The sequence below is a fragment of the Miscanthus floridulus genome, chromosome 4, assembly GCF_019320115.1.
Source record: "Miscanthus floridulus cultivar M001 chromosome 4, ASM1932011v1, whole genome shotgun sequence".
NCBI lineage: Eukaryota > Viridiplantae > Streptophyta > Magnoliopsida > Poales > Poaceae > Miscanthus > Miscanthus floridulus.
Genome location: NC_089583.1, coordinates 94,174,393 through 94,246,481, shown reverse-complemented (window position 1 = coordinate 94,246,481; position 72,089 = coordinate 94,174,393). Strand labels below are relative to the sequence as shown.

General features: G+C 46.3%; 2 protein-coding genes and 1 pseudogene across 2 annotated transcripts; 1 reads left to right on the top strand and 2 right to left on the bottom strand.

Annotated features, from left to right (window-relative positions):
* Nucleotides 1-16,566: 16,566 nt before the first annotated feature.
* Nucleotides 16,567-26,012, bottom strand: LOC136550041 (probable 6-phosphogluconolactonase 4, chloroplastic). The gene is made up of 3 exons (XM_066541475.1): nt 25,627-26,012; nt 25,396-25,531; nt 16,567-17,216 (listed from the first exon to the last, which is right to left on the bottom strand). The coding sequence occupies exons 1-3, from the start codon at nt 25,980-25,982 to the stop codon at nt 16,737-16,739; spliced, it is 972 nt and encodes a 323-aa protein (XP_066397572.1). The 5' UTR covers nt 25,983-26,012; the 3' UTR covers nt 16,567-16,736.
* A 20,226-nt stretch (nt 26,013-46,238) lies between these two features.
* Nucleotides 46,239-50,390, bottom strand: LOC136552167 (protein TILLER ANGLE CONTROL 1-like). The gene is made up of 5 exons (XM_066543700.1): nt 50,324-50,390; nt 50,092-50,158; nt 49,356-49,987; nt 48,776-48,895; nt 46,239-46,610 (listed from the first exon to the last, which is right to left on the bottom strand). Exons 1-4 carry the CDS (start codon nt 50,333-50,335, stop codon nt 48,812-48,814), a joined length of 795 nt encoding a protein of 264 aa, XP_066399797.1. The 5' UTR covers nt 50,336-50,390; the 3' UTR covers nt 46,239-46,610; nt 48,776-48,811.
* A 2,534-nt stretch (nt 50,391-52,924) lies between these two features.
* On the top strand, nt 52,925-55,661 carry LOC136550660 (uncharacterized; annotated as a pseudogene).
* Nucleotides 55,662-72,089: the final 16,428 nt, after the last annotated feature.

Sequence of the window (72,089 nt, the reverse complement as noted above, 5' to 3'; positions counted from 1 at the left end):
TTTTCAAATGTCTTGAGGATCGAGAGTTCCAACGTGAGTTGGGAGTTTCGACATGCGTCGGGAGTTCTGACACCTCACATACTTTAACTCAGTTAACGTTGTTTTCAAATATGCTAAGGGTCAGGAGTTTCGACGTGAGTAGGGAGTTCGACGGTCAAAAGTTCTAACATTTATCAGGAGTTTCGACGCCACATAATGACACTATAACTCAGTTACCGTTGGTGCAGTGTAAGTCATACCAGACATGTCTGATATGGCAACGGCTATAAAACGGCTAGTTTTTCTAAGGGGGCTATAAATACCCCCAAGCCTCCACCTTTGGAGGCTGCTGATTCTACTGGTTGCAATACACGTTTTTTAGCCTTACCAACTCTCTCAAATCCTCTCTTAGTGAGTGTGTGATTCAAATCACAAAATCTATTTATGGGTTGAGAGAGAATTCAAAATTGAGGATAAGCCACCACTTGAGCACTTGTGCATATTGTCAATCTCGTGATTCGCATTTGTTACTCTTGGACTCTTTGGTCCTAGACGGCTAGGATCGTCGGAGAGCACTCGAGAGATTGTGGTGTATCTCAGAAAGTTTGTAATGGTCGATTTCATCACCTCGGGATCAACTAGTGGAAGGAGGAAAATGAGTTAGAAAAGACTTTGGCTAGAGTGACCTTCGTGGTACCCTCTAGGGCTAACCTTCGCTGGGTCGCCCGCAGCCCCGTCAATGGAGAGTAGGACTCAAACGAGTCCAAACTTCGGTAAAACAAATATCATGTCTTAATTCGCATTTCATTTGATATTTATGTTGCTCTAGCTCTTGTGCAGATTATCTGTGTATCTTGTCATCTCTAGTAGGTACCTGCAATTTAGTTTGAAGTTAGAAATCGAAAGGAGCAAGTTTAGGGTTGTTCCACTAAAACCGTGTATACCGGACACGTCCGGTATTGATCACTGTGCCAGGCTATTCTATAGAATACGTGTATACCGGACACGTCCGATATTATAGCTCAGTGCTGATTTTATTTAATCCGTGCACTAATCATTGTGTTGCAGGATTGTGGCTCCTAGATTTGTTTAGTATCTTTTATATACTCTGTGGTTAACTTCTGAGGGGTGGTATTACTCTTATTTGGAGTTTTTATTTTGGAAACTCCATTTACTAATCGTTTCCATATTTAAAAGTGTTAATTTTTAGAAATGCCTATTTACCATCCCTCTAGGCGGCATCCTAGGTCCTTTCAGTAAGTCTTGCGTGTACATTGCGTACTCAGGGTTTATTTTACCCCTACTGCAGGTACAGCTTGAAGAGTAGCTCTTATGTGGAGGATTCTTCTGGTGGACACAGATGGATCCTTGTATCATTTCCGCTAGATGTTTATTTTTATTCCGCCTGTTTAATTATCGCACTCTAACTCTAGTATTGTAATAAATGATTTCCAAGAACTCTGTTTGTATGAAATGGACTAAGTATTGTAAGCTCGTACTCATTATTGGATTCTAGAGGTAAAACTGTGGATTGTTTCGAGTTCTTCCTTGGAGTGTGCTCGACGAAAACTGTCCGATATAGCTCCCTTTCGAAGGTGCTTAGTGTCTAGTGGAAGACGAGCGCCTTCCGAAAACGTGTTATTTCGAGCGGTTCTGTCACAATCTGTGTTGCAAATAAAGATACAGAGAGGGAAAAGAAAGGTGAAAGTGATATGTACAATGGAAAAATAGAGAGTTTTGTCCTGCGTTGAGGACCCAGTTAGCTTCATCTCGTGGATTGTCTAGGTGGAGTGCATCTTTTTCTCGGAGGCTAATGGCCCTGGTTCGTTTCGTTGAAAATTTAGCTTATGCTGATGCTGAAAAGTACTGTTTTGTTGTGAGAGAAAAACACTGTACTAATGGCTGATAAGCCGTGCTGATAAGTTCAAGCTAATAGGGCTAGGATTAGGCATGCTCTAAGTATTAGCCTGCATTGCCCTTTGTTGGCTCGCCTACGCTAGCAAGGTCTGGAGTGACGCTGCTTTCTCGTTTTTTTCCTTGTTGCCATCCTCTCAGCTTACTTCTCTGGATATCTAAATCTGGTTTCTCTGGTCACCAAATTAAGCTCCTTTCTATCAAACCCCTACCTTCTCAAACCGAGCTCATATGCAGGTACACAGCTAACAAAAAACTGAGCTCAAATTCAAAAGAAGATGAGTATAAATAATGCCAAAAATTGAACTCCAATTCAAGCTCAGCAGAGAAGGGGGATATGCTGGGCCTTGGTGGCACTCTGTAGCTCTGTGGCCTCAGTCACCATCCTAACGCCACAAGCCGCCGTCTGTGCTTTTGAATTAACTAGCAAACATGCTCACTGCTCATGCTCGCCGTCTCTACTTTTGAATTAATTAGCAAACGTACCTGTAGTCCCGTACGTTGCAACAAACACACATTTCATTACACTATCATTTGAACGAGTCCCGAACGTTGCAACAAACATACATTTTATTACACGATCATTTAAACGATTTGTGGCACCGAGATTTATGTAACAGTCGCATAATCTATTCTAATATATATGTATTGGAACCAGACTAAAAGGATCAAGATGTCCAAGAGGGGGGGTGAATTGGGCTAATTCTAAATTTTCTTACAATAATCAAATCCTACGGATAGCCCAATTAACCCCTTGTGCCTAGAAAAGTGTTTCTATCAAACTAACGCACAAAAGACTTACAACCTATGTTCCAAACTTACTCTAGCATGGCAATTCTATGAATGTAACAACAAGTATTGAATTGCACAAGGTAAATACTCAAAGTAAATGCTCAAAGTAAAGAGAGAGAGGAACACGGCGATGTTTTGCCGAGGTATCAGAGAGTCGCCACTCCCCACTAGTCCTCGTTGGAGCACCCACGCAAGGGTGTGTAGCTCCCCCTTGATCCATGCAAGGATCAAGTGCTCTCTACGGGTTGATTCTTCGACACTCCGTCGCGGCGAATCACCCAAAGCCGCTCACAACTTGAGTTGGGTCACCCACAAGCTCCGTTGGGTGATCACCAAGCTCCCGACCACCACCAAGCCGTCTAGGTGATGGCGATCACCAAGAGTAACAAGCACGAACTCTCACTTGACCACGCAAAGCCTAATGAGAAGATGGATGCACACTTGGCTACTCTTGATTCACTAATGAGGCTACTCTCTTGGATTCTCAAATCTCAATCACCTCACTAGGACCTTGCTCTTCTTGGCACACATAAACGTGTTTCTCAGCTGTTAGAATGAGCAAAAGTAACTCCACACACGAGTGGAGCTTCTATTTATAAGACAGCCTAAAAAACGAACCGTTATGAGCTTCTGTGGGATGACCGGACGCTCCGGTCGTGTTGACCGGACGCTCCGGTCAGTTCAACCCGCGAACCAGTAAAAATGAGTGATCGGACGCTGGCAGGGTTTGGTCAGCACTGACCAGACACGTCCGGTCGTATGAAACCCTTACTGGACCCTCACTGGACTCGACCGGACGCCAAACCCTCAGGGTCCGGTCAGTACTGATCGGACGCGTCTGATCGTAGATTCCCTTCTCTAGAACCTTACTAGAGTCGACCGGACGCTGCCTTTCAGCGTCTGGTCACATGACCCCTTCAGTGTCTGGTCGCACCGAACGTAGTCAGCTGATCAAATGAACTGACCAGACCCTACGGCCAGCGTCCGATCGCACCGGGGCCAGCATCCGGTCAGCATTTGACCCTCCATTCACTTCCAACTCTCGATCATATGTGAATGAAGTTTGCTCCAAAGGATCTTAGGCATTCATAGGAGCTACCTAGAGCTAGTTTTAACAAGTGTGCACCACACCTAACTCACTAGACTCAACTAGGTCAAGCTACCCATCCATACCCCCCTTAATAGTATGGCCAAAGGAAAAACAAAGTCTTAAACTACTCTAAGTGTCACTCCAACTCTAATCGACACTTGGAACTAGTCATCCTTAACCTTGTCATCCATCCTTTGAAAACCGAAACGATTTCCATCGTAGGGGCATGACAACTTTGATTGCTCAATCAATCTCCATTACCATGACCTAACTTAATTGCCTCTGCAAAACATACGTTAGTCATAGTAATCTTGTATTGTCATTAATCACCGAAACCCAACTAGGGGCCTAGATGCTTTCAATCTCCCCGTTTTTGTGATTGATGACAATACCACCTCGAGTATGTGAAAGAGTGAGATTTTTGATGGGCTTGGTTCATATAAGCTTTTGTCGGTAAGAACAAAAGTGTTAGTCAAGCTTATATGACCCAAGCCAACATAATGTACTCAAAGAATATAAATTAAGCATGAGTACAAGTAACAAGGCTCATTTGCATTGGAGTATAAGCGCGGAAGCAAAGGCAAATGAGCATAACACAAGTGATATGACATATACATAATGTAACGTAGAGAGCACACATGTCATAAATCACAATCACGTAGATAGCACTATCACATAGATATAATAATGTGCATGAAAGTAGACACACAAATGCATAAGTAATAGTGTATCACATAAATAAAACTCCAAATGTATAATCTAATAATATATAACTAGCTCCCCCTAGATCACGCTCCCCCTGAGTCTACATACTCGAACCCTCTCCCCCTTTGGCGTCAAACACCAAAACATAAGGGTCGGTCGGTGGGCTGCAGCGGATGAGTCGGGAGCTGAAGTACATGGGGCAAGCTAGAACTGGGCACCATCATCATCTGACCTTGAGCTCTATACTAACTGACCCTCTATGGCAGGAAGTGTTGCTGAAGCAGTCTGGGTCTGAGCTAGGGCTGGTGCTGCCTATAAAGCTACTAGTATGTCTATCGTAGGATCTGAAGAGGCGACAGACGAGGGGAGCCTTTGAGTAGTCACTATGATTAGAGCTGCTATAGAAAGACCAGCGGTATGCATATGAGGTGGTGTAGGCATGCCAGTCAGCTCGCTGAAAGATGCTCCAAGACTCCTAGAGACTGATGTGTCAGGCACAAACAGCGAGGGTGACTGCTCTGGTGAGAAGCCCGTGTGATATGGAGTGAACTGTGGGGCAACCACTGGTGATGACAACCACTGGGACACCTAAACTGTAGGTGAAGCAAACTAAGCTAGAGGCTGTCCCTAACTCTGAAGCCCGCTGGGCTGTATAGCTGGAGTCGTCGTGGTGGAGGCAGGCTGAGCAAGCTAGGGCGAAGGCTATGGCAGTGGGGCCCCAAGTGCTGTCACTACATGCTACATAAAGCCCATAAGCTGTTGCTGCATGAGTATCTACTGGTGATGCATCTGCTGCTGCTGGAGAAGCTGCTGCTGCCTTTGGAACTCGTCCTAACGAGCCTGGAACTATGCGAAGTTGGCAGCGGTCTCCTGTGCCTATCGTGCCTGGTCCTACTACATCCGCTCAAGAATAGCAATCAATGCGGGGTCTGTCTGTGGTGCTAGTGGAGCTGAGCTAGAACTGCCAGCCTCTGCATCATGTCTGTGTGGAGGCATCTGAGGAATCAGTAGATAGTCATCATCCGAGCTATCACTGGACTCGGTCATCTCCTGCTGTGCCTCAAGCTCCTCCTCCTCTGTAGCGGCTATGCCTCTAATGATCTCATTCTGCTGAGCTGCTGACTCAGGAACATCTGGATGACGGCTGGGCCGAGCTAGTGCCTGTGGAGTGCTGTGTCTGATCCTCTATGCCATGTTGTATGCTGGAAACTCTATGGTGGTAGCCCTGTACTCAGCAACTAACTCAGGAGTCCTGACCTGCACACACTTGAGCATCAAGAATGTGACCCAATGTGCATAAGGAAGCTGTCGGCGACCCTTGAAGCCCTCAGCAATAGTATCCTCCATCTCTGATAGAAGGAGGTCCCAAATGTCAAATATGGTCTACTGCATCAGGGCATTAAGGAGCCAGAGCTATAAGTGAGTCAGACCCTCCCTGTATCCCAACCTGGGAAGCAATGTCCTCCTAATAATGGCCTCTAGCACTCTCGCTATAGGAGTCAAGTCACTGGGGTTCCTGCTCAACCCCTCACCAAACGGCTCCTTGAAGCAATGTCGCACCAGATCTATCGAGGGCACCATCCCTCCATGAGGACGCCTAGGAGGCTCCTGCTGTCCATAGTATACCTCATGCAGCTTGACAGGCTGATCCTGTAGCCGCAGTATCTCCCGAGCTCTAAAGCTCATCACCCTATAATCTCTACCATTGAATGCAAAATGAATGAAGTTGTGATGCGGATCAACGTAGAGTGAAGCATAGAACTGTCAGACCTAAGATGGTACATATACTCCTATCCAGCCAATCAGATCTGCAAGCCCTGGCAAATATGACAAGTAGGGGCGGATGTGCTCTTCGGCTGCTGCCACAATAGACTCTAAACTACAGACCCTCTGAGATCTGAACACTGCCCCACTGTTTAGATATGCATTGTAGAAGTCCTCCTGGAGCAGTGTATAGAACCCCTCAGCTGCTCTCTCATCCCTCCTTGGAGGGAACCACACGTCGAACTCAACAAAACATAGCTGGCGAACCTGTCTGGCTGTGGTGGCCCTCAAGTCGAGGTGAACCACTAGAGGTGGACCCTGAGGTCTGGGCAGAGGGCGTGAACCCCTATGTTGTGTAGCTGGCCTCGGTGGAACTGTAGCACTAGTATGACCCGAGCGGCGTAGCTGAGGTGCTGGCTTGGTCTCCTCGGTCTGCTAACCCTCCTGAGTCTCCTAGGTTGGCTGAGGCTCTGCTGGTGGGGGCTGCTGCTGTGCCTCCGGCTAGGACTCCCCCTGAGGATGAGCCTCCTCGATAGCCAGTCGACGTCCTGCCATCATGACAGTCCCAGGTGGACCACCATGAAGATGCTTAGCCTCCTCAACTGCGGCCCTCTGTGCTGGTGTGAGCTGTGGATCTGCTATGACAACACCACTACGAGCACCTCCTCTCTCGGCACGCTCTGTGGCCTCTGCAACAGCTGCTGCTCTCGCTGTCTCTGCGTCGGGGTACTGCGCTTCTTGGATGTCACCTGCTTTGTTGACTTGCCTTTGGATCCTATAGGCTGGCGAGGCGGGGGCCTCCGATCATCATCACCTGGGCCACCACCAACGTTCTTGGTGTGGAGCCATCTGAACTGACAAGAGGGTGAACTACCGCTGATGAAGATCAACTGTCAAACTAACACTCCCGAGGCTTGGCCTCGATCCGTACTCGTGAGCTTGGCTCTGAGTTGACTGCCAACTGCCACAAGAACCATAATAGCACCGACTCGCTGCATGATGGAATAGATGGATATACAAATAAATATGATATATCTAATAGATGCGAAAACCTAGGAAGCAAGCAATGTAGGTACGAAATTGAGACGACGGGCAAGCTACCTGATGAATCGGCGATCCGAGAAAAGAAAAGACATCGCGCGAGGGAACCTCGAAACCGGCTAGGGTTAGGTCGAAAGCCCTGAATGCGATTGGGAATCAGTGCACTGCAATTTGATCTAGGTCACAATTGAAAAGATCAAGATTGAAACTGTCTTGCCTTACCAATCAAGGAGGTAGGGTAAGGGTTGGATCAATGGCCTTGAGAGCCCCTCGGTCTTGACTCCGATGTCGTAGACACGCAAGAGGCGGGTGGTGAGGCTCGGCAGCGGGTTCCTTAGCGGTGGCGCGGTGGCGAGCGAGGCTAGCGCAAGAAGCACGGCAAGGGGGTTGCGGTGGTGCGGCGAGCTTGGGCGTGGGAGCGGCGGCACTGGCGCAGGAGCGGCGGTGCTGGCACAGGTTCGACGCCGTGGCGGCTTGGGTGCGGGAGTCGGGCACGGAGGAAGCTGTGGCATGGTTAGGTCAAGAAAACAAACGATGGCTGTGGTTATATGAGGATCCCCAAGCACAACAGATAAGGAAACGGAAAAGAGTCCTGAAGCCGCGCGAGATCCACTGACTGGATGCTCCGGTGGTAGCGACTGGGACGCTACCACCCAGCGTCTGGTCGATTCCAGAGAGGTCCAATTCCTCTGGAATCGAGACCGGACACGTCCGGTGGTCCATGACCAGACGCAGGCAGGGTCCGGTCAGTACAGCTTGTTCTACCTTCGATCGACCGGACGCTGGATCCCCTTCTGATCGGACGCACAAAAGTAGCGTCCGGTCACTCCTTCAGCAGCAGTTCACCTCCTATGAACTGACCAGACGCTAGACAGCAGCGTCCGATGCAGCGTCTGGTGCACCTTTTTCAGCAAATCTTCAAAGTTCCTCCACGATGCCTGTTCCCAATCAAGTCCCAACTTGAATAAGATCCAAATAAACACCAATTGGGACTGATGTGAGTGACCTCTCTCAAACCCTCATATTTTTCAAAATATTTTGCCTTAGGCTATAATTCTTTTTAAGAAAATAGGCAACAAATGGGCAAATGGAACAAAACGACAAAACAATATTCATGCATATGCAATACTTGTAAGTAAATCTAGTTGCTTGTCAAGTTTGATCCAAGGTTAAGCTTCTTCACACGCTTTTCGGCGGTTATCTTAACCATGTTAGACAAGCCCTATATGCATTGCCACAATTTAAACATGTTGTATATTACAATGAACGCACGGGACAACACAAGTTCAATTTTTAGTGAAGTTACTAAAATCAAGCACATTGAGCTCATTCCGCAATCTACAAAATGTAGCCTCATCTAGCGATTTAGTGAAGATATCCGCTAATTGATCTTCGGTTCTTACATCTTCTAGTGATATATCATTTTTAGCAACATGATCTCTTAGAAAGTGATGGCGGATATCTATGTGCTTGGTGCGAGAGTAGTTGAACCGGATTATTTGCTAAGTTTTACCGCACTTTCATTGTCGCACAAAAGAGGTACTTTTTCTAGAACTACACCATAGTCTAGCAAAGTTTGTTTCATGTATAAAATTATGCACAACAAGCACCCGCGGTAATGTATTCCGCTTCGGCGGTGGACAAAGCCACACTATTTTGTTTCTTGAAGGACCAAGACACAAGTGATCTACCAAGCAAATGGCACTCTCCGGATGTGCTTTTTCTATCAACTTTGCATCCGGCGTAATTTGAATCGGAATAGCCAACTAACTCAAATATAGCTCCTTTGGGATACCAAAGGCCAATGCTTGGTGTGTGCTTAAGATACCTAAGGATTCTTTTTACGGCAATTAAATGAGTTTCCTTAAGACTAGCTTGAAATCTAGCACACATACACACACTAAACATGATGTCGGGCCTAGATGCGGTTAAATATAACAAGCTACCAATCATAGAACGGTAGAGAGTTTGATCAACCAGGTTACCTCCCTCATCTAGATCGAGATGTCCATTGGTAGGCATTGGTGTCTTGATTGGCTTACATTCATCATCTTGAATCTCTTGAGAAGATCTTTTGTGTATTTCTCTTGAGAGATGAAGATGCCTTCTTTCATTTACTTGACTTGAAAACTAAGAAAGAATATAAGCTCACCAATCATGGACATCTCGAACTCCTTCGACATTAATTCACCAAATTCTTTGCATGAGTCTTCATTTGATGATCCAAAGATGATATCATCAACATATACTTGACAAATGAAGATATACCCATCAAGCTTCTTGGTGAATAGTGTGGTATCGACCTTCTCAATGGTGAAGCTCTTCTCAATTAGGAAGTCCCAAAGGCGCTCATACCAAGCTCTTAGGGCTTGCTTAAGCCCATATAGTGCCTTGGACAACCTATAAACATGATTAGGATATCTAGGGTCCTCAAACCCGGGAGATTAATCAACATAGACTAGTTCATTAATAAAGCCATTTAAGAATGCACTTTTCACATCCATTTGATATAGTTTTATTTCATGATGTGATGCATATGCAAGAATGATACGGATGGCTTTTAATTTTGCAACCGGTGCAAAGGTCTCTCCAAAATCCAAACCTTCAACTTGAGAGAACCCCTTTGCAACTAGTCTTGCCTTGTTCCTCACAACAACACCTTGATCATCTTGCTTGTTGCAGAACACCCACTTCGTTTCAATGACTCTTGCACCTTTTAGTCGCTCTTCAAGAGTCCAAACTTCATTGCGAGTGAAGTTGTTCAACTCTTCATACATGGCATTGATCCAATCCAGATCTTTTAGAGCTTCTTCTACCTTGATAGGCTCATAACAAGAGACAAAAGAGTGATGAACAATAAAAGAAGCAAGTTTTTGAGATCGAGTCATTACTCCCTTTGATAGACTCCCTATGATGAGATCTTGTGGATGATCTTGTAGGAGAGGTGTATTTTTTCTATTGACCACTTGAGGAGGAGGTTGTGGAGCATCAACATCTTATGCTTGTACCACCATTTGCTCATGGAAGATATGAGTATCTTTATTTTCTACTCTTCTATCTTTTTCACCATCTTGTGGCATACTTGATGAATGAGGTTGGTTAATGACTTGTACATCATCTTCATCATCTTTTGGCTTGATGTCTCCCACCAGAATATTCTTCATAGCCTCCCTCAATGGTTCATCACCTACATCATCAAGATTCTCATGTGCTCCTTGGGAGCCATTAGATTCATCAAATTCCACATCATATGTTTCTTCAACCAAGCCGGTGGCATGATTAAATACTCTATATGCTTTAGACTTTGATAAGTAACCAACAAGAAAGCCAATATCACAACATCTTTAGAACTTCCCTAGGTGTTGTCGCTTCTTGTAGATATAGCATTTGCAACCAAACACCCTAAAGAAGGAGACGTCTGGCTTCTTCCTATTGAGCAACTCATAAGGTGTCTTGCTAAGGAACTTTTAAAGAAATAGACGGTTTGATGCATAGCATACGGTGTTGATTGCTTCCGCCCATAGAGCTTCGGAGGTGTTGTACTCATCTAGCATTGTTCTTGCAAGAGTGATCAAAGTCCGGTTCTTCCTCTCAACTACACTATTTTATTGAGGAGTATAAGTTGCGGAGACTTCATGCTTGATCCTAACTTTATCACAATAAGCTTCAATGTTTGTGTTGTCAAATTCTTTCCCATTGTCACTTCTAATCTTTTTGAGCTTCACTTCAAATTCATTTTGAGCTCTCTTGGCAAACTTCTTGAAGCAAGATGCAACTTCAGATTTGTCATGAAGGAAGAACACCCATGTATACCTTAAATAGTCATCCATAATCACAAGACAATAGAGATTTCCTCCCAAACTCTTGTATGTTGTTGGTCCAAATAAATCCATGTGTAGGAGTTCTAGCACTCTTGTGGTTGACATGAAAGCTTTGGTTGGATGAGTGTTTGCAACTTGCTTGCCGGCTTGACATGCACTACAAAGCTTGTCCTTTTCAAACTTCACATCCGTCAACCCTCTCACCAAATCATTCTTCATAAGCTTCTTGAGTGAGCTCATCCCAATATGAGCAAGTATTCTATGCCATAGCCACCCAAGTGTTGTTTTGGTGAATAGGCAAATCTTTAAATTAGCATCTTCGGAGGTGAAGTCAACTAGATATAAGTTATTGTATCTAAATCCATTGAATATCACTTGATTGTCATCTACCTTGGATACAACAACCTCTTTCTCGATGAACAAGCATTGAAAGCCAAGATCACACAATTGCCCAACGGATAGTAAGTTGAAGCTCAATGAAGCAACATAGAGCACATTGGAGATGGAATATCATTTGATATTGCCACTTTGTCCAATCATTTAACCTTGCCCTTTGAATTATCTCCAAATGTTATTTTCTCTTGTCCATCTACCTCTTCATCTAGTGAGGTGAACATACAAGGATCACCGGTCATATGTTGAGTACAACCACTATCAATAACCCAATGACTTCCACCGGTCTTGTAGTTCACCTACACACAAGAGATTCGAGCTTTAGGAATCTAAACTTGTTGAGGGCCCTTCACTTTCTCAACAAGTGACTTAGCCACCCAAATCTTCTTAGCCCTACTCTTGTTGGGGGGTCCTAAGAACATGACTTTTATCTTTCCACTAGAATCTTTTCTAAGCATGTAGTGAGCATTGAAAGCAAAGGGTCTAGCATGCTTGGGCAAAGGTTGTGGCGGTGGAGTTTGACACTCATGAGCAAAATGGCCTTCTTGTCCACACTCAAAACATCTCTTTGGCTTTGGCTTTGGCTTTGATTGTTGTTGTTGAGCTTGAGCCTTCTTCTTCTCTATACTTGCCACATATCCAATGCCACTTCTATCCATCTTCATGACAGTGTTCATAAGTAGCTCACTTTGGAGGTGCTTGCCTCTAGCAAACTTGCTCAACCCAATCTTAAGATGCTCTTTCTCTAACTTGAGTTTCTTATTTTCTTCCTTTAGAGCATCATCTTTCTTCTCTTCCTTGAGCTTCTTATTTTCTTCTTTGAGCTTCTCATTCTCAAGGATCAACTCTTTGTCATGATCAAGAGTTTCTAACACAATGATGTTGTGGCTTTTCATCTCTTCAAGATCTTTCATGAGCTTCTCATTATCACTCTTGAGCTTGACATACACATCATAGTCATTGCACTCAACCACTTGCTTGCCTTTGCTACTAGATCCATGCTCAATGCTTTCATCAATTAAATCATCACATGAAGTAGCTATATCAATCTTGACAACATGGTTAGTAGCATCATGTGGCTCATTTGGTAAAAATTCTTGAGCAATAACAAGAGTATTATGATTAATCTTAAGAGTAGTGTATTCATATTTTAGCTTGTTGTGGCTAGTGATGAGTTCATTGTGCACCCACTCAAGTTTATCATGTTTATCTTTAAGCTCTTTCTTGAAAGATTTGAGCTCCTTGAGTTTGGATGATATAGCATCATTAGTTTCTCTAAGCTCATCATTAGCCTTTTCCAATGTGTCACACTTAGCTAAGAGTGAATCATTTTTAGCATCAAGCTTTTCATTTGTAGCTCTACTCTTTCTAATGATCTTAGTGTATTTCCTTAGTATTTTGACAAGATCATCATAGGTAGGTGAATCATCATCATCGCTATCGCTATCATCATCACTAGCTTGCTCATCATCACTACTATCATCACTCTTAGTTACCTTGTGTTCACCCTTGGCCATAAGGCATAGGTGTGTAGAGGATGATGGTGATGGTGGCGGTGAAGATGCAAGATCAATAGCAATGGCGGCCACCTTCTCATTGTCACTATCATCATCGGATAATCCACTTGATGAATCAATGTCCGTGAGCCAATCACCGACAATGTAGGCCTTTCCACTCTTCTTCTTGTGGAAGTCCCTCTTTTTGCCATCTCTCTTCTTGTATGGCTTATTCTTTTTCTTCTCATCTTCATCTTCATTGCTTGAGTCATCTTTCTTGTCCTTGTCCTTGTTCTTGTTCCTGAACTTGTCTTTCTTGGGCTTTGTGCATTGATGAGTAAGATGGCCAAGTTCGCCACAATTGTAGCAATCCATCTCAGAGATTGGCTTCCTTCTTGAGCTAGTGAAGAACTTCTTCTTGCCATCAAACTTGATGCCACTCTTGTTTAGCTTCTTTAGCATCTTAGCGGTCTTCTTCACCATGAGAGCAAGACTTTCTTCATCATCTTCATCACTTGAGCTCTCATACTCAAGTCTTGCTTTGCCCTTATCTTGGCTAGCTTTGAATGCTAAGTCCTTCTCTTTCTTCTTTGTAGAGGATGAGTCATCTTGTGGCGTGATGTGCATGTACATCTCATGAGCATTGATCTTTCCCAAGATTTATGTCGGTGTAGCGGCAGAAAGATCACCTTGATGTAGCACGGTCACAATGTGCCTATATTTGTCAATGGGGAGGACACTCAAGATCTTTCTCACAACATCGGATGGTGACATTTGAGTAAGTCCAAGCCCATTGACTTTCTCTACAAGAACATTTAAACGAGAATACATCTCATTAGCACTTTCTTTGGGAAGCATTTTAAATGAATTTAGCTTTTTAATCACAAGATGATAGCGTTCCTCACGCTCACTCTTGGTTCCCTTATGGAGCGCACAAACATCCAACCATAGTGCATGGGCATCTTTGTGGTTCCTTACATGGTTAAACACATCTTTGCAAAGGCCTCTAAAGATGGTGTTTCGGGCCTTTGCATTCCATTTTTCATAGTTAACCTCATCGCCTTGTAGGTTTGTAGCATCCCGAGGTTTTGGGAAGCCTTGTGAGGCGGCTCTAAGAATTTCAACGTCTAGAGCTTCTAAGTACGCCTCCATGCGAATTTTCCAATAAGGAAAGTCATCTCCCTCAAAGATAGGAGGAGGTCCATCCCTGTGAGACATCTTGCTCTAAGCGATTAGGCTTAAAAACGTGAGCACGAGGCTCTGATACCAATTGAAAGGATCAAGATGCCCAAGAGGGAGGGTGAATTGGGCTAATTCTAAATTTTCTTCCAATAATCAAATCCTATGGATAGCCCAATTAACCCCTTATACCTAGAAAAATATTTCTATCAAACTAACGCACAAAAGACTTACAACCTATGTTCCAAACTTACTCTAGCATGGCAATTCTATGAATGTAACAACAAGTATTGAATTGCACAAGGTAAATACTCAAAGTAAATGCTCAAAGTAAAGAGAGAGAGGAACGCGGCGATGTTTTGCCGATGTATCGGAGAGTCGTCACTCCCCACTAGTCCTCGTTGGAATACCCACGCAAGGGTGTAGCTCCCCCTTGATCCGCGTAAGAATCAAGTGCTCTCTACGGGTTGATTCTTCGACACTCCGTCGCGGCGAATCACCCAAAGCCGCTTACAACTTGAGTTGGGTCATCCACAAGCTCCGCCGGGTGATCACCAAGCTCCCGACCACCACCAAGCCATCTAGGTGATGGCGATCACCAAGAGTAACAAGCACAAACTCTCACTTGACCACACGAAGCCTAATGAGAAGATGGATGCACACTTGGCTACTCTTGATTCACTAATGAGGCTACTCTCTTGGATTCTCAAATCTCAATCACCTCACTAGAACCTTGCTTTTCTTGGCACACACAAACGTGTTTCTCAGCTGTTGGAATGAGCAAAAGTAACTCCACACACGAGTGGAGCTTCTATTTATAAGGCAGCCTGAAAAACGAACCGTTATGAGCTTCTGCGGGGTGACCGGACGCTCCAGTCGTGTTGACCGGACGCTTCGGTCAGTTCAACCCGCGAACCAGTAAAAATGAGTTGACCGGACGCTGGCAGGGTCCGGTCAGCACTGACCGGACGCGTCCGGTCGCATGAAACCCTTACTGGACCCTCATTGGACTCGACCGGATGCTGAACCCTCAGGGTCCGGTCAGTACTGACCGGACACGTCCGGTTGCAGATTCCCTTCTCTGGAACCTTACTGGAGTCGACCCTTCAGCGTCCGGTCGCACCGAACGTAGTCAGCTGATCAAATGAACTGACCGGACCCTGCGGCCAGCGTCCGGTCGCACCGGGGCCAGCGTCCGGTCAGCATTTGACCCTCCATTCACTTCCAACTCTCGATCATATGTGAATGAAGTTTGCTCTAAAGGATCTTAGGCATTCATAGGAGCTACCTAGAGCTAGTTTTAACAAATGTGCACCACACCTAACTCACTAGACTCAACTAGGTCAAGCTACCCGTCCATACCCCCTTAATAGTACGGCCAAAGGAAAAACAAAGTCCTAAACTACTCTAAGTGTCACTCCAACTCCAATCGACACTTAGAACTAGTCATCCTTAACCTTGTCGTCCATTCTTTGAAAACCGAAACGATTTCCATCGTAGAGGCAGACAACTTTGATTGCCCAATCGATTCTCCATTATCATGACCTAACTTAATTGCCTCTGCAAAACATACGTTAGTCATAGTAATCTTGTATTGTCATTAATCACCGAAACCCAACTAGAGGCCTAGATGCTTTCACATACTCATACCATTGTTGGATGCACAAATGCATACGGTTCTAACTTGTATATGCACGGACCATGAATTTGACAAGAGGACACAAGGGTACTTCAAAAAGTAAAAGACTGGACAAAAGATCACTTCGCTCTTTAATATTGGGTGTAAATGTAGATGTACATATTGACAAGATAAATGAAGAGGGTTAGGCTATTAGTGCTCACTGATGAAGATATTAAGCTCGGATGTGATCCTTGCGTGTTGCTGTGTACAATTTGACTGCCAACGAACTGGAGATCTCCTCGTTCTGAATCAAACTTGATTAGGAAGGGGAACACATGAGGGGAGGGAAAGAAATGAGATTAAGCAGCAAGGAAAAGAATCAAACACCAAAAATTATTTCTAGCGAGCCTAGGCGAGGCGAGGCAATCCTGGCCTAGCTAGCTTGGGCCGGCAAAACAACGAAACAGCCCCTCCCTAAATATGCAGGCCCAGAGACTCCTGACAGCTGAATAGCTTACATGCAAATATTTCAACTGAAAACTTTAAGTGCAGATAGGGGAACTGCAATGGAGGAATCTATCACTGGGAATGCAGATCAGTGTTCACATATAAGATGGCACGAGCACTGAAAACTACTGGAAACTGGGACATGCCAGTAACAGCAAGCCTGGAAGAAAATGCGGCCACATCTCGTATCCACGCTTCTAGCATGGAACTGTGAACCATGTACTAAACCAAACACTTATTGAGCAATGTTTCAGAGAAGCCGGAAGCCAGAAGAGTTTTTGAAACATTACTCCGAAGTCCGAACAATATATACTACATAAAAGGCTCAAGTCTCCCTTACATGAAATCCTGGAGGACGAATGCAACTATGCAGGCCCCTGGATCTTTTATTTATGATGAGCTAAAATGGCTTCGAGCTAAGATTACCATGGACTTCACTTGTTCTGCAGCATGGACACTGCTGCCTTGTCAGTGAACCAAGTGAATTCTCCATCTTGCAGAACAGCCATCTCAACAGGCAGCAGATCCGATGAGGTTTGCTTGTCTGAAAGTGCTTTCTGCACCGCTGCAGCCTTTCCAGCTCCGGTTACCACCATTGCAACATATGCAGATGAGTTGATTACTGGAAATGTAAATGTGATTCTCTCGGGTGGTGGTTTTGGAGAATCCTTAATGTATGTGACCCACCTCTCTTTCTCATTAACAAGAGGGTGACCAGGGAAGAGAGATGCAATGTGGCCATCAGGTCCCATTCCCAGAAGCTGGAGATCAAACCTGGGAAATCCAGTCGCTGCTGACATGGAAATCACACCGTTCTTAACAAGCTGCTTCAAGCACGCTTCATAGTCATCTGCTGCTCCCTCAGCTGACAAGGCATCATTTATAGCATAAACTTGTCCAGGAGGAATCGGCACCTACAAAATTGAAAGACAGCACCAAGTTACTCTTACAGATTACAGAGAACATGAAAACTGCTGATGCTGTTATGAATCCCTCTGGGCCTCCACAAACATCAAGTAATTGACAAGATTGTTTAGAGCTCAAGCAGCATTTGAGCCTTGACAAATAAGCATATAAAACTTATCATTTAATAAAACCCAAACCAGAAACTGTATTCTTTTATTGCTAATGACTCACCTAAACTGTTGGCCTCACTATTGGTAAACCTGAAAAATCTTAATCTAGTTTTTGAATATCATTTTGAAAAAAAAATGTTAAAGCAGACTAAAGAGTCTGTACTGGACTGTATGTAAAGAACTGCAACAAACTTAGTTAAACAATATGAATGACTAGATTATAAAAAGGCTACCTAAAAATGCCAAAGTTCATGAACCAGACATGTGATTCTAATGCAAACTCGAATATGGCCAGAGTACAAGACAGTTGTATCATGAAGTCAACTAAGTTTGGTTTAAGTTCCAGCATACCATGACCTGTTTCATTCTGAAAGACCATACCATGACCTATTTCATATTTGCATATGATTCCAAAACTGAAATTTAACACAAAACATGAAGCAAAGCTACACAAGAAAATGGTTTGTGTATCACTGCAATCTACAGGAATAATTTAGATATTAGAGTTTATTTAAGCACAGTTGTCGCACAGAAATTGAATACCATCAGCAGAGTATAGCAGGGTTAGTTTCACAGAAATCGAGTATAGGAGGGACATGGACATCAAATGCTTTGAGACACCAGCATATCCCATGAGGCATGAAGGAAGACAAATTATTCATAAATCATAATACATCACAGAAAAGCTACCACCACCTGTTGGTATGCTCCTAAATGATGTCTAACCACCATCGGTGCAATAGGTTGTCACTACAATTCGCATCCATTTCATTTCCACCAGAACTATTGGTTTCTTTTTGCACTATCCATTTCATTTACATGAAAACTATTCATAATACATCACATAAAAGCTACCACCACCTGTTGGTATGCTCCTAAATGATGACTAACCACCATCAGTACAATAGGTTGTCACCACAATTTGCATCCATCTACTATACCATAGGAGGCCCCCACTAGCAGATTTTGTCTGTAATTTGGTGAAGCCACGTCATTGTAAGACATAATCTGCTGCTGATCTCTTTTTATTTGCTGCACAGACAGATTTGACAATAGGTCATTCTCTACTGTCCTAGTTGATGTAGCAGTAGCGCAATAGGCCCACTAGTACATTAGTTGGTAGCTAATACATCAGCCATGTCTTGGTAGTGGGTTGAGGTAGGAATTGTACTGCTAGTACTAGGAGTAGTTGGGGCTATACTCAGCCATGCTCATGTGTACCTTATAGTTGGTACATGAGTTGTATATATTCTACCATTATGCAATGAGAAAAGGCAGTTCAGTTGCCACAAACTAGAAGGGTAGAGCCTAGGCCAACGCTGGTGCTTGTGTTATGTGTGTGTGTTGTGCTCACCCCTTCTTCTACCTCTAGTCATAGTGAGTGAGTGTGTGTGCTGGGAAGCTAATTGCTTACCTGTGCAGGGATTCCAGGGACCAACAAGTGGTATCGGAGCCGTACTGGCTCGCCTGCGTCGCCGGACTAATCACTGGCGATGGCACCTGGCTCGGAGACAGCAGCGGAGCTGCGGGAGGCGACAGTGCTGCTGGGGCTGCCCAGCCACGACAGGAGGTCGTCGTGCACACTGGTGCGGGAGGACAAGCGGCACTACTTGGCCACAGCTGACTCGCACCAACTATGGCGAGTGGGCAGTGACTATGAAGGTCAAGCTCAGAGCCTGGCGGCTCTGGAATGCCATTGACAAGGGCACCGACAATGAAGAAGACATGTCAGCGATGGAGGCCATCCTCGCTGCTGTGCCAGCGAAGTACAGGGAGCCGTTGGGGGCGAAGAAGACTGCTAAGGAGGCGTGGAAGGCCATTGTAGCGATGCGCATCGGCTCTGACCGCGCAAAGAAGGCGACGGCCCAGCTGCTGAAGCAAGAGTATGCCAACCTCAAATTCCGTGATGGTGAATCGGTGGACGACTTCTCCATCCGCCTGCAGTCGCTCATCAGCAAGCTGGGGAGCCACGGCGTCACCATCGACGAAGAAAAGACGGTCTCTAAGTACCTCCACTACGTGCCAGTGAAGTACATCCAGATCGCTCTCTCCATAGAGACGATGTTGGACCTGTCCACCCTCACCGTTAAGGATGTGACCGGCCATCTGCGGGTGGTGGACGAGCACATGGAGCATGCCACAGCAACGACGGACAGCGGCAAGCTGTTGCTGACAGAGGAGTGGGCTGCCCGGATGAAGGAGAAGAAGTCCGGGGAAGCCTCCTCCAGCCGCGGTGGCGACGACAAACGCCACGACAAGGCTTCTTCGGAGAAGAAAAAGAAGAAGGCCAACCCCAACGCCTGCAGACGCTACGGGAAGACAAGCCATTGGGCAAAGGAGTGCCCAAACCGCAAGCAGGAGAAGAAGGTCGAGGCTCATTGGTGCAAGCTGATGATGATGATGAGGTCACTCTCCTGATGGCGACGTTCTATGCACTGCACGACGTTGAGACCGAGGAGAAGGGAGAGGTAATGGCGGTACAGGAGCACGGGAAGGCTCTGAAGGTTGTCAACCTCGACGAGCCGCGCGCCCAAGTCCACCTCGAACGTGTGGGCGGCGAGCAGGAGCAACGGTGGTATCTGGACTCCGGCGTCAGCAACCACATGACGAGTTCCAAGGCGGCCTTCTCCGAGCTCGACGACAACGTGACTGGGACAGTGAAGTTTGGTGACGGCTCAAGAGTGGCGATCCGAGGGCGCGGCACCATCATTTTTCGGTGCCAGAACGGCGAGCACTGATGGTGGAGCACAGACGTCTACTACATCCCCCAACTGCGCTCCAGCATCATCAGCATTGAGCAGCTGGACGAACGCGGCAGTGAGGTGCTGATCGAGGATGGCATCCTCAGGATCAGGGGATCGGGAACAGCGCCTTCTCGCCAAGGTGAAGAGATCCCGGAACCGGCTGTACCTGCTCGACTTGAAGGTGGAGCAGCCCATCTGCCTGGCTGCACGACGCACGGAGGAGCCGTGGCTGTGGCATGCCCGGTATGGCCATCTCAGCTTCGACGCTCTTAGTCGGCAAGAGAAGATGGTGACTAGGCTGCCTCACATCGAGCACATCGACGAGCTGTGTGACAGCTGCTTGGCTGGGAAGCAAAGGAGGTTGTCGTTCCCGAAGACGGCGAAGTATTGCGCGGTGGAGGCCCTCAAGCTGGTCCATGGTGATCTCTGTGAGCCGATCACGCCGGCGACGCATGGGGGCCGCAAGTACTTCATCTTGCTGGTGGATGACTGCAGTCGGTTCTTGTGGCTGCAGCTTCTGACCAGCAAGAACGAGGGGTGGAGGCGGTCAAGAAGTTCAAGACGCGCGCGGAGGCGGAGAGCGGCAAGAAGCTGCGTGTGCTGCGGACTGATCGCGGTGGCGAGTTCATCTCTGTGGAGTTTGTTGCGTACTACGCGGATCAAGGTGTGGTGCGCCACCACACCGCGCCGTACACACCGCAACAGAATGGCGTGGTGGAGAGACGCAACCAGACGGTGATCAGCATGGCGAGGTCGATGATGAAGGCTAAGAAGATGCCGGCGAAATTCTAGGGAGAGGCGGTGACCACGGCGGTGTTCATCCTCAGTCGTGTGCCCACTAAGGCCCTGAAGGGCAAGACGCCGTTCGAGGCTTGGCATGGACGCAAGTCGAATGTGTCCTTCCTCAGGACATTTGGCTGTGTTGGCCATGTCAAGAACACAAAGCCCCACCTCGGCAAGCTGGAGGACAGAAGCACGCCCATGGTGCTGTTGGGTTATGACGAGGGCAGCAAGGCCTATCGGCTCTATGATCCCAAGGGAGGCAAGGTGGTGGTTTCTAGGGATGTAGTGTTCGACGAGATGGCTGCTTGGGATTGGGAGGATCAAGGCGCCAGGGAAGCTGCTGGTGTCAGCAGCACATTTGTTGTCGAGCACTTAGTGATCCAAGGAGGAGATGATGGTGCTGGAGAGCAGGCTGCTGCTGGAGAGCAGGCTACTGCTGGAGAGCAGTCTCCACCAGCAGCGGCGCATTCACCTCCACCAGAGTCCCCTGCGACGGCAGCACAGGGGACACCCCCACTGGAGTTCGCATCACCACCCACCGACATCGACGAGTTCGTGGATGCTTTCCATGACAGCGAGGAGGTTCGGTTCAGGCGGGTGGACAACATTGTCGACGAAGGGGGAGCTCCTGTACTGGCTAGCCAGCTTCTGGATGACCCAGAGCTACTCCTTGTCAGTGCAGAGGAGCCGCCGACGTTCACAGTGGCTGAACGCGACGCCAATTGACGTCGGGCGATGTTGGAGGAGATGAGGGCGATCGAAGGACAATGGGACATGGGAGCTGGTGGATCCATCGGTGGGCTGCAGGCCGATCGGGTTGAAGTGGGTCTACAAGGTGAAGCGGGACGAGCGCGGTGCCATTGTCAAGTACAAGGCTCGGCTCGTCGCCCGTGGCTTCGTCCAGTGCGAGGGCATCGACTTCGAGGAAGTCTTCGCTCCGGTGGCGCACATGGAGTCGTTCGCTTGCTGTTGGCCATGGCAGCAGCGAAGGATTGGCGCGTCCACCACCTCGACGTCAAGTCATGCGTTCCTCAACGGCGAGCTCACGGAGACGGTCTTCGTCAAGCAAGCTCCGGGCTTCGCCATCAAGGGCGCTGAGCACAAGGTGCTCAAGCTGCGCAAGGCACTCTACGGGCTTCGGCAGGCCCCTCGGGCGTGGAACGCCAAGCTCGACGCCACATTGGGCGAGCTTGGGTTCACTCGCTGCGCCACAGAATACGCGTTGTACACGCGGCGACGGGGGAAGGAGGAGCTCGTCGTCGCCGTGTACGTGGATGACTTGATTGTCACCGGTGCGCGTGCGGAGGACATCGATCAGTTCAAGCGCGAGATGGCAACTCGGTTCAAGATGAGCGATCTCGACGCGCTCTCCTATTACCTCGGCATCCTACTACCTCAGCATCGAGGTGAAGCAAGGGCAAAGAGAGCATCTCCCTAGGCCAGCGAGCCTATGCGGAGAAGTTGCTGGAGCGCGGCGGCATGGCGGAGTGCAAGCCGTGCGTGACTCCGATCGATGGAGGAGCGGCTGAAGCTGAGCAAGCACAGCACCGCTGCGAAGGTGGACGCGACGCGCTACCGGAGCATCGTCAGCGGGCTGCGCTACCTCACTCATACCCGGCCAGACATTGCGTTCACGGTTGGGTATGTCAGCCGTTTCATGGAGGACCCGCGTGAAGACCATTGGACGGTAGTGAAGAGGCTGCTGCAGCTACGTAAGGGGTCGCTCGATCAAGCGAATCATCTTCCCCAAGAGTGGCGGCAAGGGTGGGCTACGGCTCACGGTTTTCAGTGAGGCACCCCCCAAGGCAACGGAAGGTTAGCCAGAGCTCACTGTTTTCAGCGACGCAGAGATGGCGGGCGACATCGACGGGCGACAGAGCACCTCTGGTGTGCTTGTCTTCCTTGGAGCAGTCCCCATCGCCTGGCAATCGCTGAAGCAGAAGATTGTGGCACTGTCGACTGTGCGAGGCGGAGTACGTCGCAGCAGGCCACGGCGGCGTGCCAGGCTGTCTGGCTACGCCGGCTGCTGGGCGAGTTGACTAGCGAGGAAGCTCACTCGCCTAGCTCTGATGGTGGACAATCAGCCCGCCATCGCCCTCGCCAAGAATCCTGTCCTCCACGACCGGAGCAAAGCACATCGACATCAAGTTCCACTTCCTCCGGGACTGCGTCGATGGAGGACAGATCGTCATCGAGTTTGTCGAGACCGGCAGACAGCTCGCTGACATCCTCACCAAGTCACTCGGGCGCCTGCGGTTCATGGAGCTGAGGAAGATGATTGGCATGGATGAGGTCAAGGCTTTGGGTTAGCAGCAGGATTAGGGGAAGAATTGTGAGACATAATCTGCTACTAGATCTCTCTCTTTATTTGCTGCACAGCAGATTTGACAATAGGTTATTCTCTGTTGTCCTAGCTGCTTGTAGCAGTAGGACAATAGGACCACCACTGGTACATTAGTTGGATAGCTAATACATCAGCCATGTCTTGATAGTGGGCTGAGGTAGGAATTGTACTGCTAGTACTAGGAGAGTAGTTGGGGCTTGTACTCAGCCATGCTCATATGTACCTTATAGTTGGTACATGAGTTGTATATATTCTACCACTATGCAATGAGAAAAGGCAGTTCAGTTGCCACAAACCTAGAAGGGCAGAGCCTGGCCAACGTTGGTGCTTGTGCTGTGTGCGCGCGCTGTGCTCACCCCTTCTTCTACCTCTAGCCATAGTGAGTGAGTGTGTGTTCTGGTAAGCTAGTTGCTTACCTGTGCAGGGATCCCAGGGACCAACAAGTCACCAAGGGCCCACTTCTCTCCCACGCCTGCCCACCCGTGAGCACCCCTCCGCATGTTCTCTTTTTCTGCCGCAATCTACAGTGGCCATAAGTGCAACAAACTGAACAGCTGTTTCTGTCCATCGGTCCCCCTCTCTGTCTGCTCATCTTCCCCACGTACAGGGGTGCCTCCCTTTATATATGAACCTTCTCCATGGCAATTTGGATTTTGCCTCTTATGAAGCCATCCTGGAACCTCTGAAGGCTAGATCACTAGCTGCACCAAGGGTATTACATCGGCCTCCTACTCAGTGACATCCAGCTAGCAGGTCTAAATGGAAGTTTGTTTTCATTAGCCTAGGAGTTAGTATTTTAGATTTCTATACTTCTTGCTATCAAATTTAAGTAGTCTAATTTTTCTTCTCATTTGAGCCCTTTTCGGTCATCAGATCAGTCCGTGAATGATTTGTGTGACCCTAATGATTCCTCAAAAGAAGTTCATAGGTCACAACAAATTCTGAAATTACATAGGTGTGCTTTCCATGTAGTCTTGTGCTACATTTTGCTTCTTTCTACTAGATAAGCTCCAGCAGCTGGTGATGCCGATGATTCTGCTTCTTGCTACTAGATAAGCTCTAGCAGGTGATGCTTCAATAATTATTCAACATTCATAATGGATCGCTACAGGAATTACAGCTTCCGCCAGGGTATTTGGATCCTTTTTTTTTTCTTATGCCACATACATCCTTTTTTAATCAAGAGATAAGCACTTCTAATTGAAAATGCTTTGTCAGGTTTATCAGTTAGTGAAGATGGGTCATAGTCTTCCATTATTTGGAAATTTCAAGACAAAATTAGGAATAAGCCAAGGATCGTTCCACAATGGGGTATTTCCCTCAGCATGTAGAGAAGATCGATTCCTTACTGAAGATGCCATTAGAAATTACCATTGCACCAAGTTCAGTACTTTAGTGCTGGCAGCATAGACATTCACAATTTCCAAATAGTTAGTATCTCACAAGCTCATACTATTAATTATACTGTCTATTAATACGACCATGTGTGACGCCACTGCCACATGTGCGATTCCGAACATAACACTTTGTTTTGTAATTAAACCAGGATGACATTTGCAGAACTTTTTTTAACAGTGAACCAATAAGATGGTGTTATTATGTCATTTTATTTCACATTATTATCCATTGTTTATCTGAAATTCCCCCTCAATCCCGCCGCTACTCTCAAAGCTATCATGGTGGATGCTACATATAAGTTCTCAAATTCTTTAAACCCCCTTCCCCATGTACAACACTACAAATTCCCGCAGCAACGCGCATAGTATCATCTAGTTTCATTTACACGAGAACTATTGCTTTCATTTTGCACTATCCAAGTATAACCCGAACCTTATTACAGCAGGTTATGTTTTCCAATTTTTTTTCGAAAGAAACAGTAGGGTCCCCTACTGAATAAATAATTTATATTAGAAAAAAAAAGTTAAACAGCTAAAAAAATAAACAAGGAAGCTAGGTTTACACAAAAGCATCTAGCCAGTCACTTATAAGGGGGAAATAATCCCCTTGAAATGATGCAAAAGCATTGCGAATTCATGAACGAACTTGGATTTGCGATATGTCTTCCAATTACCCAAACAGGTAACAAGGAAGGCCGAAACGAGTACAACCAGCTGTTGACAAAGGAACAAGAAATTGCGGAGAATACCTTGGAGAGAAACCCATCAAAGGCGAGCTTGTAGTTGCTATCCACATGGTCCTTGCGAACGACCCTCTCATCCACCCAGAAGACGTGCCACTTGCTCCAGTCCACTGAATCCAGGTACGGCGGCTCCGTCAGCTTCCTGCGAAACCAATGACGACGAGAGATATCTACTTGGTCCCCCAGATGACCCAAGAAAGTAGCTAATTTCTGAGGGTGGAAGGAAAGTTAAAGAACCTGAGCGCCTCGATGAGGGATCCGCCAGAGAGCACGGCAGTGAAGGCGCCCCTCTCGGCCGCGAACTTCTCCGACAGATCCGCAGTGTACTTTGCCAACGAAACCGCGAGATCCTCCTCGGAGTCGAAGATGAGCAGCTTCTTCTTGGACCCAGCATCGGAGGCGGCGCCGTCGGTGGCCATGGCAGCGGCGGGGACAATGGGGAAGGAGGGGGAGGAAGAAAAGATACGGGGTTTGGATCTGATTCTTCTGCGGCAGATCTCTGGTACGCGAGATGCCGGCGGCGATCGGCGGCCGGTGAGGCGTGGGACGAGGGCGGCAGCGGCAACGGCGGCGGCGGAGACGGAGGTAGACATGGTGTGGTAGTTTGCTTGTTGTTATAAGAGGGGTGTGATGTGGGGCTGGTGGTGAGTGACAGGTGGATGGAGAGGCGTGCAGTATTTTGTACCGTCCAGATCAAGATAGACGGCTATTTCTGGGGATCAACATTCGGCCTTGTGCGGTTGCTCGTCGAACTTTCGATTCGCCCCTGTAGTGAAGTGTTGTGCTTATACCGTAATAAGAAAGCCATGTCATTTGAACACTATCTATAGACAACACATGGGTATTAAATAAGCCATGTCATTTGAAAATCCTATTGGTGGCTTATTTAAATATAAGCCATGTCCATGTCATTTGAAAAGCTGATAGCTTATTTAATATCATCCATGGCAGAGTTTTATCGGTATTAAATAAGCTAATAACTTTTAGTAAATATGTTGACATGGCAATATGACACTATAAATAAAGACAGATGATCAAAGTTTTTTACACTATTTCTAACACATGAGACTCTTGAAAATTGGATTATGAGACCCAATGAAACTAGCCTAAATGCGTGTATTTTTTTTCTTGTTTCTTGCCTTCCATCATAGCTTCCGTGAGCATCGCGCTCCATACTCTATCTCCTATCATCACCTCTTTCCCGCCTATATTTTGCTGACGTGGAATCTTTTCCATCGGTTGGCTAGGCACTATTATACTCGCTTTAATGGTTGCATAGCACCTATTTATCCCCTATTTCAAAAAAAACAATTCTGATATCCAACAATTATATCATTTTAGGAACAGAAATGCTATACAACACATATGTATTTTAGAGAAAAAAACATATAGATTTTAATCCATCGGATCGTTGTCTCGGTATATCCGCATCCCTCGGGTCCGCAGGGGCCACCGGCCGAGGACCTGCCTGCCTGAGGCCACCGGCCGCGCGCGGCGCCAAACGGCCGGCCGGGCAGGCGAGGCGATTACAGCATGCCAAAGCAGGATCTGCAGGGGCTGCGCGAGAATTGATTGCCCCAACGCTGCTACTACTAATACAGAAATCTAATCCGCCCCGTCGTCCTTGCCATTGCCTGGCCGCCTGGGCTCTGGGCTGCAAGCTGCATCTGCATGCATGTACGCCTACGAGAGCTCGTAGCCCTGCGTCGATGCCACGGCGTGCCCTGCGGCCCATCAGCTAGCCGACCCTCTGTATTTTATCTTTCCATAGAAAAAAAATTATTTTCTGTATATGTGATTTGTGATATGTAGATCTGTAATCTTGTGATTGTCTGAAGGTAGAAGAAGGCTAGAGGTAGAAGAAGGATGGAGGCTGTTGGATCTTAATCTTATGGTGCAAAAAAAAATTCATGTGTTGGAATTGTATAAAACACATGGTTGTGCAGTAGACGGACTCGGGAAAGGCGATAGTAGTAAATAAATAGATATTTTGTTTAGGCTCAGCTTTTAAAAGCTTCATTTTGACTATTTTCAATTACACATACAAACCAGTGGAGTATGAAAGTATTTTCGAATATGTATCCTGTTGAAAACTGTAATCATTAAACATACTTAATTATAGTTTGAGAAGTATATATGGGTAATTTTTTTTTACTTTTCCATAATAAATATCAAAACTAAGTCGCCTTCTGGGTCTTGTTGCCAACAAAGCAGGAGAATGTTGATAAGTGCGAGTGCAACAAGTGCACATCGCACCATGCGTCCATGCCAGTATGCAACAAGTTGCCGATGCACTACAGCTTTTAGATTCCCTTCCATTCCAGACACACCACAGGCGATCAAGTGAGAATTTCCATTGCTAGTAGTGGGTTGGATGTTATCGTGCTACGTGCTACACTAACAAGTCGTCACTTGAAAATTCAAACAAAAGTATATGAAATATGTATAGCTTCGTTTTTCCTTTTGCAAAAAAAAAATCGTGCTAACAATAGTGTCACCTCTTAATGCATGTTGCTACCACCGTGGCCATGCCGGCCCATCCTATGTCGCCCTCACACACAACTCTGCTGGTCCGTGGGCCGTGGCCATCGGACACCGCCCTCCTGCTGGTTGCACAATGGACTCGCCAGAGTTTTAGGATGGTTCTCAAAAAAAAAAAAAGAGTTTTAGGATCGGATCATTATTGTGAGATTTAATCTAGCTAGTGGCCTAACCGTACCCTTTATCCATGTCGTCCTTCCTATTGTTAGCAACAAGTGTTATTGGCTATTATTAGATGTTTCTAATGAGACCATGTTAGGAAGTAGCTTACCGTACATGTCATCAATTGTCTTTGGCCCTGTTTGATCAATTTCGGATTCTTGAAAACCAGTTTTTGCCTCTAATTTTTAAAATCTGGATTGTGAGCAAAAATTGGTGGGGTGTTTAAACCCTCCAGTTTTTAAGAATCTAACTTCATTTATTGCTCTATGTGTCACAAAAAACTAAGCTAGGTATTAACAGCTTCCTAGTTTTTAATAATCTGATAAAAACTGGTAGCAAAAACTAGTATGTTTGGATCCCACCCAATTTCAAAAAACCAAAATTTTAAAAACCGACAAAAACTGGAGGGGTCCAAACAGGGCCTTAAATGAAGGAAGATAGAGCAAGAGTGTGTTTGGTTCTAGGGCAAAGCTGGTCTCACCTTACCCAGTGCACCGAGATATGCTAATGGAATGATATGTTGATAGGATGAGGAGGTGGCCTCTAGGCTCGTGCTAGCTAGCAAGGAAAATCCTATAGAACCAAACGATAGAACCTCCTTGAAGGCCAGTAAATTTCCTTGGAGATGCTCTAAGGAGCCAAATCGTCCTTGAATTGAACACACCCTAATAAAGATAAAACATATCTCGGAGCTAGTCTATATATAGCAGAAAACATATAGGCAATTATCACATTCACGTACATATGCGAATATGGTGATAATTCACTACCAGAAAATAGAATCTCCTTGACGGCCAGCAATTTCCTTGAGGGGCGAAATTGGACCCCCAATGATACATCATTACCTTGGGAGTTGTATGAAACCTCCAAGAAAATGCATATTCTTGAGTGCTAACCCAAACCGCCAAGGTAATTCCACATTTCCTTGAGTGCTAGTATGAACCATCAAGGTAATTCCATGTTTCCTTCAATGTTATTACAAATCGTCAAGGTATTTCCTCATTTCCTTGGTGCTATTCAAAACCGCCAAGGTAATTCATATTTCCTTAGGTGTAACTGGAAACCGCCAAGGAAGTGCTTGTTTCCTTGAGTGTAGACCCTCAAGTAAATTGTTGTGTCTGCTAAGAAAAAAATGTTCAATTTATAGTCATTCCTCTTAACCACTAATATAATGAACTTATTGCATTTTTGTTAGTTAGACATTGCATTTTATACACACAAATGCTCCATTGACATGTTTGTGAAATGAAATACATTTTTTCTTGGTAAATTAATCCAACAAAAGGTACAATTTGTGTTGTTACGCATTAGAGAATGCATATTTGCACTTAGCTTGAGATGTCAAGCTAGTTTTAAAGCTATTATGCAACATACTAATATCGTATGAAGTCAAAGTTTATTTCAAAGCTATAGAACCCGAAGAAATATACAACTTTGTAGTTGATGGCTTTTCATTTGAAATTATTTAAATTCCCCAAACTATGTATTAAGTTCTCAAAGTTTTGGAATTCAAATTTTTTGAATTTTTCAAATGACCTTAGATGGAGATACAACCTAAACTAAAGTTGTAGTACTCTATGAGGTGTAAAACTTTTTAGTTAAAACTTTTTCATTTGAAGTTGTTTAGGGTCTCTAATATTCATTACAAGATCCACTAAAGTAAATAGAAAAAGAAAGAAACATTAATTCATCTAGTCACAAACTCACAAATAACTTTGTGGTGTAGTGGTAAGTGAGTTTCATGAGAAACCTTAGGTTGTGAGTTTGACTGAGTTTGGTTCCTAGCTACAACAAGTGTGTGATTACTTTTTCTTTTTTTGTTGTACATATCTTGGGTGTTATCGGCACTTGTCGACGAAATATGGTCGGCAGTCTACCTAGGGGTATGCCCAAGGTAGTAGATTATCGGTAGACAGATGCGCAAGCTACAAACAAGATGGTGACGCAAGACAGACACGAGGTTTTATCCAGGTTCGGCCGCCATGAAGACGTAATACCTACGTCCTGCGTCTGATTGTATTGCTGTATGTCAATGAGAGATATTTTTAGAGAGGTCCCCTGCCTGCCTTATATAGTCTGGGGGGTAGGGTTACAGATCTGGAAACTAATCCTAACCAGTTATAATTGCCATAGGTGGCCGGATAAGGATTCCTATTCTAACCGACCAGGATCTTGCTTGATCTCCAAGTCTGTCTTGATTCCTTACGCGGGACTCCGAGCAAATTGGTCGGGCCGCGCGTCGTCTTCTAGTGGGCCAGATCCCAAGGTCCGAGCTGGCCCAAGCCTAATCGTAAGGGTATAGGGGTTAATACCCCTACAGCTAGTCCCCGAGCACCATGTATTATGTTGCGACACGCCGTTCGATCTTCTTCAACTAACACGATCTATCTTCATGTCATCTCCAACTGGCTAAAACATTGACCAAGCAAATGTGCCAGTATTCTGGTCAGCACAGAGAGCAGTAGACCACGATTATAGCCGAAGATTCCGGTTGTCCGAAGAATGCATGGTGCTCTAAAGAAAAAGAAAAAGATTCCTTTCCTGATCAAGTGTGCCCACTTGTATTTCTGAAAAGAAATGTAAGTGACCCTTGTACACTAGTAGTTATGGCCAACAGTCAGAGCGTAGGGGTCAATAAAATAAGCATATTCACTGCAAGGTGAAGTGTGCCCACTTAGTCCCCGAGCCTAGTAGTAGGTGACGCAGGCACATGGTGTTAGGGTCTAAAAAGAATTCCCACTTAAGTTAAGAATCCAATCGTCGTACAAGCGATACGAGATGCACCGGCAGGTGCATCGTACTGATGTAGTCCCTGAGCTTGCTGGAAGGCATGGTATCAGCCTTGTAGCAAGGTCTAAGTGAGAAAAAATAAATGCCTCTCAATTGTATGTGAGTACAAATCATATGTAGCCGAGGAGAGCGGTCTCCTAGCAATGTTCGGAGAGTGGTTGGGGCAGCCCCCGAGCACGAGAGTGGTCGGAACAGTCCTCGAGCACGATGGTGGTCTGGACAGTCCTCGAGCATGATGTGGTCTGGGCAGTCCTCGAGCACGATGGTGGTCTGAACAGTCCCCGAGCACGAGAAGTGTGGCAAAAACCATATGCCACTTGTACTATTATTTTATGTATTTATTTATTTACTTGCTCTGTCAAGTCCAATCTAACACGTCTGGTCAAAAAAGTAGACGGATATAGCACGTCATACTGCCTTTTTGTCTTGTCAAGCAAACAGTTGCGTGGCACCTGTTAGTAGGTGTGTCAGCGTGGGCCCTCCCACACTGGCAATGAAGAGGCGTATATATTGGCATAGATCTCGAGGCTGTGAAAACAACCGTCTGCGACACGTGCGCACATCTCCCAAGAATCTCGGGAAGACGAAACGGCATAACTCTTGGGTTAAATATAGTATAGGATAGGTAAGTTACTTTTTACTGAACCCCATTGCCATTCGTAGCCACAACTTTCTTCTTCCTCTTGCCAACCCTAATACCTCCAAAATTGCCACCAATCAATCCTCTGCCATTTCCTCGTTCATCATCAAGGCCAGATTCATGGCGAAAAGTGATGCGCAGAAGAAGGCAGGAGTCATGGCGAAGGAATGGTGGAAATCGAGAAGCAACGAGCAGACCATTGAAGACCTCGTCACCATGGGGGTACTCCACAACAAGGAGCTCATAGGATGGCGTGCGCCGGAGGGCGAGGGATACCCCGATCCACAACCTGGTGAGATCGTGGTGTTCGAAGACTTTTTTAAGCGGGGATTTAGGGTTTCGGTACATCCTTTTCTTCAGGGGCTCTATCTTTACTATAAGATTGGGATTTGCAATCTGCATCCCAACTCGATCCTCCTTGTCACCACTTTCATACATCTTTGCGAAGCATATGTCGTCTTCTAGCCCTATTTCAATTTTTTCGCCATCTTTTCTGTCTGTGGAAGAAAGGAAGCAGCGGTTCGAAGATAGCCGGGGGTGTGTACCTCAACCTCCATGATGGCATGAAAGCCCAGTACCTGCACTACCCATGGAACACGTCGCTAGATGACTGGTACAAGAAATGGTTCTACATCCGTGAAGAGCCAAACACGATCACATTGTGTGACGTGGGGTACATTCCGGAGAAGAGGACAAGCTGGTCAGAGATGCCCGAGCACTTGGAATAGATTCCAGAAATATTTGGAATGATCCCATGAAAAAAACTAGATGGTCCGAGCGTGGTTGGGAACTTCATCAGCCGACAGATCTAGCCCTGCCACAGGAGAGTACATCCTGGCTATGAATATCAAGGTAGCGCGGACCCAACGAGGATGAGGCAGGGGGCGCTTGACAAAATTGAAGTCAAAGCCAGAATTGGAGAGCTATTTAACTTAGCTGATCCAAATTATGCCAGATTGAGCGACATCGAGCACGCTTTCAAGCTTGCCTGACCTCCCCCAAAGGTAACTCGTCTTGCCCTATACCCGTAGTCTTATATTGCGGTAGGAAAAGCGGAAACTTACTGTGTGCACTCATTTTTGTTACCTAGGTTAATGGTCGGGATAGAGCAATAGTGTTTGTGTCACCACCCCCTGGAGTGGAGTGGCCACAAGGAGCTAGTCCCACCACCCAGACCAGCACCGATATCGAGAACGAGGACGTCGATTGGGCAGTGCTCGGAGCTAGAGAGGAGGCAGCGGCCCTAGCCGTTGGTAAGCAGCCGGCTACCCCCAAACAGTCGAAGAAGAGATCAGCAACCACCTTGCTCACCGGGGGGCGCTAAATATTAACGAGCCCAAGGGAGGCCCGGAGGAGAGACCGGCCAGCAAGTGTCGATAGGTGATTTTTGCCTGGTCGGACGATGATGCAGAGGAGGGAGAGGATGCAGACACCTTTTGACTTGTCCCTCGAAAGAGGAGGAAACAACTAGAGTCAATGGGTCAAGGTGTCTCCTCCGTGCCTATGGGACCCACATCGTCGACATCGGTGAAGGATGCAGCCAGGTCGACTTCAAGAGTACCTAGGCAAGGAATGCGACCGGCGATGGAAGCGACAACCCGACCGAGTACTCCACCGACCATTGTAGCGCGAAGGACAAGCAGCGGAGGGGTCAAGCACCAAGGCCCAGCGATAGTGCTGGATGTAGAGGGAGACCAGGAGTCACCCGCACAGCACGTGGAGCAAGTACGGCCGAAGAGATGCGCCTTCGCCACATCATTCCGCGCTTCTAACATGTAAGTATTTGTAACCTTATTATAAGTTAGCAATTTGCATTTAATATGATTGTTTTCTAAACTTATCGTGGATATACTAGCTCGGCATCCACCGAAAGTCTAGACCAGCTAGCCAAAAGTGGCGTGGCACCGCCAATAAGTGTAGAGCAGACTACCCAGCGGCCGACCATCAAGGAACCCATAGTAGAAGATCTATCGGGTCCTCAGCAAACAAACAGTCAGACAATAGTCCCTGAGCAGATGGTCGAGGAAAGAGCCGAGCCGAGCACGAGTGCTCCGAGCATTAAACCTGCTGAGGGCAACACCTCAGCATCAAGGGTAATGGAATAGACTAAGGAGCAGTGCCCGAAGGTGATAGCACAGACCATGTTTGTCGATGCTACAGCCTGTGGGAAGGCCATGGTGATCGCAGAAGCTGCTGACGCCGGACCAGCACCGAGACCTAAAGAAGAGCCCGAAGAGGATGAAGTGGAGGAGGTCCTGGGCCATCCACAGGACAAGCGATGACATGTGTATGTGTCGCATTGGCGGAACGACCAATGGGTTGTCCATGAGGAAATCCCGGAGGTCAAAGAAACCAAGAAAGTTGAACGGGCGGCGAAACAGCTAGTGACGGAGGTGTAGGTAAGCTTCGCTTCACCCCCTGATCTTGCTGTCTAGTCACAGCTGTCTTACTTAGCGATCTGCATACAGGACTTAATGAAGACCACAAGAAATGCTTTGACTAGATCAAGGGGATCGCTGCAAGTAACAAGGAGCTGACGACAGAGGTGGAACGCTTGCACCAGTGACTTGAAGCCGCCAACCATGAAAAGATGGTGCAAGAATCCTAGAACCAGAACTTGGGTGTCCAGCTCAGTAATAAAGAGCGGGAAAGAACAAGTAAGTAGCCACTTTATCACAACGACTACTGACAAGTGCTGTTGCGTTGTTGGTAGTAACAGCTGTAGTGTTGGCTTAGAAGCCAAAGTAGTCCGTCTCTGAGAGGAGAACAGTCGTGCGGTCGTGGAGTGTGATCGCCTAAAAGAGGACAACAGAAAATTGGCACAAGACTAGTCATAGCTCTAGGACCACACGACCAAGTTGATAGAGGAGCTGAAAGGTAAGTTTTCCAAACCCCTTTGCTCATTTTTATTGCCTACCATAGTTTGGCGTAATGTAGCATCTTAACAGCATGTGCGGTTTACAGTTATAAAAATCAATGCGAAGAAGCATCTGGAGGCTGTGATAAAAGACCGTGACGGCTGGAAGGCGCAATGCTAAGAGATCACCAAGGATCATGACACCTAGAAAAACTGGTGCCAGGAGGTGGCAACGGGCATTTTGTCGGTCCTGAATCTCATTGATCCGGCGCTAGCAGAGGACGTGCCGAGGACGCCACAGCTGGGATTGATTGAGAGATGCCAAAGGGCATGGGGATGGCTCCAGGAGTTCATGAAGGAGGCGGGAGAGTACACAGGCGCATATGTGCTAAGCATGGTACGTGCTCACTACCCTTTGATCAATCTCAAGTGCCTGGAGGCTAGATACCCGAAGGAGGTAGATCCAGACAAAGTTGAGAAGCTATGGATGACTCAACTGGACTTGTCGGCGAAGATAATTGGCGATATTAACCTGTGTGGAGGCGCGGCACCACCCATACAAGGAACGCCATCAACAAGTCAGCTGGGAGCGCCATCATTTTCAAGCCAACAGGCGAAGCCTGCGGTCTCGACCAGTCAGGCATCGGTGGGGCCACCTTCTTCAGCTCGTCAACCACAACAAGAAAGTGCACTTGATCATAAGTGGTATTCATTTCATATGGGTGAAGAATGGAATTCAAAACGGTATCTATTGGTCTTCACCAAGCTTATAATTGGACTTCACATTGCTATTGGAGTAATGAATTGGAATCTATGTGACTATCCTCTACTCCAACATAGCAAAGGTATCATTGTAATGTGCATGATCATTTCATCCCTTACTAGTATGCGGTTAGTGCATATAGTACATGCTTCATAGGATCATGCATAACAAATGAAATGTTTTAAATTTATAGCCTATCACTATTGTTTGAATGATTATTTGATCTAGTGGTTAGTATATGAATTTGTTCATGAGCTAGTGAACCCAAGTACTTGACTTAATTTGGATTGCTAACAAGTGACAAGTACAACATTGACAAGATAACCCTTAAAAGAGGTGTGAAGAAGCTTGTCATTGGCTCAAACCGGACTTGGAAGCTTAGGCAAAATAATTTAGTTCAAGTCAATCATAGAAGCTCATGATAGTGATAAGAGTACAAGCATAAGACAACAATGCAAATGGATATCTAGTTTGTATGTTTCAACACACAAGTAATATCCTATAAGTGGTACTCATAAAGATAGCAAATGTTCAAGAAATGGTCTTTATTGATAAATCAAACAAGTGGTTCCATACTAGAAGATTCTTTCAAATGGTATTCACTTCCTACAAGTGGTATCTATACATAGTAGATGATGGTTCCACAAGTGATCCTCAACTTTAAGTGATCATCAAATGAAGAATGCATCCCTCACCTACAAGAGCTTAAGTGAAATAAAATGGATGACCCATGCATAAGAATGATAAGATACAAGTAGTACAAGTTGCAAATTCTAAATGGTATCTACTTGTGGTGTCATTCCAATATTCAAGTAATGTCCATCAAAAATGCAAGTCTCAACCATCTACCCCAAAGTACATACCTTTGCATCAATAAGAAGCACACCTTTTATGGAAATTGATGACAAAGGGGGAGAAGTTGTACAAAGATATGGGGGAGAAGATTGTAAAGATGGAGAGATGAGATATAAAAAGAAATAGAGGTTGGACATGGACAAAGAGGGAGCAACATTAGAGAAAAGAATGGATCACAATTCTTGGACAAGGGAAGCACACAAGTAGGGGGAGCAAGCTCATGAACTTTGATTGATTGCATTTGATATATGCATATTCATGTGCTTGCTTGCATTGCATAAGCTTTAAGATTTAATATGCATGCTTGTGTGGTGTATGCTAGTTGTAAAACTTGAATGATGATTTGATAACTAGCATGCATAGGATGATAGCTAGACACTTGGTATGCTTTTCAAGTAATGCTAGTACCTTGCTTTTAATGTTGATCTCACAAGGTATCTAGTGCTTTTATTTCCAAGTGATGTCTAGCTAACCATGGTGCTAAGGATGAACTTTAAAGGTGCAACTCCGATTGGTACATGCTTCAAAGGTTTATTCTATACACCTTAGCATCATTTTGTAGCATTTACTCTCCCACAATTTCAATCTATGCATATGTGCAAGCTTCAAATTAAATACTCTAGCACATATGTAGGGGGAGCTAATGCTACCATTTCGGGTTTATGGTACTTGTCCAAAATCATTTACACATGGTAAAATTGCTTGGGCAAGCAACATGAATCCAAAAGAGCTTAATTTCCATATCTTTGTAGAGTTGTCATCAATTACCAAAAAGGGGGAGATTGAAAGGTCCTTGTTTGGTTTTGGTAATTGAGTGACAACCTAGATGGACTAATTGTGTTTATGTGAGATACATAGGTGATTAGTCCATAGGTACATGTGTGTGAGCAACATATGCCATGAAGGTGAAAATGGCTTAGAGATGTTGCAAAGCTCACACATGTGATGATGAAGGAGCTTAAACGCACATGAGACATGACATTGAGTCATGTGATCAAGGTGGAGAAGATCAAGACAAGACTTGGCTTGATGGACCGGTTGCAAGCGTGAAGGGCAAGTCGAAGGCTTTGGAGTGATGGACCGCATGGCGGTGAAGCTTGAGCAAGACTTAGCGCTGATGGACGATGGCAATGGTGAAGAGCAAGTAAAGTCAAGATCGATGAACCAATATGATCATGTGATGATATGAAGTGGATCATATCATTGTTGATCGTGTCGGTGCATGTGTTGCATCGACATTGAAGGAGATGGAATGGAATGCGTAAGGCAAAGGTATAACCTAGAGCATTTCATTTCACCGGTCATAGGTGTGTAGAGAAGTTTATGACCGAGTTTAGGATAGATGGCCGTACTATCAAGAGGGGCAAACTTGTTTGCATATCGGTCATCTAGTGCCACTCGAGTGATCTAACTTTGCATTGTCGCTAGGATCGAGTGGCGTGGCAAGTTGAGTGGCTAACATTCTTTGGGAAATGATTGTGAAAATGCTAACACACATACACATAGTGGTGTACACTTGGTGGTGTTGGCACATTTACAAAGGAGGTGGTGTTTGTAGGGGTGAGATGGGTTTGGGTCCCTCTTAACCACAAGAATTTGTATCCGGCGCAATAGAAAATAGGCATTCCATTTTCCCGAAAGCGCCGAATCCCGCCTCACAAGCTCGGCGGGATTCGGCGCTTTCGGAAAAATGGAATGCCTATTTTCTATTGCGCCGGATACAAATTCTTGTGGTTAGCACACTTGAGCAAGGGTGAAGAGAATGGAGAAGATGCTGGCATCGGTCAACTGACCGAACGCTAGATCTAAATGCACCGAACGCTGGCAGGCTACGTCTGGTCGCACTGACGTACGGTGACGCAGTAACTGGAGTGTGACCGGACGCTGGCTGCGTCCGATCGCGTTCGACCGAACGTGTCCGGTCATGCTTGGGAGCTTACTGGAAACGACCAGACGCTGAGGGTCCAGCGTCCGGTCAGTTGAAGCTGCTGCATCCGGTCAGGTCAAGTGACCATTGGAACCGGGACACATGGCCATCTGCGGGCGACCGAACGCTGAGGTCCAGCGTCCGGTCAACACGACCGGAGCATCCAGTCGACCCGACCGGAGCATCCGGTCGACCCGATCGTTGCCCAGTGAAGGGGTAACGGCTAGTTTAGCCCTTGGGGCTATAAATAGAAGTGGCCTTCGGCCATGGCTGGTGCTGAGCACCTTGGGGGACTTTGTGTCCATGCCTGAGAGTGCTTAGGAGCCCTCCATCACACATATACTTGATAGTGATCATTCGATTGTGTGAGTGAGCGATTCTAGTGCGATTGCATCGTGAGGTTGCATCGAGTGGCACTAGGTGATTGAGTTGCAAGCCGGTGGTGCTTGTTACTCTTGGAGGTTGCCACCTCCTAGACGGCTTGGTGGTGGTCTCCGTCGAAGCACGCAAGAAGCTTGTGCGGCGCTCCGGAGAAGTGCTTGTGAGGGGCATTGTGCTCGCCCCGCGGGAGCCGCGAAGAGCAACTCTAGTAAAGCGTGTCATTGAGCTACCCTCACTCAAGGGGTAGGTTCTTGCGGCGCCCGACGTGCGGGCTTAGCGGGTGATGCTAATTAGCCGCCGAACCACCAAGTGAGCGGTCGACACAACAGGGACTAGCGTGTTGGCAAACACGTGAACCTTGGGAGAAAAATCATCGTGTCAACCTTGTTCTTCCCGTTGGTTTGCATCCCCATTACACAAGCTTGCAATTACTTTTATACATATTAAGCTTGTGTAGTTGCTCTTGTAATTAGATTGCTTGTGTAGCCCGCTAATTACCTTCTTGCTTGTGTAGCATAGAAGTAGCTCCCTTGCATGGCTAATTTGGTTTTAGTAACCTTGTTAGTCATATTGCTTAGTTTGTGTAGCTAAGTATTTGCGCTATCTAATTAGGCATTGGTTGCCTTGTTATTGAGCATTGCTAGTGAGCTTTGTTAGCTTTGTGCTTTTGCTTACTAGCATGTGTAGGAGCTCTCTTGTTGCTTAAAATACTAGTGGCATAGGTTTGTGTGACCTTGCTCCTAGAATTGTTTAGGAGAGCTCTAGCTAGCCCGTCACCTTAGTTGCATAATTAGTATCTTTGCAAGGTGCTAGTGAACATATATAGAGGGGTATAGTCTTGGCTAGACCGATAGTTTTAATTCCACACTTGTATCGGTTAGCCGACGCGATTAAGTTTTAGAAAAGACTATTCACCCCCCCTCTAGTCGCCATCTCGACCCTTCAATGATCCTAACTTTGACAGCGCATCTGCTGCTTGATTTTTGTCCCAGACCACATGTGTGTACTCGATGCCATAGAACTTGCCTTCTAGCTTCCTGATCAATTTGCAGTATGCATCCATCTTTTCGCTGGTCGTATCTCAGTCCTTGTTGAGTTGGTTAATGACCAGAGTCGAGTCTCCATAGACATAGAGACGCTTGACACCGAGCTTGACCGCAATGCGTAGACCATGTAGGCATGCTTCATACTCGGCGGTGTTATTAGACGCTGGGAAATAAATCCTGAGGACATATCAGAGCTGCTCCTTGGATGGTGATCCGAAAAGGACTCCTGCTCCTATGCCATCGATGTTGAGAGAGCCGTCGAAGTACATCTTCCAATACTTGGCGGGCCTCTGAGAGGCAGGTGTGCTTAAGTCTGTCCACTCGACGATGAAATCGACAAGTGCCTGAGACTTGATTGTAGTATGGCTTGCAAATTCCAAGGAGAAAGGGCATAGCTCCATTGCCCATTTGATGATGCGCCCATTTGCATCCTTGTTGCGAATGATGTCTCCCAGAGGGTACTCAGTCATGACCACCACGCGATATCCGTCGAAGTAGTGTTTCAACTTTCGAGATGTGATTAGTATGGCGTAGATCAGTTTCTGAATCTGTGGGTACCTAGTCTTGGATTCATTGAGCACCTCACTAACAAAATAAATTGGTCGCTGTACCTTGTAGACATGGTCGGGCTCGTCGCGCTCAACCACCATGGCAGTGGGGACCACTCGATTGGTTGCCGCGATGTAAAGCAGGAGGGTTTCGTCTTCTCTGGGAGCGGTGAGGACCGGAGGTGATGTAAGGAATTATTTTAGCTATGTAAAGGTAGCGTCTGCTACCTCTGACCACTCAAACTTCTTGGATGCTTTGAGTAGCTTGAAAAATGGTAGTCCTTTTTTGCCTAATCTTGATATGAAACGACTAAGGGCAGCCATGCATCCGGTAAGCTTCTGAACGTCCTTCACCTTTTTGGGCGGCTTCATGTCCAAGACAGCTTTTACCTTCTCTGGGTTAGGGCGTATGCCGTCGTGACTGATGACGTTGCCGAGCAATATACTAGATGGAACACCAAAGATACACTTCTTTAGGTTTAATTTCCATTGGAATGTGTTAAGAGCTGCAAAGGTGCGTTCGAGGTTGTCAACAAGGGTATATGCTTCCTTAGTTTTAACAACTACATCATCAACATAAGCCTCAATGAGGTCGTCTTTTATCTCATCTTTGAGGCAGGCCTGTATGGCGCGTTGGTAAGTAGCCCCAGCGTTCTTAAGCCCGAACAACATGGTCATGTAGCAGTAGGCGCCGAAGGGCGTGATGAAGGATGTCTTGATCTGGTCATCCTTTTTTAGAGCGATCTGGTGATAACCAGAGTAGCAATCGAGAAAGGAAAGCAACTTGCAACCGATAGTTGAATCTACGACCTCGTCTATGCGAGGTAAGCCAAAGGGGTCTTTAGGGCAGTGTTTGTTGAGATCAGTGTAATCAACGCACATTCTCTATTCATTATTCTTTTTGTGTATAAGAACCGGGTTGGCTAACCACTCTGGATGATACACTTCTTTGATAAATCCGGCTGCCAAAAGCCATGTAACTTCTACCCTAATAGCCTCCTTTTTGTTGCGAGCGAACCGTCGTAGCTTCTGCTTGATAGGTTTGGCCTTGCCATCAACATTTAAGGAGTGCTCGATCAAGTTCCGAGGTACACCGGGCATGTCAGCGGGTTTCCATGCGAACACACTCATGTTGCTCCTCAAGAACCTAACGAGCGCGTCTTCCTATTTAGGATCCAGGTTGGCCCCGATAAGGGCCGTTTTGCTGGGATCACCGTCGACCAGCTAGATCGCTTTGTGCTCTTTGGACTTGATGTTCTTGTGTGGGGCCTCGAGCTCTGGGATCTCCAGGTGGTCGGCTAGGGTCTTCTTAGCATCGAGCGTGGTCTCGGCCATGCGAATAGAGAGGTCGTGAGCCTCTACTATTTTGAAGCTGTCGTCCTCGTAGGTATAAGCTGCGTATACGTTGCCCCTGAGAGTTAGAACCCCTTTCTCGGTAGGCATCTTGAGCACCAAATACATGTAGTGAGGTATGGCCATGAACTTGGTGAGCGCTGGTCGACCAAGGATAGCATGGTAGGTGCCGTCGAAGTCAGCGACCATGAAGTTGACGTAGTCGGTGCGGAAGTGGTCTGGGGTACCAAATTGCACAGGTAGCGTGATCTGCCCAAGAGGTGTGGAGCTCTGTCTGGGGAGAACACCCCAGAACTATGCCTCGTATGGCTTGAGATCAGCCTAGGTTATCTTCAGGGCTGGCAAACTGTTCTTGAACAGTATATCGATGGAACTTCCGCTATCAATCAGCACTCTATCGAACTGAACCTTGTTGATACAAGGATCGAGAACCAGAGGAAAACATCTTGGCTCAGGTATTGTAGCCCATTGGTCCTTTCTATTGAATGAGATCTCACAGTGAGACCAAGGAGGGAGCCGCGGATCGGCGATGAGGTTGTCGGCATTGGCCATGTTCAAGCAAGCACGGGCGAGCAGCTTGCGTTCTCGTTTGGTCTCAATGGACACTTTGCCCCCAATGATGGTGTGGACACGATCGGTTGGCTTGACGTACTTGTGACAGGGATATGCGTTTTCATCATCGCTGTCCTCGTTACGCTGCTCCCCTGCGTCGTTAGGCTTATCGGATGTATCCGGAGCCTGTTGGCACGTGTAGATAGATTTGAGAACACGACAATTCTCCATAGTATGGTTTGACTTGGGATGGAGCTGGTAGGGTCCTTTCAATGCTTTGGCGTAGTCTTCTTCATAGTTGTGACGTCCGCCACCTTTTTTAACGGTGTTGACCTCGCTGTCGTCTTCCTGAGCACGCTTGCCCCTATAATCGTCACGGCGATTACACGGCTGATTATGCTGGTTGCAGTGGTTGCGGGAATCGTTGCGCTAGTTGCAGCGATCAAAATTGTCATTCCGACCATGGTTGCCGCGGTAGTCGTCGTGGTGTGGGGGGTGGTCGGAGCGTGGAACCCTTGCTGCTTCTTCGATGATTATCTTTTTAGCATCATCGGCATCCGCATATTTTTTAGCAGTGGCTAGGAGCGCTGTGACTGATTCAGGTCTCTCACGGAGGAGTTTGTCCCTTAGGGCATCGTGGAAGCAGAGACCAGTGATGAAAGCCTCGATTGCCTCGTTGTCGGAGATTGATGGGACCTTGATGCGCATCTTCAAGAAGCGTCGGACGTACTCGCGCAGTGGCTCATCTTTGCGATCTCGAATTCGCTGCAGATCATATTTGTTGCCGAGTTGTTTGCAAGTAGCAATGAAGTTGTCGATGAATGCTTGCTTGAGCTCTTGCCAAGAATCAAAGTAGTTTGTCGGCAAGTTGATCAGCCATTGGTGGCCTGCATGGCCGACAGCGACTGGGAAGTAATTAGACATGACGTGCTCATCAGCCATGGCTGATCTGCATGCGGTTTCGTAGAGCATGACCCATAATTCGGGGTTCTCCTTGCTATCGTACTTCTGAAGTTTTTTGAGCTTGAAGTTCTTGGGCCATATGACTTGACAAAGGTGTGGAGTAAACTGCTTCAAACCCAGAGGGCCGTAGGTAGTATCATATTCCATACGGCGATAGCTTTCATGGGATGCACGATCGTTGGCTCTTTGGTTAATGCGATCACGCAGATCGCGTTCTCCGAGGTAATGGCGAAGATCATTATTGTCATCACGGCGATCCCGGTTGCCACCCTGGTTAACCCTGCGACCGCGGTTATCACGGTGATTGTCGCGGTTGTCTCGGCGGTTGTCGTCCCGGTAGTCGCGGCGGTTGTCGTCCCAGTAGTCGCGGCAGTTGTCGTCCCGACCACCATCATGGCCACCGTTTCTGCCTTGATGGTTGTCTGATGGGTCGTTGTTGCGCGAGCCACATTGGTTGGGTGGCTATGAGCGACTTGAGTACTGGCGGTTGTGGCTTGATTTGACTGAGACGGATGGAGCCTGGGCTTGATTTACAATCTCTGCGGTCTGGGCCATAGCAGCCGTCAGGTAAGCTTGTATATCATCACGAACTACCTGGGTTTCTGGGGTATTGGGTAGTCGTTGCATTGTCGCCATAGCAACAACTATGTTGGCGCTTGGAGTCATGAAGACCTGCTTGTCCCCCACCCTATCAAAGGCATTGTTAAGGTCGCGTGTCTAGACCCTTATGCATCGTGCCTCCTCTTCTGCCTCGGCTTTGATTTGTCGGCGATTAAACCGATCAATATTGTGTGCTTTGCGTGCTAGCCTTTCTTGTTCTGTTTCGCCAACTGCCGATGGTTCGTCATTACTGACAACATTGATCAAGTCTCCTCGCCTTGGTGGGAAGGATGGAAATTGTGGGAACCCCGGGGCGTGGTTTGGGATATCCAGATCGTATTCAACACCTTCATTGTCATGATGCTGGAGCTCGGTGTGGACGGAGCCATTAGATGCGATGCCGGACGGGGAGCTTGAGCCACCCTCTTAAACTGTGTGGACCGATCCTTCTTGATACTCCTCAATCCGAACCATGTTGATGAAGTTGCGCAGGCCGTAGAGTTGAGCCTAGTAGTTCTCCATCGAGGCTTCGCACTCGGAGAGCTGAAGACCCGTCGCGGGGGCTGGTCGACGACAAACGGAGTGCCCTTCAGGAGTAGATGTGACAACGAGATCCGTATTGAGTCGTGCAGGACGACTGGCCCGAGCTGGTCGGGTAGATCTGTTGTGGGTAGTGGTTACCTGCTCATTAGGTTGACTTTGAATCAAACTTACTAGAGCTAGGGTTTTAGCAAGTTTGGTGCCGACCCGATCGATGGAGTTGAGCAGGTCGATGTTGTTGATCTGCCTCCCTTTGTAGCGAGGAAGCGGACGACGGGTTGTCGGCGTGGCTGAAGACGATGCTGGCATGGCCGGAGCCAGATCCACCGTGGTTAGAGCCATAGCCAATGCAGGTGAAGCAGTGGTCAACGCAGATTGGATCCACGCCTCCTCCGTGGTCATGGCGATGAAGTCGTCGGAGCCAGTGGTCCAGGTGATCTGGTCGATGGTGAACGTGAGGCCGTTCGGCGTAGCCATGGAACCAGGGATGATGACCATCTTGTTCGTCTGGAGAGCAGTACGCACACCCCCTACCTGGCGCACCACTGTCGACGAAATATGGTCGGCAGTCTACCTAGGGGTATGCCCAAGGTAGTAGATTATCGGCAGACAGATGCGTAAGCTACAAACAAGATGGTGACGCAAGACAGACACGAGGTTTTATCCAGGTTCGGCCACCGTGAAGGCGTAATACCTACGTCCTGCGTCTGATTGTATTGCTGTATGTCAATGAGAGATGTTTTTTAGAGGGGTCCCCTGCCCGCCTTATATAGTCTGGGGGCAGGGTTACAGATCTGGAAACTAATCCTAACTAGTTACAATTGTCATAGGTGGCCGGATAAGGATTCCTATTCTAACCGACCAGGATCTTGCTTGATCTCCAAGTCTGTCTTGATTCCTTGCGCAGGACTCCGAGCAGATTGGCCGGACCGCGCGTCGTCTTCTAGTAGGCCAGATCCCAAGGTCCGGGCCGACCCAAGCCTAGCCGTAAGGGTATAGGGGTTAATACCCCCACAACACTCAAGAAAACATATAACCTCGAGGGGTGTTAAATTTCCTTAACATTGTTCAAAATCTAACCTCGTCTTTGTTTCCTTGGCAGGCTAAACCCCCCAAAAAATCATTTGTGGCGGTCAACCCTCAATGTAATATGAATTTCCCTTGCTCTCTACCCTTGACGGCCACCCGTGAGGATTGGCACTCAAGAATTATTTTTTTGGTGGTTTTTATGGTTTCCTCGAGGGTTTTGGGCTCCAAGGATATTATATTTTGTGGTAGTGATTAGAGAAGTTAGTTTTAGTGTAGATAATAGAAATGTACTCCACACTTCTATACTTAGAAGTATCTTTAATTAACTGTGGGAAACCTCGTATGCAATCCAATGGATCCTCACTTGATGATATAGCGCAACCCTACAAATAGCACCTCTTCACGGCCATTAGTGGAAGCATTGTACTATGGCACTGGTATCGAAATCTTATCCGATCCCAGACAAGACTAAGTTGCTGTAGATTTCAATGCTTGAGCACTAACGATTATAATGGGCATTGCTTGGTTGACACATCCATCATGCGTCGAACACCTACTGCTGGTGCAGGGAATTAAGCACAGCTATTCAGGTGTGGAACCTTTTATCCCTAGGACCACAAAAATCCGACCAAAATCCAAGCGCTCAGATCAAGTTCAGTAGTAACTACAGCGATCAGCTGAAACAGTAATAAACATCCAAACAATTGTAACATGAATGGAGAGACGGCACGTCTTCACAGCACCATAGCCGCTAGTGCAAAGCGACGCCACCGACAGAGATGGAGCACAAGCACATCGAATCAAATCACTTTGCCTTAAGGCACCAGCATCAGATTCAGACCCGGCATCATGGGGACGCCGCCGAATGCGAAAGCGCGTCGACGACAGCGCACTGATGGGCAGGCACTGTTCCCGGCGATAGCGGCGAACCGGCGACCTGTCTGCCGTTCCAGTCCCCGGCTCGTCCGCTTGCGCCCGTCGCGAGGCGCATCGGCGCGCGCGCAGGCGACGACGAGGAGATATTTCACGGTTCACGGGCCGCAGCCCGCCTTTCCGCTCGCAATGATCAGGTGCCATGCCGCTGCATGCCTCTCGGCGGTTGCGCGTTGGCGCCATCAGGGGAGGGGACGTACGACCTGAGGCGTGCGCTGTGCTGTGTCGCGGCAGCTGCCGGCAGCGTGCTCAGGGCATGGCACCCCTTCTATGGCTTTATGCACGGCCATGAGCTAGCCATCGACGGGACGTGGATCGACACGGGCCTCCACGCGTTACAGGGGAAACGATCGTGCAAACGGATAAGCAGAGGTTTTATTAAAAAAAATTTGGCATACCGCGACGACAAGACAGTGGCAGCGCAGACCGTGGCCCCAGAGAATGACAGCTTACAAGATCACACACACCTCAACAGTTGTTTTATACATGCAAATAAGCAAGAGAATATAGGAAAGCAGAATGCTATTCATGCTTCACTGACGACGAAACACAGCAACAAAAAGGGAACTTCCACATTGTCGACGACTATCCATGGCAAGAGAATATATGAAAGCAGAATGCTATTCATGCTTCACTGACGACGAAACACAGCAACAAAAAGGGAACTTCCACATTGTCGACGACTATCCTTGGATGCTTCTCTCTAGCAAGGAATCTGAGTCATAAGGGGTCCAATGAAACCTGCGGAATGTTACAGAATAGAATCATTCACAAATCGGCTCACAGCAACATACGTTAGTGTGCATCCTTGCGTGCTATTGATCGCAAAATCTTACAAGCATCTTAAGGGCACGTTCGGTTACCTATGAATGGTCAACTGGAACGATTCCTAGCCAGAATGATTGTCTAATTTGTATAAACTTGATCAGCGGGAATAATTTCTAGGCTCATTCCACCATAACCGAACAAGCCCTAAAAAACTAAGTGCAAAACATGAGGCAGGAGAGTGCCACACCACTGCCTATGAACCCTATTGTCTGATGATCATGCAAAGGTTTAAGAGTTTCAAGGCTACATAATTCTCCTTCACAAGCTACCAAGCTTCAATTTGTCAATAGTTTTTGGATAGCAAGACTAAATGTTAGTCACCTAAAATTAGACCTAGGCCATCCAGGCCTGTTCGCTTGAACTTATCAGCTAAAATCTACAATATTTTTCTCTCACAACAAATCAGCTCCAGTCGACTTATCAGTCGGCTTTAATACCAGCCGAACAGGCCACCTAAGGGGACTAAGCACAAGCACACCCAACTAACAACTAGTCCATTAGTAGACCATACCCAGCTAATGGGACTAAAAGAAGCCACCAGATTGAGAAATAAGGTCATGCTCTCCCACCAAACCTATCTTTCCCCTTTCTCTCTCCTCTTTCGTGGGCATAAGAGTCTTTATCTAGGAACACTACTAGCTACTTAGCCCATGTATCCATAACATAGGACTAAACTTTAGCCAGCTAACTTTTAGTCACCTAAGGGCACCTCTAATGGTCAGCTTTAAGTTAGTATTAGATGCCAAGTGGAGAGGGAAGCCAAAATACTTTAAGCAAGGGAGAGGAGAAGAGAAGAGAAGAGCTCAGATCTTTGCGCGTCCTAGTGCATGAGACATAACTCCTCTATCTCTCTTAACAGGAGTGAGAATATATGAATAAAGTTCATATATTATTGTAGGTGCCCTAACAATTAGTTCTAGTAACTAGTAGACTAACAAATGTGTGAACTCATTGCTTTTCGGCAATGAAAATGCAGAACCCATTGTATACAACAGATTGTGATGACACAATGCATAGGAATAGCCTAAACTGTGATGATATATCATGAGAGCAATGCAGCCAACTGATCCAAGGAGAGTTGGCCCACAATATACGTAGTACTGGGGGGAGAATTGGAAACTTGCCATTGATGGACCGAATCCATCACCTGACTAGGTTGATATATCAAGGAATGAATGGTCTAGGGACACATTATCAGAACATGATTAGTTGCCTGTCGTCTAGCATTTTCCAGGACATGCTCGTCGTGTTGCAGCTTCAATGCTAGGTACAGGCAAGGTACAACATCATATATTTATTTATTTCGCTTCTAAGGAAGCCCTGCGACATGGCAGAGGGGAATGCCTTCTAGTTGGACCCCATGCTTTCTAGCTACTCACTATGTGTTCATTTTTGTGTCTCTTTGAACTACAGGCAGTTCCATAATAGGATTAGAGACACAAACATCAAAGAAACTGAATAATTCCTAAGCAATCGAATTTATGTTACGTTGGTCTTTTTCGGATTGCCATCAGTTTCATCAAGAGATCCAAATGCACATGGAAAAGGGTAATTATTCTGAAATAGATGAAAAGACAGAACGAGTGTTACAACTTTACATGAAAACAAAAGGACATGTCAGATTTTGAATCATAGTGTATGTGTTAACAGACTGAGATCCAACAGCAGTTAACAGACTGAGCTGTGAGCTCCTAATAAATGGAGGCAATATGTGATACATTTTTCTTGGGTGATGTGTTATACTTTGGTGCAAGCAGCTGCTAGACTTTCTTGTGAGATCCAAATAAATGGAGGCAGTGTAGAAAATTTTGTTTTCAGACTATCACTTCTTTTTATGGACACCAAGAACACCTTGATATAGCGAATTCTGCACTCTTCATTTCTTTTCTTAAGGGATATGGCAAAATTTACATATTCCAGTCCCTCTTAAATGTTGTCGCATAGGGCATGTTCAGTTTATTAAAGTCAGCAACTATTCAACACGTACCTATTTGTACAATCTATTAAGAATCTAGATTTGGTCAACAATATATGTGATTCAAAGGACAGTTGAAAGGACATTCTAGGAAGCAGATTACCAAATAGAGAAGCAATTTTTTCGCCAAGAATAAACATCATGCAGTAAGGGGACCCTCTGCATTGCTACGCCCATTGAACTGCTCTGGGTGGATCTTCTTCCCCACCATCTTCCTCATGACCTACTTAGTTTCACAAGACAACCAAAAGCAACAGATGCATTGCAGGTTAGTAGTCGTTCAGCGTCAAGATAGGTTAGACACGTCATGCTTGCTTAGCTAGCCATCCATATTTGATCCAGATTAAGAAGCTAAGTGACATGGAATAAATAACTTGGACCACTTCTAGGATAGCAAGATATAGATAATTACAAGAGCTATGCAATTCTGCCAGTTTAGGACATATGGCACAACTTATTAGCTATAACATATTCTTCTCATGAGTTTCTGTTTTTTCTGGACAACGAGTATGCCTTTAAGGTGTGATATGAGGGTTCTTATATCAGATGAGCCTGGGGTACTTAAAACTGATACAGGGTGTAGATTAAGTTAGAAATCAATCGGAGTAGAAAGATTCTTTTCAATATTTGAAATATGATATTTGCAACAGACATAAGGTGTGGGTGAAGAAAGCAAGCCATACCTGACTTAATTTTCTTGTGGCTCTCAGTGGTTTTGGTGTTGGCTTCCTTGGTTTCTTTTGATGCATCTTTTCCATGCATGATGTATGCTTTGAAGTGGATGCCCCAGCAACATCGATGATATCCTGGCAACTATTCTCCCCTGGAGCACTTGATGAGAATACTTCTGCTGCAAATAAATCAGCAAGTGTAGTTCTTACTTTCTCCACCTTCTCTACCATCAGAAGTGGTCGTTCCTGGATATTAGCAACTCCCCCATCTTCCACCTCATGTATCAGGATTTCTTCTGTTACAAAGCATGTAAAGTTGCCTTCTTTCATCGACAATGAATGCATCTTAGCAGGCTCAACAATAGGCAATACTGGTTCACATGGCTCTGTTTCCAATGCAACGTCTTCTTTCACCTGATCATTCCTCGGTTCCTCATCATCTTTCTCTTCCTCAATTACTTTCTCATCACCCATGATGAGGAGATCATCTTCTTCAATGCAAGCCTCAGGACAAAATGAGTCTACGTGATGTCCAAGTGTGCCAATTGCAAGTATACCATTAAGAAGCACATCACGGAGCAGAAGGGCTTCAGTGTCTTTCTCAACCACACTATGAGGCACGGAGTCCTCCTTATCCTCCATGGCTGTTGCATCATTCCGATAAAAAAGTCGACAAAATAAGAACAAAGAAATGTATATTAGATGATTTAGATCACATAAAAGAGAGGCATCCTAGGAACATGCTTACCCTTGTTACCATGGATAGTGCAGTACTCAGTATTAGGATGCATCCTCCGATTCAGCCAATGAAACACCTGGCAGTGTCATGACTCATGAGAACATGTAGATCATTAACAATATGGGCACTAAATACAAGAATATCGACTTCAATATCATGGGTCAACAGGATAGAGAAAAACTGCAAAGACAGCACACATCAAATACTGACAGAGGGTGCATCATAAGCAAAACTGAATTACCTTTAGGCCCATGTCTCCAGAACCAATCTGAAATCACAGGAGAGAGGCAGACAGTAGCATTGACGAGCCTCAAAGGCATGGAATGGTTTTATATGAGGAACTAGCCCCATAATTGAATGGTCCAGGAGACAAAAGATGGAGTTTTGGTTGCACTGGCTTGGCCTGACTCAAGTCAAGTAAATTCTTTGACTGAGGTTGATATGCGAATGTGAGATTCCCAGCTACATTCTATTCAAAGTAAGCAGAGGGCAGAGATTCACTAATCACAGCAGGAGAATGATTTAGAAAGACTCCAACCGACTCAGTCAGCCACCATAATGTGGCACACTGCATGTGCATGTTGTGGTCCCATTGACATAATGGATCATGCCTACTTGGTGACAGATACCATGCAAACTACTAACAAACTAAACAAAGAAGTAATCCCAGAATCATGACACGGAATGAGCAGGCCATCAACCTATCGGGACTAGAAAGAGAATAGTTTTCAACAGCTGACAAATTCCAGATTAAGCAGGTGTCAATAGTCAAGAGTTATATTCAAGGGTTGAGCTCATGGAATGCAAGCCTATGAACCGATAAGAACATTCCAAGCTCAAAGTCGGCATGCCTGGATAACATGATAACTTGCAGGATTGTTCAGTACAAGAAAGTGAAGAAACAAACAAGAAAGCCACGGAGCTCTAGTCTAATACAGTATGAGAATCTAATACATGGATTCATGCCCGTTTTCCTGTCAGGTTATACTGACCTCTCTCAATATCAACTACACAGAAGGCTACAACAGGAACAGGAAAATTCCATCCAGATTCTAAAAACCCCCACAACTGAGGGATACAGAACCAAATAAGCAAGCAGTTCTCTTCCTCTGAAGAAAACATAGTGAAGGATGCTTCAAATGATATGAAGAATATAGTTCAGCTAAAATCGGCCCTATTGATAGAAATGGACCATGCCTATCTGATGACTGTTACCATGCAAACTGCTAATAAGTAAGTCATCTCAGGATCATGGCATGGAATGAACAGTCCTACCAGAATTAGAGTGAGAATGGTGTTTGACAGCTGTAGAATTTCAGATAAAAAACACCACCATATGCATTAACTGCTTGAGCAGCACCATATGCGTTAATTGCTGGAACGCAATATAACAGACACAGGACAAGCAGCGCTCATCAGTTGCCAAGGCTTTTAAAATATTCCAGCACACACAGTCTATCAAATGGTCAACTGAAGAAGGAAGGGCCATGCTCACATCACGTATGGGACACCAAAAGGGCCTCCATTCCCTAGCATTTCAGTCCATGAAAACAATTGTAACAGAACCAGAAAAGACAATCTGTCATCTACATTTTACTCGACCAAAGGTGCAAATGAGATGCTAACCGGAACATGAGGGTTAAGCCTAGTGCTAATACCCCAATGTAACTATTCACTATTCACTGTCTAGGCTAGTTACTATTCACTGTCTAGTAGTTTTCAGATGCCTTAGCATCCAAGCTAGCATCTGCTTTATGAAGTAGAATATGTTGTAGTAGTTGAGACCTTCTTGTATCCCAAGTTTGCTACTTTTATTAATACAAAGAAGCGGCCTATGGCCAAGCTGCCCTCTGGCAGACAAATTCCATTTTGTGTTCTTAGTTGTTACCTGACCAACAATCGGTATCTAGAGCCTAGGTTTGGTTAGAGCAGAGTAGAGCCATGTCCACCTCCAGCGAGCGCACTCTGCGTGCAGCCGCTGCAGCCGCCAACGTCGGCGAAGGAGCGGTGGTCAACCCCGACGCCGATCGCGCTCAGCGCCTGGCCGCGGCAGAGGCCGCAGCCATGCAGGCGATTGAGGCGGCCAGGCAGGCAGCGGAGAACATAGCCACCGCGCTGCGCGCGGAGATGGAGCGACAGCCCAGAGGATCACGGAGCCCGGCGCGGCGTTGCGTACCTTCACCGTTGTCGGAGCGCCGTTGCGGACGCGGAGGCCGTTGCGGGTCGCCTGCGGCCGTCCAGACGGTGTACAAGGACTCCGACGTGGGCACGCGGTGGCCGATGTTTACCAAGACCAACTACCATGAGTGGAGTCTGCTCATGAAGGTCAAGATGCAGGCGCGCCAACTCTGGGACGCCATCGAGTACGGCGACCTCCCGTACCACGATGACCGGCGCGCGCTCGAGGCCATCATCGCTGGAGTGCCGCCGGAGATGGGTGCACCGCTCGCGGACAAGGTCTCTGCCAAGGAGGCGTGGGACTCCATCGCCGCGGCACGCATCGGTGTCGACGGCGTCCGCCGTGTCACGCTGCAGTGACTGCGCAAGGACTAGGAGAACCTCGCCTTCCGCCTCGGTGAGCAGATCGAGGACTTCACCCTTCGTCTCTCCGCGCTGAAGCAGCAGATGGCTCGCCACGGTGACAAGGACCTCACGGAGGAGCGAGCGGTGGAGAAGCTGCTTCGAGCCGTGCCGAAGAAGTACGCCCAGCTAAGGATCGTGATCGAGACCCTTCTCGACTTCCTAGGACCTCACCATCGAGGAGGTCACCGGGAGACTAAAGACGGTGGACGATCTCGAGGAAGAACCTCCCACCGAGCCGATCACCATTGGCGGGAAGCTGATGTACACTGAGGAGCAGTGGTTGGCTCGGCAGAATGGGAAGAAGAGTGGAGACGGCTCCGGCTCATCCAGTTTGTCCAAGGAGCATCGTCGGCGTCCCCGCGGCGGCAAGAAGCAGAAGCCAAAGGTTGAGCGTGGCGACCTCGGCGGAGGCGGGCAAGGAGAGAAGGCTGGAGTCGCCGGTGCGAACGCAAGGCGAACCGCGACGACACCTGCCTCAACTGCCATCGCACCGGCCACTAAGATGAGTACCAAATATGAAATATCAACTATCAAATATGTAATATGTGTATTGTTGAAAACAACCCATATCAAAAGCTCCTTAAGCCATTGGATGAAAGGAAACTACAGGAAGGTACCAGTACCAGGTCATACGCTTGGCGTGCCATCAAGACTTTCTAACTGCAGAGACAAGTATTGTCCCAGCTAGCTTCAGTGTCCTTCATACTCTCCAATTCATCATCATCCTTGTTTGACCTGTGATGACAATGGGACTGTTTTTTGGTCTGACTCATAATACCTTTAACACAAAATCACATAGGCAAAAATAATCATTCACATATGATGACACCGAGAAACGAACAGGGCTTTAACTTTAAGCTGTTTGTGTCTGTGTCATTGACAATTGTTGATGAAGCATTACTAGCTGTGCTTCTCTGTTAATTCTCTGTTGCATGTTTGTTAATCCTAACAATCTTTCCTTCACAGTTTCTTAAAAAATTGGGATTTCCTCTAGCCCTGCATATATTTATCTATTTGAGAAAAAAAAGCATTGCATTCTGCAGATATGTTTGTGCTAAGGTTCTTGGGCGAAAGCCTTGGCGACGGCGACGCCATTGGGCGCCGCTTTCCTATTAGGGGGCGTCGTGTTTCCCCTCTAGCATGTCATCCAAGGATGAAAACCCGGTCCACTTTGGACATGCGACGGTGGCGCCATCGGCGTCGCTCCCTTCCTGAAGGTGTCACATCTGGATTATCGCCGCGTCCTCGATGCGAGGCATGCTGCTCTTCGGTGGTTGAGCTTGGCAACGATGACCGGTGGCGGTCGTTCCTTTGGACCCGTCGGGAGGTGACCAGTGGGTGGCCTGCCATGGGTAGTCCAAGCTGTTGGCAGCTTTGCTTCCATGCTCGGCAACGATGATCCATGGCAGTGTGTCGTGTTTGTGCTCCATCGCGTCGCGTGAGGTGGTTAGCCCCTCGGGTGCCATTTTGGCTACTCGGTTGGCTAACCTTCTTGTACATTATTACATTCTTTCGTCTTAATTGAGCGGCAGAGCTCCTGCCTTTTGTTTAAAAAAAAAAATGCCAGGTAGAGCTGTACCTGTAGCCTCTCATCCGTCGAAGGATCAGAAGATGGCTTCCGCTGCCCAACCAAGTTCTGCTCAACATTCAGCTATGGCAAAGCTTCCACTCCAAACTTCATCTGTTGCAAAGAGCTTATTCAGGCCACTTCCACCTCCGGCCCACTCTTCTCCATATACGCTGCAACAAAGCAATCCCGTACAAGATCAGCCTGCTGCTTATCCGTCTGCAACTCCAGTGTCTGCCGTTGCAAATGTTCATGCCCAACAGGACATTGGCTTCTCCCAATGCTCTATAGTTTCTTCCAAGACTCTCATCGTCAGTCCTCTCAAAGGGAGCGCGTACTATGCTGTTGAGAGGAGTTACCATGTCAGCTCCCACTTGAAACCAACCATCCGCAGCTCCCCCTTGAAACCAACCACTGCAAGTTGGACTTCGATTGTACCGAGCCAGGTCCCAGTGATCAGATTTGTGACAAGATCTCTAGCTCCTCTGATGAAGACAAGCAATATGACTTTGACATCGATTTCACAAATTTTGATATATGTGATGGTGAATTTTCGTTTTCTGAGCTCCTGCTTGACTTTGATCTTGACAACGAAGGTGTTCTGAACCCTTCCACGAGTGCTGAAGTCCAAAGGTATAGCATACCTGTTTTCTTTCTGTCAGTTGTCTTTCGATTTTTAGTGTTTGCAAAACTATGCATGCTAAGATGTGTTCCTTGTGCATGTTGAACAAATGCAGACTAGAGCCTGTTGCTACTAGTGGTCATATGGCAGCAGATCCTGTTCTACCTGATTCAGTGAAGCCAGTGGCAGCAGATTACGCTGAAGATTTGAATCCACAAGGTTTTGACCTTTCTCTAATAAGATCCGTCAATGACAATTGGCTGTTTCCTTTCTTTGCCCTCTTATTCCTATCATCATTTTTTGCTATACTGACTAATCCCTTTCTCAAGCAGGAGCAACCTCTGTTACTTCTGTCAGGGCTATTACAAAGAGGATAAAGATTGTTAGCCCTGGTATGTGTTCATATGACTTGTGCTTCTCTAGTTCTCCTGCGTCTAAGCATCTGTTGCGATTGATTGTTAATTATGTATCGGTTGTTTCATTGCAGTCAAGGGCCGGGTAGCTTCTTAGAGCAGCAGGTAGAATTTCAGATCGCCAAATCAGGTGCAACAGCATGTGACTAACCGACATTCCCTAGATGGTCTGATAATCCATGACAGTAGTTGTTGTGAGTGACCAACTGCCCTGCACTGAGGGCATTTTCAGCACCAAAAGGACTAAGTGGTGAATCTGCTTACTGTAGCACGATAGTAATGTTATGTTGTTTTGCTGCGTCTGTCAGCATTTTATGTTCATGCTGTAAAGGCTAATGTCGCATTGCTACCTGGTTATCAGAAGTTTGCTGCTCAGATTGTGCCTGTCTATTGACTATTAGCTGTTTGGCCCAAGCCATTTCGTGCCTTGTTAAGCTGCTGTTATTCAGAAGTTGTTTGCACTCTTAAAAAAAAGCGTACCTAGTGCAGAGAGCTCTTGCTCTGTCACAGGCGGTAAGACTCTACCATTTGCACCAGGCCTGCCCTTCTGGTTTGCACTCTTAGTAGACGCCAAATAAAGTGCCTTGAAGGATCTCTATTAAAGATGTGCATGCAGCCCGTGGGCCAAAGGCCTAGGCCCAAAGCACGGTTATTGGGCCCGACCCGAGCACGATACGACCCGAACCCTAACCGGGCCCGTGCCGGCCCAAAGCCCGTAGCAGGCCGGGCTTGGGCTGAGGCCTCGGCCCGCTGGGCGGCACGGCCCGACCTGTTTTACAACGGACGGCCCGACAGCTGGAGGGGCTATATAAGCCCCCCTGCCCCGGCGGACCCCCACCTTCGGCCATTCCCCCTCACTCCGCCCGCGCCCGCAGCCGTTCGCCCGTCACCCTCGCCTCTGAGCTCTGAAACCCTAACCCTAATCCCCACCTCGCCTCGCCTCTCACCGCCGGTCGCCGCCCGCCGCCCACCGTCGACCACCTCCCTAGGCTACCGCTGCCGTCGTCCACCTCCCAGGCTACCGCTGCCGACGCCGGATGTTGAGATCTCCTCTTCTCTAATCTCTCCCCCCTTCTCGTTTCACTTCTTCCTCCCTACCTCTCTGACTAGTTTGACTCTCTATCTCTCTCTGACCGGATCTTGGGATCTCCTTTTGTCTCCCCCCTCTTCTCCGTCTCGTCTTCGTCTTCTTTTCCATTTCTCCGGCGCCGGGCTCCGTCTCCATACAGGCAAGTACCTCTAACCCTAACCCTAACCCTAGATCTAGTAGGCAATCACATGAACCCTAATCCATTTCTCGGTGTTTTTGGTTCGCAGGTCGCCGGTGTGTAGCTGGTGCCGCAGGAGGCGTTGAGGGACGGTGCCGGTTGGGTGGGTGCCATCTACCATGGTCGGCTCTGAGTCCGCTGATGGTGACGATGGTCCAACCATCAACGACGAGCTCAAGGCCACAGGGTAGATCCTAGATGACGAAGACGACATGGGAGATGCTGCTCATCTCTTGTTCGGTAGGAGTGCTGCTCTGACCAACCGAGACGATGCAGCAGGCTAGTGCTGCGGTCACCAGCGATGCAGCATCTCTGGCTTCGTCCACCACTAGTAAGCGCCGATCCTCTGTCTGGGCTAACTTTGATGAAATCATAGAGACAATGGACGGTGAGGTACGTGTTGTTGCTATTTGTAAGCTCTGTAAGTCTCGTTTGTCTGGTAAATCTGCTAATGGCACTAGGTCATTTGAAAAGACATATGCTCTCATACAAGAAGAAAACAGAACAGGTTAATTTGGTTCAAACTAGGCTTGCTTTGAATCCTGATGGGTCTTATAGGAACTGGGAATATAGGCCTGATGTTGCTAGAGCTGAGCTTTGCCGTTTGATTGCTAGATTAGATCTGCCTTTATCTATTACTGACAATGATGCTTGGGATGATTACATTCAGCGTGCTCACAATCCTAGATACAAGAGAGTGTCTAGATTCACCACATCTAGAGATCTTTCTAAGCTTTTCAATGAAAAACTGCATCACCTAAAAAATAAAGTAATGCCTGGTGTGTCTTCTGTTTGTTTGACATCTGATATCTGGTCTGGCAATGCTAAGAAAGATTATATCACTATTGTTGCTCCTACATTACTTCTGAGTAGGAACTTAAGAAAGCTGTTATTGGCTTTAAACTGATTGAAGTGACTCATAGTGGTATTAACATTGCTGAAATTATTGCTGGTGTGCTTGGAGATTGGGGCCTACTTGACAAAGTTTCTCTATTAGCCTTGATAATGCATCTGCTAATACATCTGCTATGCTTACTTTGAGTCCTCTGCTTGCTGGTTACTTGGGTTATGATATTGATCCATTGAATTCTAGTAAAAAGATCTATTATGTTGTGCATCAGAGATGTGCTTGTCATATAATTAATTTGATTGTTAAATCTGGTTTGAAAAGGCTTAAACCACACATAGAGGTTTTTAGTACTGCAATTAACTTTCTGAATTCATCTAATCATCGCATTGCACAATTCAAAAACTATTGCATTACTAAGGGTATGAGGCCTCATAAATTTGCTTTGAATATGGATGTTAGATGGAACTCAACCTACCTTATGCTAAAACATCTCATGCCATATAGATCTGTGTTTTCTGTGTTCATTAATTCTCAGTCTAGCTATCCTCTATTGAATGAACAGCATTGGTACATTGCTGACAAGGTATTGCAGTTCCTTGAGTTGTTCTATGATTCAACTGTTATACTTTCTGGTGTTTATTACCCCACTAGTCCTTGGTACCGCATCACATACTTGAGATTGCATCCTATCTGCATGAATTTGAACATGATAGTACTCTTGCTGCTGTAGTTGTGCCAATGAAGAATAAATTTCTTAAGTATTGAAAGAATATACCACTGTTATACTCTTTTGTATTTATTCTGGACCCAAGGACTAAGTTGAAAGGTCTGGGAAATGTGCTTGACTTGCTTGCTCTAAGTAACAATATAAGTTACATTGATTACTTTGCTGAGGTTAAATCTGAGTTGCATAAACTCTATGACAAGTATGAATCTAAGTTTGGTGCTGCTAGGCCAGCTAGAACCACCCATCCATCTGGACTGACAAGTAAGAGAAAGCAGGCATGGGGCAAAATTTTTGGAGGATCAGTTTCTTCTGATCCTTCAAGTGCATCTGCAGGATCTATTGTGCCTCCTGGTCTCTCTGAGCTCACTGTTTACCTTGATAGTGACAATGTTGTGGCATGTGATGATGACTTTGATATTCTCAATTGGTGGCATGAGCATAAACTAACCTATCCAGTTCTCTGTACCTTGGCTAAAGATATTATGACTGTTCCTGTATCAACTACTTCTTCGGAGTCTACCTTTAGTTTTACTGGCAGGATCATTGAGGAGCGGCGACGACGATTAGACACGGACAGCGTGGAGATGCTAATCTGTGTCAAAGACTGGGAGCTAGGTGAATCCGGTGGACAGCACACTGTGGAGGATAAAGAGCTAGAAGAGTACTTCAAAGAGCAGTACCTTGATGATGAAATTGGTGGATCATCTACTGCTGGTGATGGTTGACTGCTGAGAGCTGAGAGCCTGAGAGGCTGTGAGTGCGACTTTAGTTGTGAGAGTTGAGACATTTGAGCTAGCTAGTTTGTAATAACTTTGAATAATTTGAACATTTTAATTTATTGAGCTGGTCGTACTCTTTTCCTTTCTAGGGTTTTATCTCACGATGTGTGAGTTTTATCTAGAAAGGTTTTTAATGAGGCGGCATTGCACAAACAGCTCAAATCTTTTATCATCTGGTGTTTCTATGATTGTTGAATATGAATATGTGAACATGTGATTGTTTAAAGTTTGAACCTGTGATTGTGCTGTTTGAAATATGATGTTTACTGTGTAACGGGCTATGGGCTGGCCCGATGGACCAGTGGGCCGCGGGCTCAACGGGCCGGCATGGCCCGATATTCGGCCCACGGACCGTGCCTGGGCCATCCACAAGGCACGGTGGACTGTTCAGGCACCGGCCGGTGGCCCGGCGGGCCAAAAGGGCCCGAGCCCGATCGGGCCGTGACTGGCCGTGCTGGCCCGTTGCTCATCTTTAATCTGTATAGATTGTTTTCCGCCTGCCCCGCGCAGCGCTGCTCACCTACGGGACGGTGCCCGCGCCTTCTTACTGTGCTCCACGCCCATCTGCTCCGCCCACCTCTGCTCAGCTGCACGACGGCGGGCGTGCCTTCTTCCTCTGCTCCCAGCCTGTCTGCTCTGGCAGCAGCTCCGGCCAGCGCTTCTCCCCTGCGGCTGATTGCTAGGCCGCAGCCACAGCCAACTGGACGATGGGAGCGCCAGCGGCGCCTCGGTGCCTCCATGACAGAGGGCCGTAGCTGGTGATGAATTATCGGTGCCATCCTACAATCCTAGAGCTACTGTCAGGTCTTTTCTTTTCTGAGGCCTAATTGATTGATTGCCTGTAAAGAGGGACAATCGATGATTGCTCTGGCCTTCCCCATGGGTCATTCCGTGATCTTTTTGTTCAAGGATGCAAAGAGAGGGAAGACACCAATCCATCATGGTTAAACAGGATTGAAGTTAGTTGAGTGGTACCTACCATCAGCAACCTGACAAGGGCTGGGGAAGTTCATGAATCTGATATAGGAGTAATCACTCCATATCGTTACCAAGTTGCAGGTCCTCATATATATGCATCTTAGCATAAGATGCCTCATGCATAAATGTCCAGAGCTCTTTTAATTTAGCATTTTTTTGCCTGCAATTTCTCTCGACAAAGATCTGGTGGCTCCGCTTATGTTTTCCTTATGATTAGTTATGTCCAGAGTTCTTTTAGTCCTTTTTACTACAGTCTGTCTCGAGTCTTGACACTGAACTGGTGAGTCAAGTTTATCCTTTTCCACATGATTATTTACTTTAGTTTGGGAGCAACTCTTTATATGGCTATTGTTTGCTGCAGTAGTTTACAACTGACGCAAAACAATTATTGCCATTTCAGTTGAAACAGCCCACATCATTGTGCAGGTTCATTATGATTTGCTACCAAAAAAAAAAAAAAAAAAAAAAAAAAACCTTCACCTCATTGCCTCAGTAGAGAATGTATAGAACCATTCCAACTGAACGGTTACTTTATCCCATAGTGATTGAGACAACCAAATTTCCTAATTATTTATGCATGATGGTGAGCCGGTCACATTTATTCTTGAGGATATGAATACTTTGCAGGTGATCTGCATTAGGCCTTTAATATTATGTGGTGTGCCTGAAGTTTCAGCAATACGTTGCGTTAAGCACCTGACCAACAATTGATCTGCATGAGGCCTTTAATATTATGTGGGATGCCTGAAGTTTCAGCAATAGTTTCCAGTAAGCACCTGACAATGACCATTCATATGCAGCTCCTCTATATGTCATACTTAATTGTTCTGCTAATTGGCTTGCCTACCTAAACAGTGTCACCAAACTTCGGCTATTGCTACCACCATAAATCCATGAAACCTCTATTCTCAGACAAAGTCACCATCTCACAAGGTACAAAATGATTTATTTTTGCTTTACACTGAACCATTTTATTTTATTTTATTCAATTGAAATCACAGGTTTATGTTCACGCTGTATGAGAACGACGTGTATGGTAAGTAATTTGTGGGAAACAACTTATGATATCTACTTTGTATTTCGGTTAATCACATATTCATATGTCATACTGCATGAAATGATTTTTCATTAGTTCACTTAATCATGTTACCATTTTTCCATCTCCAATCCTAACGCTAATATGAAATTAAAGTGATATTTTAAAAATATAATTTGACACCTCCATAAAAGAGTGCAAAGTTGCATGATATTTCATATGGAAGTGTTCAAGATAACTATTTGATGGCTTACACTCTAAAATTACAAGAATGCCATCCTAGATTCGGTTCCACTTCCTATATATGTACTTAGAATAGTTATATGCCTATTTGTTAAAAAAATATAGGTACCTACCTTAAAGTTTCCATTTTTTCACATGTCAGTCAATAAAAAAAGTTGCAAACATGGAAAGATATATATTATGAATACCCAATTGCTGCTCTTGCTTGCCCCGTAGCAACGCGCGGGATAATGATTACTACTAGTACTATAATCAGCACGCACGATTGATACTGTAGGAAGCAGCTTCCTGGAGGCTGGAGGGATTCCTACTGTTGCTTATCTCCGGTACCTGAGGAGCCAGTAACGTTTAATTAAGCTTAGTTTGCTGGTTGATCCTGCTTTCCAGGCTGCTGCATACTGCAGACACCAAGCAAAGCATATGCTTACATATACTTTTGTTATTTATATATGGTGAAATAATGGAACTATGTATTCCCTTCGTCAGAAAATATTCAAATTTTGTCCTAAAATAGTTATCATTTTCACTTCCCAACGCACCATTCTCCTCTCCCAATACACATTTTTTTTTCACTATATCTATATCTCTATTTCTATGGATAGTATGGTATTTTACCTTGGTGGTGACATTCTCTGGGTTCGAGGCCCCCGCGTCGCTCTCTCCTCGAGGGCGACTTGGGCGGCGCTTCCTCCCCCACCGCTAGGCCCCGCCCCCACGCCTCCAATGCATGGCCGCCGCCGGAGCTCGACGCCAGAGGCCGGCGAAAGGCAAGGATGGCGGCGGCTGGGGGTTCTTTCTCCTCCCTCCTCCTCCTCCTCTTCCTCCTCCTCCTCCTCTCTATCTCTCTCTCCGGTGGAACTCCCGTGCGTGCAGCAGCCGGCGGCCGGGATCCTGCTCTGGCGCGCACGGATCCGGCCCCCGCGTCACCGGATCTATCTTCCCCGCGCGTGGTGTTGGCTGTGGCCATCGGAGGTGACGTGCAGGAGTGGGGTCCGGCGACGCTCTCAGGTCGTCTTCGTGGGCCTGTGGCGTGCGGGCGGCAGGGCGCCTGCATGGGCGGCGCCCTGGCGAAGGGGACGGCGGCGAGCTCTCCTTCTCCTCCGCGCGCTCCCCTCCTCCTCTCTTGACGGCGACGGCGGCGACTGCTGGGGCCGCCGGTCCGGGCCACGTGGGGTCAGACCCGGTGCCCGGGTGGCCGGATCTGGGCTCCAGGTGGCCAGTTCGGCTTCGGGGCCGGCGGCGGCGGCGGCAGGGGGCGCCGGGTTCGGGACCTGGTATCCGGATCCGACCATCCCAGGGCAGGGGGCGGCGCCCGAGATGGTGGGGCACACGCCCTGTTGCGGCTGGCGGCGAGGGCGGCTGCGCATCGGCAGGTGCCTGGGCCGACGGAGGTGGTCAGTGATGGCCCCGTCGTGCGGCACTGGGATGCGAGCGGCGGAGCCAGGGCCGGCTTTGCGTGGCCCGGACGGAGGGGGTGACGGCCGACGCAGCTGTGCGGCTGCTGCGTGCAGCCGGCGCGTCGATGCCCCTCTGAAGGGGCTTCCGTGGGGCGGCAAGACAGCGACGATGGTGGTGTAGGCTGGCAGGGGGTTCGGCTTCGCGACCCGGCGTTCGTGCTAGAGGATTCTTGGGCGAAAGCCTTGGCGACGGCGACGCCATTGGGTGTCGCTTCCCTGTTGGGGGCGTCGTGTTTTCCCCTCTAGCATGTCATCCATGGGTGAAAACCCGGTCCACTCTGGACGTGCGACGGTGGCGCCATCGGCGTCACTCCCTTCCTGAAGGCGTCGCATCTGGATTATCGCCGCGGCCTCGATGCAAGGCATGGGTTCGCGACTGGAAGTCGGAGCTGCTCTTCGTTGGTTGAGCTTGGCAACGATGACCGGTGGCGGTCGTTTCGTTTGGACCCGTCGGGAGGTGACCAGTGGGTGGGCTGCCATGGGATGTCCAAGCTGCTGGCAGCTTTGCTTCCATGCTCGGCAACGATGATCCATGGCAGTGTGTCGTGTTTGTGCTCTTTTACGTCACGTGGGGTGGTTAGCCCCTCGGGTGCCATTTTGGCTACTCGGTTGGCTAACCTTCTTGTACATTATTACATTCTTTCGTCTTAATTGAGCGGCAGAGCTCCTGCCTTTTGTTTCAAAAAAAATGGTATTTTACCTTGAGCATTGATATTTGTGATAGATCCTAAAGCGTCTACTAGTATTTTGTTTGTGACCTACTCCCTCCGTCCCTAAAGAGTGTCATTCTCACTTCCCGAAAAGTTGAACAATTTTAACTTGACTAAATATATATACATAATATTAATATTTATAATGCATAATTGGAATAATTTGATGAATCATTAAATATATTTTCATAATAAACTTATTTGAAGATACAAATATTGCTATTATTTTCTACAACCCTAATCAACTTAAGAAAGTTTAATTTGGCCAGCACAAATCTTATAACAACAACCTATCGGGACTAGAAAGAGAATAGTTTTCAACAGCTGACAAATTCCAGATTAAGCAGGTGTCAATAGTCAAGAGTTATATTGAATTTAATTCCATTCATCAGATATCTGACATATGTACATTCCAGTTTTCCAAAAAGATGTGCTGCAGCACCGACTCTATCATTCAACAGTAAACTGCACACGCTTTCATCCTCCTCTTATATATGGTTTGATGCAGTAGCCACTTGAAATGGCGACAATGACATAGCAGCCTGTAAGTTAGCACTAGTGTGGCATCTAATGGCACAGACAAGCGCCGACTACTGCTGCATGTGAACAAGTAAAGACTGGCAGCAGCACCGGTATGCAATTTGTAGGCTCCTGAAGGTGTCACGCTCTAGAGCTCTCTGGTACAATAGAAGGATAGGATTGGGGAATTTGGGGAAGAAAGAATCAGCAGAGCAGGTCTAGAGGAGGAAGAAGACAGACATGGAGGGATTCAGGTTTGTTATTCCTTAACCGTTCATAGCCAATCTGTTACAACGGCGCGGTTTATATTCACAGGGCATCGCCTCCGAATCACACGACACGGCCAACAGGCCCACACACACCGCAGGCCCATCTAGGAGTACACGGCCCACCTAGCCACTCGTTATAGAAGGCAACAGTTTCCATTAACAAGGCAGCTTCCAAAAATTCACTTCAGGGATCAGCCTCGCAGCAAAATTAGTAAATTACTTAATGGCGTAGCTAGGATTTGTTTCTAGGGTGGTCCATTGTTTATTTTTTTAAACAGTATAAATATAACATATCGATACGCAAGTATACATATTATGAAACGCAATAAGGTTAAGATAAAGAGAGCATACGAAGGTATGAAAATAGACAAGTCTCGCTTGCTTAATGTAGAATTGGAAGATTACATACCCAAAATAGTTGATGAAAAATATGACACTACTTCCTGGCCTCCTAATAGACATGAAAGTGTTGATTATCTCTTCTTCACTCGATTGTAAGAAATCTACTGTTTTACTGGGAGATCAACAAGAGAGGCAATATCCCAACTCATCTTCATATTTTTAACAAATCTACAAGAGAATAAAATAATGTTTACCATTCCAATAATCTAATGATACAGAAAAAATCTGCAATAGCCGATGCATTCTGTTCGTAGCTCCTATTTATTGGTTACTGATCAGAGTGCAAAATTGGATGAAGATTTTGGGAGACACCAGTATTAGTTAGGGCTAATTGGAAACGCGAGTGCACGACTAAACGAGGAGGCTAATTGGATGAAGATTTTGAGAGACGTATCTGAGGACTCACATGTGCTGCTGCTCGTCGCTCGGCGCCTGCCGCCGCCGTCGTCGTGAATAGTTGGGATATGAAAGGCAGCCGCATGGAGAAATATGTATACGAAGGGTCGGTGGTCGCGCTACGCGAATTCGTGATTCGTGAAAGGCCGCGGGACGCTCCTATGGATAGACAGACAGACCTTCGATGTTCTGTAGTTGAGGACGCGAATTTTCCTATCGCTATGGGCCTTGCGTGGGCTGAGCGCAGGGTGGTCGCGGACCAACGGGACCACCACTTTTAGATCTTAATTAACAACATGAATGTGAAATTAGCTTTCATTAATTCTCTTATCTCTGAATATCTTCCTGCATATAATGCAGTCAAAACCAAGCAATGGGGATGAGAAAAATAATACTACGTGTATCATGAAATGATTGAAACAATAATAAAAGTGCACATGAGAAGGTAAACCTTGTCCAGGTAATGGTTCATGAGGCACTTTCCCAGCACCAACCTTGCCACAACTAAGCATGGAGATGAGACATGTGTCTTCTTCCTGAAGCCAGCAAGATCCTGTAGGCCAGGTGCGTCCATCACCATTGATGGATGAAGAATAAGCACCCGGTGCACGCTGTCGAGGCTCATAAAGTCATAATAATGAAAATATCTGTTCTGCATCCTTCTGAATACAGAAGTACAGTAGCAACCAATCTGATGACACATGTTTGTGATGCAATGATGTCTCCCAGCAGCCTGTTCGGTTGGCTGGTCCGTATCGTTGCTGGTTCGTTTATGTGAGAGAGAAATACTGTTGGCTGGTTCGCATTAACAGTAGCCATGGGAGGGGGCTGGCCAGCCAGCCCAGCCAGCCCAGCCCCAGCGATCAGGCTGCAGATCCATCTGGCTTGGCAATTTATGGAAGACCAAAATAGTATTGTATCAGGTTACACACAGCTCAACTATTTACTGAATAAAGGTACCATAAAAATTCTGTATATAGAGAGTAGATCACATGGTTTAGTAAATTCTATATATGGCCCCGTTCGGCTGGTTGATTTCCGGCTGGTGGCTGGTAGTACTACAGTAACCAGAATCAGCCGCACACAATGGATTCTGCCCAGCTTCAGGCCATCGAATAACAACAGCAGGTGTTTGAATTCAAAAAAAATGGCGGCAAAGGCAACATTTATTGCAATTCAAACACATTCCAGCATCCCTTTACAGCCCTTACAACATTCAAACGAATTAAAACAACAGCAATGCTAGCTCATGTCTGTTCTCCATGACAACACCAGCACTTTGAGAACATTCAAATGTTGCGATGTGCTGTGCTGTGCACCAACTAGTAGACCAGTATACAATGCACAATGGAGTATCAACCAACCACCCAACGAACCGAATCGATTCTCAAGTGCCACATATGTAAGATGCATCAGCAGCACGCACTCTCGACAACCCCTCACAGACAGACACAGACATAAATTCTCATAGCCCTTTCTGCTCCCCTGTGTCCACCATAAAGATGGTCTACGAGGTGAATACACCACACAGGCTTGCTTCTCGATTGCCATCATACTCCATCATATCTTGCTAATTTCTACACAACATCTGGTTGTAGGGTGGCCATGCAATGTTCCCACCCACCGTTTCTGCACAACCAGCGGCTCCTGTAAGGTTTGCCGCCACCTGGTGTAACCAAATAATATTTCAGAAGAAAATTACCTAGATACGAACAATGCAGCCATAACCAGGAGGTCTGGATATACCATTGCACACAGTCCATGAAAAGCATATGTTTCTCAAAATCGTCTCTGATCCTGGATCACACCAAAGAAACAAGTTACATTCATCATGCAACAAACCATAGATAAACCCTTCCTTCTCTAACCATTTAGATGTGCTTAAAGACTCCAGAAAAGGGGCGCACTTACATGCACAAGGCATTGCACCATACTTGCATCAAATGTTCCATATGAGGGGGCACAATCTCTGGGCAGACCCAGCTAAGCCTAACCAGGTGGTCGCACTATTTTCAATAAGTGACTTGTTCAAACCCTGTCAATGTGAAGGAAAAAGAACTAGCCACTAAGTTAAAATCTTAAATGAAACGTGATTACACAAGAAACCTTAAAAATCACTCACCCCTGGGGATTTTACAAAGGGAACCAAGCAAGAAACAACAGTGATCACCATAGGTGCAATTTCTTAGCCAATCTGGAAACAAATATAATCAGTCCCATATATGTATATGAAACTTCATAAATACAATCAGTACTGATATGTCAACGAAATAAGCACTGTGTTGGGGCCGGTGCACTTCAACTTTATAAATGACATATACCAAGTGCTATAGATGTAGGCAATAACCTCGATTGCTAATTCTCCAGTAGCCCAACATGCATTGTTAGCTACTGATACCGCATCCTTCACAGACTGAGGATTCTGCAGCTAAGTTATGAGTGAGAAATGAATCAAGATAATTATGATAAACAACATATAGACCACACAAAATATGCTTACCAGTTGCATGATCGGTTTTATTCCCCTGGACACAGACCTTGAGCAAATATTCATAGAAGCTGAACAGAAAATGACAGTTAGTTTTATTTTCAAAATTTTCTGGAGACAATAGCAACTAAGGTCAGAAGACATTGACATTACCTAACTCCCATAGCACCAAATCAAATAAACTGCATATTGGAACAGAAAACTTTGCTAGTTATTTATATCCACAGATAGGTATCTTCAGCATTACAGCAACATAAAACTTAAGTTAGCTGATGACAACATGGCATCAATTTTCACTGGTAGTAATGCTAGAAAGACTGTAGATGCTATAAAGATTAAGGAAGCATACAGATTGATCAAAGATTTTCTTAGTAATACCATAAACAAATTATTAGAAGTGGACCTGTTCATATAATTAGGATATGCTCCTAGTGCACCATGTCGGCACTTACTTCACCTGCATGTGTACATATCCTCATTAGCCCCAAACTAGATAGCCAAAGGAAAAGTTCATGACTTCTCACTGATAATATCCACAAACCTTTATTGTTTCACTTACGTTGTCTTCCTAAGGAGTCCAAGCCCATATGTTATCCAGTTGCGGACCTGTTCCATATCATTAGGATCTCCCAACGTCATAGCTGCCACTTGACTCAAAGGGCCAAGGTCTGGCGCCTTGCTTGAACTGCCCTGGTTGGTGCGGACCCTCCAGCTCATGCACGTAGTTGTGCAGTCCACAAAGAGCAATAATTATCTGGGTTTGCTTGGTCCCCGGATAGTGAGGTATGCCATTCAACATCTGCCACTTAGCTTTCGCTGCCCCAAATGTCCTTTCTATGACATTACACAACTTGGAATGGTGCCGATTGAACAACTCCTGTGCATCACAAGGCCCCCCACTCTAGAACTCCTTCACCCAATACCTCTTATTTGGATACGGTGTCAGATACCCGGGGCGAAGTGCATAACCGGAGTCCACCAAGTAATAGCGGCCTGCATAAATTCATAGCAAGACATCAGTTAACATACAATTAGCTCCACCATGAAACAACCAAACGGACTAAGTTCAACAAACCTGATGGTGGCACGTGGGAAAGAGGCATCGACTTCTGCCTTTCTTTTCACCCTGCATATCATGAGCAGAACCCTCTGTCTCCGCCCCGATATACGTGAACCTCATGTCGAAGTCACAAACCGCAACCACATTTTGGGTTGGCTTCCCTTTCCTATTAATATGGTTATCACGAACTCCTTGATCAACTATGACATCTATATGAGTGCCATCCATGGCGCCGATGCAGCCATCAAAAAATGGCGTGTACTCCACCAATTCAGCCGGTAGAACTAAACAAGTAGGGTCCTAGGCCTAATCACGTCATCTGCAAATCTAGTCACGGTTGCTAGAACATGGAAAAATACCTTGCTACATGTCCCCAACCCCCTCCCAAATCTCTCATGCATTTGCCTCTGGCATTGATTTGTACCACATGCCCATAGAAACATGGCTAAAGCTTCAATTGATTCAAGCTCCCTACTGCCTTTTAGCCCATAGCTATCACGTAGTATGCTATGCAACCTAACCAAATTTTTAGGCCGCATTCGGTAGTTTTCAAAGCACTTACCAACATCTGACAATAGCTTATCTACCCACTGTCTTCTGGTAAGCTCAGGCACTGAGATAACATGGTTACCTTGTGGTGGTACCTGCAGCATGTGCGCAAGTGCATAGCCTATAGCCATAGCTACAGTAACCGTCTCATTGAAGTTGTTTTCACTTGAATTCTGACTTTCCTCATCGCTGTTGTCCATGTTCCAATAGGCTGCCAAGGAAAAATATAAACCATCGTTGGTAAGTAAATTCCAATAGCATATGAGATGTTATCAAACTACAATTGTATTAAACTATAACTGTCTACCTTACTGCATGGAAGTAAGCATTTCTGTAATCTAGAACCTAGGAATTTCATTGAAAACAGAACAATCCCTACAGGAACATGGAATTTCCCTTCTGCTGCCTACATCTTGTAGTCTGATTAACACAACTATTAAGGCTGTTGAATTAATGTATATTAAGTACCATACTAGTTCTATTAAGCATGATGATGGTGTTTTTGTTCTTTCTTATATTCCAAAATAAGTCTATGTTATATTCAAACCTTGCACAAAGGCATACACACCTTCAAGCTCGCCGATCACTGATGACCCCAACAATCAGTCCCACATGTACCTACAACACAAGTACCCCGTTATGATTTGTTCAAATAGAGAACAATTAAAGCATCTGTTAACAATAAAATATTTGTTAGGTTCAACAACCAAATAATGTCAGGCAGCTCAAACAAATACATCGCATCACATAACTTATAACAAGTTCGGGAAAAAGAATACGACACATGTTTTTTGGCCACATGCCCCGTTACAAGACAGAAACCTCAACACAACTAGGACAACAACGAATGTAAAGGATACAATACGACACTCAAATGCCACCGTTGCTTCACACCAAACTCAACATCCTAGCTGTTGAACTACTTGTTGTTCTTGTTCATTTGATATGTCAGCCAAGCCATACGTTCTTTACATGTCAGCAAATTCTTGAACACCCGTCGGGTCACTGAGTCCTTGAACAAATCCGTTGCTAAGAAGAACATGTCTAAAGTGGATGGCACACCATCTTCTCATAAAAGTTGCATAGCTTCATCAACCTTGGCCTATTCACGGGTCCGCTCTCTATCCCGTGATGCGCTCCTTGCAGCAATGCTCTTAGACAACCGGGCCATGTACTCCCCCATACTGCAATTCTTCTTCTCTGGGTTGTTGACAACATGGTCCATGGTGTCCCTCTTCGAACTAGAATGGTAGCTGGATGGGCCGCCTAAGTCTAGCCAACACAAAGCAGCAGGAGGCGTTGACTCCCGAATACCACCAGCGAACACGAAGCAGCCCGTGTTCCAGTTGCGGTCCCCAAACAGTGCCTCTAGTTGGTCCAAGAAGCGAGGTTGCCTACCATGTCATACCTCAGGTTGACTATCATCCTACAAAAAAAGAGAAGGGGACATAATGTTAAACAATGTAACATATGTAATCGGAACTGTTAACAAGATAACATACCGATGTCACGAGCTGGGAACCTTCTTGAGTTTCCCAGTACTTAGGGTCAGCTTCACTGGCGCCCGTACGTGGGTCCATCCCAAGCCCAGTGGCTGTCAGTCCATCTTTCCATGTCAGGTAGGCTTTTTTAGGTATCCTAGCTTGTTGTTGCACTGTTTCTTATCAAAATAGGGGAAGTTAGTGTAAATGTTGTTCCAGCCAGCCGTGGTGAGACCCTGCTGATTAAAGTTAAACTTCTCCTTCTCTTGAAGACAAAGGTCTAGCAACAGCTTGGTTTCATCCTCGATTCAACTTGCACGCTTTGGAGGCATCTGTTTGAACGTGGAAGGGCTATTGTCGTTTGTGGCTGGACATAGTAATGGTACCACAAAAAAAACTGAAGGAATGCATGGGTGAACTAAAACATGATGCAATGGACAGAATAGTGTACTTGCCTTGATTTCTCGCTTCACGCGCTTGGAACACAAGTTGTACCAATGGGCTTTCGGCGGGGAGCAGAAAGCTGTTGACGGCGGTGCCAGTATATAGACTTTGAAAGAGCATAACTACATGATAAACATGCGAATCTATTAGAGCTTTATGTGAACCAAAGTAATCCCGCCTCATTGTCTAAATTCGGAATACAAACTGTGTGCAAACTGGACTGACAACAGATTATAGGAGTAATAAAAGAAGGAGCCTAATTACTGAAATTAAAATGCATGATCATCAACACAATGAACCAACTGTAGTTACATCACAAGCAGCATCGAATCACCCTAAAATTTAGTAATGTGACGAACAATAAGAAATTTGAAACAACCCAAGGAAGACCATGCGAATCATTCATTGATGCATTATTCATAAGCCATAAGCTGAACTGGCAGATTTAGAGGCATACAACCCATCCAACATTGGAATACATGAGAAACTAGGGGAGCCAAGTCTAAATGAAAACAGTAAAAACTAATGGAGTTTATGCTAACCCTCAATGCAACGGATGTGCAAGAACTATGTGACCCTAACAATCCGGCTCTACTTAGGCATCCACACTTGGGAGCAGGAACTTCAACCCTAACGAAGCGGATCTAGAAGTGTGTAGCAAAAATGGGATTGAAAAAGACGGATGTAATGTATATGCAGTCAAGTAAAGAACAGAGCTTGTGCAATGTATATAAATGAGTGTGTAAATGTGTTGTATGTCGAACGAGAGAAACGAACCCCGACCCTTCTCAACCGGAACTGCAAGTGTGTTCCAAAAGGGGATGAGACAGTCGCCTACGTATCGGATCTGGCGCTGCAGGGAAAGAGGAAACATGTAAAGGTGATGGATCCGGTGGCTACAACGGCAGCGACTGCAAATCAGATCTGGAAACGGTAGGAGACAGAGGAATCGGCAGCACGTTGAAGCAACCGTGGTGTCAACAAGCTTGCCGACGGATTCACCTAAAAATGAAGCAGGATTAGGGGTGCGGGAAATCACAATCCTAACCAAACGGATCGTCACGAACAAACAAAAAAGGAGGGGAAAGTCTGGTACCTACCGGAGTGGTTGGAGGTGAGACCGTAGCCGACAAAAGAGCTGGATCTGTCCGACAACATGGCGAGGA

What these genes read in the sequence shown, in the direction of transcription:
- LOC136550041 (XM_066541475.1), bottom strand. Translation starts at nt 25,982, where the DNA reads ATGTCTACCTCCGTCTCCGCCGCCGCCGTTGCCGCTGCCGCCCTCGTC. An exon ending in TCCCTCATCGAGGCGCTCAG is followed by an intron (nt 25,532 to 25,626) that starts GTTCTTTAACTT and finishes TTGGTTTCGCAG; the next exon opens with GAAGCTGACGGAGCCGCCGT. An exon ending in TTGATGGGTTTCTCTCCAAG is followed by an intron (nt 17,217 to 25,395) that starts GTATTCTCCGCA and finishes TCAATTTTGTAG; the next exon opens with GTGCCGATTCCTCCTGGACA.
- LOC136552167 (XM_066543700.1), bottom strand. An exon ending in CACTATCCATGGTAACAAGG is followed by an intron (nt 49,988 to 50,091) that starts GTAAGCATGTTC and finishes ATGATGCAACAG; the next exon opens with CCATGGAGGATAAGGAGGAC. An exon ending in CCACAAGAAAATTAAGTCAG is followed by an intron (nt 48,896 to 49,355) that starts GTATGGCTTGCT and finishes GAAACTAAGTAG; the next exon opens with GTCATGAGGAAGATGGTGGG.